Raw genomic sequence first — 72089 nt, 5'->3', positions numbered from 1 at the left:
CATCCCATGGAAAAGAACCGAGGCACAAAGAAAAACCACAGGGGATTATTACTACCTAAAGAAAGCTAAAAGACATATTTTAAATTTTTGTTTAGACTTTAATCCCTCAAGAAAACTGTCTAGGAGATCAATCGTCGGGAAAAGTCCAATTTTTTTACTTTTTTTCATTTTTTTTTTCACAAAAGCTACTACACTTAAGAATGAGTACTACAACTAAGCTAAAATAGCACAGAAATTCATCCAAACAATCTCCTCACCCCACACTTAAAATTTTGCAATGTCCTCAATGCACACTATAAATAATAAGAGGGTAAACGAGACTTCCTGGTAGGCCAAAGGCCGAAGCAATAGCGGCTCACGAGGTACTCAGACTTTCCCCAGACATCGTCCTTTGTGTGGGCACCCCACACTTAGTCTTCACCATCTAGCTCGCTTTTGCACTCTTCTAATGGCTTTGCTTCCTATGCTCATAATCCTACAAAACAAAAATAAATACTACAAAATAATAAAAATAAAATAAAATAAAATATAAACAAAAATAAAAGAAAGCAGTAAATCTGGGTTGCCTCCCAACAAGCGCCTGATTTAACGTAGCGGCACGACGTGAACCACTTTTTGCCTCCACCTCGAACTTATGAATTGAGCCCCTAACATGGCATCCAGTTTGCGGCTATGCTCTAGTGGTGGGGCTACAATGATAACCAGGCCAAGTAATAAATTTTTCACTCTACACTTCTCGGCCTTTAGATGAGGAATGTATTTTTTGCTTTTTGGCATGACAAATTCAAGAATACAAGCACTCTCATCCTCACTCTTTGACTCCCCCATAGGCTCAGATGGCTTGATTACTATCTTACTATCTAAACACAATGTGGAAAAATGATTGGAATGAGGACCAATACGCTCTAGCTCTAGAATTGTATTACTCTTTACATCCTCATAGTTACATACACAAGAATCTTCAAATATAACATTATCTACTTCCTCACATGGCTCTAGTGTACTTTTCTCAACATGGGCATCATCAACAAAAATATGCTCGAGTGATTGGCTCTCCACTTTTAGCTCCTCAATTTGGCGTATAAGCTCATTTTTAGCTTTACACAACTCATTACTGTTTTGTTGGGCGTTAGACGCATCAACCTTTGTATTCAATTGAGCCTCTAAGTCGTGAATAGTAGTGCCAAATTTATCGATCTCTTGTCCCAATTTGGCTCTTCCTTCTATAAAGTATCTTATCTCATTTGTAATTTCCTCACGTTGAGCCTCATATATTTCTAATCTTTCGGATTCTTCCACCAGCAACATATGGCTCAAAATCTCCACTTTTTCAAAATTATCTTCTTGCTGGTACTCGCTCTCTTCATTCAATTCTTCCATATTGGCCTTCATTCTTGTGATTGCTGCCCTCATTCTTTTCATATCTTTTTTGAGTTCATCCTGTTGCTCTGCTACTTGCCTCAGAATATCCCTAATATATGCATCAGGCTCCATATCCTGCACTTCATTGCCCCTATCAAACTCAGAAACATCATTAGAAAGATCATAATAAGGGCTCAGAGAAGGATGAACAGGATTAGGACAACCATCCCAATGGTCATCTTGACCACCACACATATTACAAATATTCCACTCAAAGGATTGAGATTGTGCGCACAAATCGGTCCCGAAAATATTCTGACAATTTTTCCACCAGTGGGGTCCTCCACAATATGGACAAGGATCATCAAAATAAGAATAACCATCATTCGAATAATTTTTATTCCAAGATGCCATGTTAAAATAAATAACAAATACTAACTAAACTAAAAAAAATGAATAGATAAAAAAAAATGTCTAATCTAGAAAAATAGCTAATTTCTAAGTCCCCGGCAACGGCGCCAAAAACTTGTTGCGACCAAACACACTCACGCAAGTATACGCGGTCGTCAAGTAATAAAGAGACTAAAAGTCGGATGTCGAACCCACGAGGACTTATGATTAACTATTAACTAAATTAGACTATCCTAATTATCTAAACAAGAATTAAACCTCAAAATATTTTATTCTAAACTAATTAAATAAAAAAATATAAATAATGAACTTTGAACAGAGAAAGAGCAGATTTTTATGATATCAATGTAATGAAAACGTTCTAGGGTTATGGGCTATCTAACAATCCTATTGTATTCTTCAATTGAATTGACCGACTAATTTATCTAGCTTATTGGTTGACAGGGTTAATATTGCTCATAAGAATCTGTCGAGTTCTTACTCGCCTATTCAAGCTAACCTAACGCCTATATGTCTATGGAGTTAGAATCAACAAGAACGCATTTATAATTCCTGTAAATCAACCAAGCAAGGCAATTAGGTATATGTCTATCCTAACCACGAATCCGTTCCCCGATGCCCGAGTTCAAGAACTTGCTCTACTCAATCCTATATGCAATCTAGAATTCCCACTTTCGAGTTCAATTCTAGATTCGTAGATAGTATTCAAATGGTGATCAAGCAATTAAATAATTAAGCGCAAGATTGAATAAATAAACCAATATGATAAATCAAGAAGGCAAAATCAATATCAGAATAACAATAGTCATGAAAGAACCACAACCCTAGAACGTGAAGTTTAACTCCACATAGACATGGTAGCCAAACAACAAATCATACAAAGAAACATAAAAATTACTAAGTTTGGTGGGAGAAAGAAGAAACTTGATGAATTCCGGCCTCCACAGCTTTGTGGCTTTTTTTCCTCTTCCCAATATGTTAGATGCCCTAAAAGAGGCGTTTTTAGCTTATATATTGCGTACAAAAGTCGTGGGCCAAAGTTCTCTTATTCCTAATCCGACTTGGCTACAGGGATTGATGCTGGGGTGGATACGTCGCATCCACCTCGTCCTCCACTTCTCAGCTTCGCATGCTAGGGTGGATGCGTCGCATCCACCCTTTGTTCCTCCTTCTCAGCTTTGCCCAGGTGCGGATGCTATGGCGGATGCTATGGGCCGACTTCACTGCTAAGGGTGCACGAAATCCAACCCCTCTTCCTCTACCTAGAGCACCTTTTCTTCATATTTTTATACTCCAAACACCCTAATTCATCACACACAACTCAATTAGTCATAAAACCAATAATTAAACCATGTTGGGCATTTTAAAGATCAAATAGCATCAAAAAGCGGTTAAAACATGGGTAAAGTAACATCAACACATATCGAAATATGCCCAACATCAGTCTGCTTGCAAAATTCCCCATAGAAAGTTTCACAGGGTGAATTTGGGCCAATTCTTCGTGCCTGATTGACACTGCGCGGCAGCAACCTGATACTCAAGTTACTCAGCCTTTCCTAACACTTAGCCAACTTTTCATCAAGTTTGGATTCCCAATAGATTCGGTAGCAACATAAAGAGAACACCATCAGGTACGGGAAACCCCAATCTTTGTATTAATCACAAAATATACAAAGGACCTCTCTTTGCCATGAACAAAAACCGTTCACAGCCCACTTCGTCCGGCCAAGATCGCAAATAGATCTTGTCACACAAAGACCTGCCAACACTCCAGCCTTAGCCCACTTTCTGAAACACTTAGAAACCCTCACGTTTCTCTCTTGTTTCCCACTTTGCTATGAATAAAAGTCATTCATAGCTACTAAGACCTGCCTACGCCCAGCCTTAGTCCACTTTTGAAAACACTCAGAAACCCTCACATTTCTCTCTTTTTTTCCCACTTTGCAAAGATCACAAGTCGATCTTTGCTCACTAAGACCTTCCCATGCCTAGCCTTAGACCTCATATTGAAACACTTAGAAAGAATCACCTTCCTAACTTGTTTCCGTTTCTTTGCTATGAACACAAGGCGTTCATAGCTCACTTAGTCAAGATCACAAGCCGATCTTGACATACCAAGACCTACTCATGCCCAACCTTAGTACCACTTTACCTTAGAGACCCTCTTCTTCATTCGAAGACCCTCTCATTCTAGCTTGGAGACCCTCTTCTTCTTAAAGACCCTCTCCTGCTGTTCGGAGACCCTCTTCTTTGTTGAAGACCCTCTCCTTCTTTGGAAGCCTCATGTCTGACCCTCCTTATTCTCTGGAAAGATCAAATTTTGAAATCCCTCACTTGATCTAAGACTAATCTTAGTCTTGGTCCTCTCTTTCAAGACCACTCTCAGTCTTGATGCCTCTTCTTCACGAAATGCCCCCATATATATAGATATAGGGGCTTCCACTGGCAGATTTGAAGGGACAACATACAAAGGGGCAATTCCGTTATTGTGCTTTGCCCAGTCAAAGCACTAATAAGCACTTAACCATTTAATGGGGCACTTACCCACGAAATGGCCCTCTTCAGCACTTATTTCTATTTGTGGAGCACTCAGCTTTCATGGTGGAGCACTCAATTCTCTGGTAGAGTACTTAGCCCTCTGGTAGAGCATTGGTCCCATCTCCCACTGAACCAAGCCTTACACACAGCTTTTCTAAATCTGATCCTATCTAGTAGTTGACATCCCCCAACTACATAGGCCATTATCTTACACGAAATGACATTAGCTACAAGCACTAAACATGCATGGATACAAGTCATTACAAAAATACAACGGCCCACTGCTTTGGCATGTGCACTACATGTGCCCTTTTTCTTGGTCAGCTATTGCACACCCCAAGTCTGGCATTGCGCCCAGCCTTGGCTGATTTTGACATTGCTCCACGCCAATGTCTTGTCTGCAACCTGCTTTCCATGATTTTACCGCACACGCCCGTCGCCAGTCGGCTGCACATTGCCTTAGCCGTATTTCTGCCTTGTCTTTGTCAACACTTGTTTCATCCGTGCCTTTGCTTGTATTTTGTCTCACATAACTTGCCATCATTCCGTGTCTTCGTGATTTAGCTTGCTTGTACTTGGCGCTCCCACAACTTGAACTGTCCGTAACTTTGTCTTTGGCGCGCATGTCGTGCCATGCCGCCCAAACTTGTCCAACTGCCTTTTCAAGCCTTTGCCAAGCTTGTCTTGCCTATCTCAAGACCTTGGCCAAATACTTTCTCTCATGACAATGTTTCTCATCCATTGTCCCGCATGATCGTTTTTCTCCCACATAGGCCAATGGCAAGGCCATCATGCCCCAATCCTTGCCACAGTCGCGCCACGTCCGATGTCAAAGATTTAGGTCCTAACAAACCACCCGCACCCTTTGAAATCGACGTCTTCGTCGAGCCGACTTAATGGATCTTCCCCAAGAAGTTATTGACAGACAACGCCCCTATTGTTCTATTCCACAAGAGAGTTTTCCGGACTTTGACACTTCTTGCTTTCATGAACTGTTCCACACTTGGCACAATTCAGCATTTTTGCCACAAGCCATGCTCTCAACCGGTAACATCAAATCTGCAACTGATTGTCTTACCACCGCCACGAATCTTGCTATGCTCCGATACTCATCTATCCGAGCAGTTCTACTAAGCACTCTGCTTCGCTTTGATACCATCTTTCACAGGGTCAATTTGGGCCAATTTTTTACTTCTGATTGACACTGCGCGGTAGCAACCTGACACTCAAGTTACTCAGCCTTTCCCAACACTTAGCCAACTTTTCATCAAGTTTGGCTTCCCACAAGATTCTGCAGCAACATAAAGAAAACACCATCAGGTACGGGAAAACCCAACCTTTGTATTAATCACAAAATATACAAAGAACCTCTCTTTTCCATAAACATAAACCGTTCACAGCCCACTTCGCCCGGCCAAGATCACAAATAGATCTTGTCACACTAAGACCTGCTAATGCTCCAGCCTTAGCCCACTTTCTGAAACACTTAGAAACCCTCACGTTTCTCTCTTGTTTCCCACTTTGCTATGAATAAAAGTCATTCATAGCTACTAAGACCTACCTACGCCCAGCCTTAGTCCACTTTTGAAAACACTCAGAAACCCTCACGTTTCTCTCTTTTTTTCCCACTTTGCAAAGATCACAAGTCGATCTTTGCTCACTAAGACCTTCCCATGCCTAGCCTTAGACCTCATATTGAAACACTTAGAAAGAATCACCTTCCTAACTTGTTTCCGTTTCTTTGCTATGAACACAAGTCGTTCATATCCCACTTAGTCCAGATCACAAGCCGATCTTGACATACTAAGACCTGCCCATGCCCAGCCTTAGTACCACTTCATCTTGGAGACCCTCTTCTTCATTCGAAGACCCTCTCCTTCTGGCTCGGAGACCCTCTTCATCTTGAAGACCCTCTCCTTCTGTTTGGAGACCCTCTTATTCTTTGAAGACCCTCTCCTTCTGTTCGGAGACCCTCTTCTTCGTTGAAGACCCTCTCCTTCTTTGGAAGCCTCACGTTTGACCCTTTTTTTTCTCTGGAAGGATCATATTTTGAACTCCCTCACTTGATCTAAGACTAATCTTAGTCTTGGTCCTCTCTTTCAAGACCACTCTCAGCCTTGATGCCTCTTCTTCACGAAATGCCTCCATATATATAGATATAGGGGCTGGCACTAGTAGATTTGAAGGGACAACTTACAAAGGGGCAATTTCGTTATTGTGCTTTGCCCAGTCAAAGCACTGAATAAGCGCTTAACCATTTAATGGGGCACTCACCCACAAAATGTCCCTCTTCAGCACTTAGTTCTGTTTGTGGAGCACTCAGCTTTCATGGTGGAGCACTCAACTCTCTGGTGGAGCACTTAGCCCTCTAGTGGAGCACTGGTCCCACCTCCCACTGAACCAAGCCTTACACACAGCTTTGCTAAATCTGATCTTTTCTAGTAGTTGACATCCCCCAACTGCATAAGCCATTATCTTACACGAAATGACATTAGCTACAAGCACTCAACAGACATGGATACAAGTCATTACAAAAATACAACGGCCCACTGCTTTGGCATGTGCACTATATGTGCCATTTTTCTTGGTCAACTATTGCACGCCCCAAGTCTGGCATTGCGCCCAGCCTTGGCTGATTTTGACATTGCTCTGCACTAATGTCTTATCCGCAACCTGCTGTCCTTGATTTTACCGCACATGCTCGCCGTCTGTCGGTCGCACATTGCCTTAGCCGTATTTCTACCTTGTCTTTGTCAACACTTGTTTCATCCGTGCCATTGCTTGTCTTTTGTCTCACATAGCTTTGCCTTAGCTATTGAAACTCTTTGCCATCATTTTTTTCCTTCGTGATTTAGCTTGCTTGTACTTGGCGCTCCCACAACTTGAATTACACGTACCTTTGTCTTTGGGGTGCAGTTGCTCGAGATAATTTGACTGTTTTGGCACGATTTATCTTTTCCACGACATTTTACTTAATATTATAGGGTGTGTTTCATAAACGACTTAATAAATCGACGGTCCTCGGTTTGGTTTGGTATGGTTTTAAATTTTAAAAAATTAAAAATATTTGATTTGGATTTGTATTAACCCAAAAAGAAAAATGGACCAAATCGAATCAAACCGATATATATATATATATATATTTTATTTTGGATATTAATTAAATCTTGTCTATCATTTTTATAATTTTGGATGCTTATTTTACTGTAATTATTTTCCATGGAATGACTATAGCATGGTATCAAAGTGGTTCTCATATTAGTGTTTCAGCTCTATGTTTATAAAACATTGCCCAAATAACGAGCTCCTTGCAGATGACAATGTCGAAGATAAAATTTGTACTGTATTGGTTTGGTTTGGTTTGAATATTAAAACAAATTGCCTTAATTAGTTTGGTTTAGTTTTAAGAAAAACTTGAGCCAAACCGAACTATGAACACCCCAAGGTATATGATTGAAAATATTTCTTCGAAAACAAGTTATTTTCTTACTTATTTTTTAGTGTTTAGTTAGCAAGGAGAAAATATTATCCCAAGAGTATTTTAATATAACTTAAGCAAATACTACAATAATAGACTTGAACCCTAGACCTCTACCCCCGACCTCGACCCCGACCCCGACATTGATCCCGACCTCGACCTCGGATTCAAAACTTGACATCAAACCCTGATTCTGATGCCGAACTTCGAATCCTACCTCGACCCCGACCACAATCCCTGAACCCGAACTTGACCTGAAATCAAACCTCGACCTCGACTCACAACCCAACTCCGACCATGAACACCAACCTTGATACCTGGTCCCCGACCTTGGACCCCGACCCTAATCCTGAACCTTGACCCCGACCTTGACCTTGGCACCTACCCCCGACACTCAAGACTCGGCCCTCGTCCTCTATGTTATAGGTCGCGAAGTCCAGGTCGGGCGGGGGAGGGGTGGCGAGAGTTGGTCGGCCAAGGGAAGAAGGAAGGGGACGAGGTGGGTGAGGGGGGCAAGGGTAGGTTGGTAGTGGAGAGGGTTTTCCAGGGAGGGAGAGGTGGGTCGGGGCGTGAAGTTGGAGGGTAGGTGAGGGATGTCGAGGTGGGGGTGGGGAAGTGAGCAGTACCTGGCGGCAGAGGGGATGCTCCCGCAGTCGTTAGAGGTAGAGGCAGAGGACGAGTTAGTATCACGATCCAAAATCATGTGACCGGCACACTACCCAACCCGGGCGAACCAACCCATACTAGAATTTCCATCTATATTGCTAACAGATGCATGTAGAAGCCTTTTTTGAAATTATTTTCAATAATTGAAAATACATAACAATAACAATGCCTCTTTCATTTCATGACATATGAATAACCATCAATACAACCTCCCAAATAATACTAATAGTAACTAGAATCTCTACGACATGAGAATAAAATAAACACTTGGGACAACCCCAACAAACCGAGAGTAAAGAATCAACATGACACCTACCACGAAATAGAAGTGGTGCCTCACCATACACCTCTAAAAGAGAGTAATCCTAGCCTCATTCGCTCATCACGTACCATACCTCCTCTTGAAACATATAAAGTAAGTGAGACCCTGAGAGGGCCCCCTAAGGGCTGAGTACACCATGACGGTACTTAATAAGTGTCATAGACTCTCTCTAACTCAAGTTCCTAAGACAAGGCTTTACAAAAATAATGCAACCAATATTTGATATAAAATGATAAGAATTATGTCAATTCATGTTCTTTATCATTTTAAGTGAAATGGCTAGAAAAATATAAATCATGATACAAACATTTAAAATATTTATATCAACCCATGATTCTAATAAAAATCATGCAAAATCATTTCAAATTCATTAAGTCATTGAAATCACTTTCGACTCCTTAGGCCTAAACATAACAAAATTATTGTTTACCTTTCACCGGGAGTACTATACCGATAACGACATAATAAACAATCACTAGGTGATCAACCTAGCAACAAGTATTTGACCCTACTTGTCTGGGCGGCTTCCCATAGTGTTGTACGAGTCCACTTAACCTTATTACTTTAAGTAATGATCATTTTTCCTCACAATGGGGGACTTTATCCCACAAACTTTGGCTTAGCCTTAGAATGTGTCCCTACACCCACACGTGTAGTTCCATGGTAACGAACTTAACATTTAAACCAATCTCAGTGGTCTCCACTAGTAACTCCCAAAATATTTGATATCTCAAAATAGATTCATAGCATAGCAGCCTTAAAGGATCTATTTTTATCAAATTATAGCTCATGGCCAAACTAAACTATTTGAATAAAAACAATAACCACATGATTTTCTTCATGTTAAAGCCTTTAGCAATTTAACATTCGTCATTCAAAGATACGTCAAGTGCTATCCATTAATCAAGTTTCAAAAGAAATACTTTACATAAAATACATCTTTAGCACTAAAATATTTTATATACTTTCCAATACATAAGTTTGGATAAATTATAACATTTTCCTCCAGTATCGTTTACCACCAACTCTTTAAAAATAAGGATTTTTTAATTATAAAATAACAAGACCTTCTTTATGAAACACAACTCACAATATATGGTGGCATCCTTTCCCCCTTGTCCCCACAAGTACGAATCAACATTTACAAACAAACTCATGTAATAACTCAAATATAATTTTAGAGACAATCTCTCAAGTCCAAGCTTTAAAATAATTGTACGATGCTCCAATTTATTTAGAACTTTCAAATATCGTCAACAAGCCAATATCTACATTAGACATCCCATGACGTCAATACTTATCCAAATATAAATGTCGATACCCAATTAAGGTTGACTTGTAAGTCTTTATCCTTAATTGATTCCATCCTTGGCCTTTAAGCCCTAATCTATACTATACGATTCAATACTTAATCATGATTAAGCTATTGAAGCACTAGAATCATCAAATATCTTTCAAAGATTCAAAAATTCACTATTCATCTTATTTTCCATTCAAGAACCCTAACCCACAATACACATTTCAAGGACCAACATAATTTTTCAACCACATGATACTTTCTACTTTACAATACATTCCAAATACTTAATCCATAGTTGTATTTAAATGTAGGATATAGAATTTACCTCTTGTAGATCAAAACTAACTTGAACTATTTTGAATAATTCTTAAATATTAGAGGAATCCCTATGAATTTCAATCAATGTAGATGTTAATACTAGCATTAAGCAATGCTAATCCCTCATAAAAAATCATAAAACTCATCTTTGAAGTGTATTTGGGTTGGGAATGCTCTACCTTCTCTCTAGAACTCAAAACTTTGCCAAAAATGATCTCTTTCTCTCTCCCTGAACCTCCCTATTTTATAAGAAAATAGGCTGTGTAGCTTGCACATATTGGCTACAAAGGCTTGTGTAGCCTACGAAGCTTAAGCCCTCCCCCTCACTTCCATGCTGGTTTTGCCTACGCAGCATGGGTAGGCTACACAAGAAGGCTACGCAGATCTGTTGGGATTCATTCCTCCTTCTTTTCTCAACCATTCCAAGATATGTATCTATTCATGCAACTTGATGACCTTCAACCCTCCTGAATTTCATGTCCAAGTATTGTAATAATCTTGATACTCTCGTGTGGACCTGCACGTATTTCGATGCCTCCCTAATTATTCTCTTAAGCTCGAATTAGGCTTAATCTTATTAGAATAATTTCTGGGGATTTACAATCTCCCTCACTTAGAAACATTCATCCTCAAATGTCAAGCCGAAGTCATAATCAAATTCAAATATCCAATCATAACCCTTCTAGACCTTTGCACCAAATGGCCTCTTATTATCCATCCTTTTTTACTAACTCTTTAATTTCTCAAAAATTCGATAGAGTCTCCTTTATTAATAGGACCATTCCAAAAATATTCACATGTCAGCCAACCACACATACACGATATACATAAATCACGATGGCCCTACACGACTTGTATATGCAACAATGTACCTCTATATACCAATAAAATTTTAATACACTCTACCAAACACCGGTGATTACAATGCAAGTCTCAAAAAGAATATAAGGCACATTAGTATACTATTCAAGCCTAAACTCTATTTTTTTAAAATAAATAAGGATATCTTTTATTCATGTCATCCTACGCTTTCCATGTTGCTTCTTCAATATCCTGACTTCACCATAACACCTTAATTGATGCTATCTCTTTTGTCCTCAACTTCTAGACTTATCTATCAAGTATATCAACAATAATATGCTCATATGTTAGTAACTCATTTATCCCAATGGTTCGTGGCGAAATAACATGTGAGGGATCTCCTAAACACTCCCAACATTACAATAATAAGGTATATGCCTTAAGACTGGTCTAGCTACCATAGGCAATACATATCAATAATATATCGAATCTCACCTCATAAGCAAGATAAACAATTTACTCACTTGCTTCACGGAATAAGCATGATACACATAGAACTAAAAGAAAATTCTAAGAAATAGTTATACTTGCAGTCATGAACAAGTGAGGGCATCGGATTTTCACGTTCCTCATCGGCCCTCCAAGTAGCCTTCTTGTCATCATGATTATGCCATAGTACTTTCATTGAATTTATGACTATAGTTCTCAACCCACAAACTTGCATCACATGAGTCTCAATCGATTCTTCCTCATAAATGAAATTGTCATTCTCGATACGTGAACTTGTTTGCCGATATCAAAAGATAACATTACCTCTAAGGTTAGTACCTCATTCACCACTTGAATCACACATGCCTCAATTATAATATCAAATCAACTAAGGTAGCTTCGATTACAATGTAAAATCATGTGTGGCCCCCGCTCTTTCTAGATACCTCATACAACATCCAAAAAGTTTATTTTACCATCTGAGCCTCATTACACCTTTCATATGCGATTCCTTTTTCAGAACATCACGTCATATTCATTAACCCATGTTCTTGGTGATGTTCATTCAAATATCAACTTTAGTCTTGATATGTTATATACTTATTTCAATCCATGTATTTTGTGTAACTCTTTTAGAAATGGGGTTTCACCACAATGCTTAAAGTGATGTTACATACCCATTCTCCATTATTTTTTAAAAATTTACCAATTCATGCTTAAGAATTTTTTTATGGGTGAAGATTCCATTTTCTAATCATTCTCATAAGTAGAATTTCAACATCAAGCCTCATCATATATATGTTATTTCCTAACACCATCCTTCCATCGAGACTCTTTCAGCTTAAAGTTATCTATCTCGGTCTAGTATGTTCCTTCATTCCTCTATAATTCTGTCATGATATTATCTTATCCAACTGGTACCCCATGACGTATAGTTTATCTCCTAGCCTTTATGATGATCACAACTGGAGAGCCTTCAAATCCCAACTTACTACTCACATAACTAATAAGCTCACTTCGTGGAAAGATATTCATTACCACTGTTACCAAGTTTGTAACATGCCCTAACCATCGATTATTGAACATCAAAGTCTATTTTTCCATTTTCTTTCTTCTAGAGATTCTTATCATTACAAAATTACCACAAATCGTTGACCTTCAGCACTTGGTTATTATTGCAACCTCGATGGTACTCATGTTCTTTAAAGATTAGTACTCCCTTTAGGTATCGTGCCTTCCACTTAAGGACCATGTTCCAGCTTACATCATCCACATATTATTTAGTAATACATTAAAAAAAATCTTTTTGCATTTCATCTCGCGCGAAGTGTGCGCATATAACCCTTTTTATATATCTCTTGAAACTGATATTCAAGTACTCAAGTCGAGTCATACCGAATCGAAACTTCTATAACTCATTCAAATAATTTGTTCGTTCATTGACAGCTTGCCTGAATAATAATGATCAATCTATTTAATTTTTATAAAAAATATATAATACCTCTTTCATTTATAACAAGCTTGTAGCCCCAGTACAACCTTTTTTATTTCTCTTATACTTTGTATTCTTCTCAAATTTAGTAAATTGACTTGTATTTCCCATTTTTGGTATGTATGATCTCTCTTTTACCCCCATCACCTTACGATGAAATTAAATGCCTAACTCTCCCCTACTTAGGAGCAATTCGCTTCTCAAGCCTCTACCCATCGTGTGTAGACTTTACAAAGTCTTTATACCATAAGTAAACTTGTTTTGTACACTTACGTCTCCACCCTAATGTTAATGGTCATTTACTCCCCAACTAGGAATCGCATCTTACAATTTTCACCTCCGGCAAAACTTGACTCGTATCCTCATCATCACACATGTGTTACCTCCTAATTCCGATGATATAATGGAATCACTATGCTCATCAAAGCTCTCTTGGTTACTTCACTGTTTAAATTCCACCACCATACTTCCTAACCATAAGTGATGTTGGTAAGTGTCGTCCCCCTCTGCCCGTACCATAATAAAATGATTAACACATATATGTACTATACTTGTATCCTTCTTACGTCGTGCTCTATGGTCTGTGCTCAAATATATATGTTCCGTAACTACGGCTCTATTAGGCTTCTAAGTCCATGCCCGATCACTTTTAACAAGTACGACTTCTTCACGAGAAATATGTATATCTTCTTCATGCAAATTTTTATAGTAATTCGTGTTCTCACAATAATAAATTCAAGACACTAACGATCTATCTTTATATGCGACATAGATTTTAGAACCACATCCACATATGTAAATGTTCGGGCATACCCCTACTACCATGGAATTTAACATGGTACTCTTTAGCCTCATTCCTAACACAATATCCTTATGAGACATCACCACATATTTTTGAAATACTTAAAATCCCTCGGCCTCCAGAATGTACCATTACTATTCTCCAACTCTTTAGCTTTAAGTCATTCATATAATATTTACAATCTATCAAAATTAGTAATCTAGACTCATAAGTCATTCAACACATTCAACCCCTTTACAATCCCTTTTTGTTCCGTCAATCCATGTTTAACTTCTCTGTTGGCCCACTTAAGAGGATTCTAGGGCATATTCTTATAAACTTTATCTCCCATGACTACATCAATACTAAAATGGGATATAACTCGTCTAAACAAGTTTAATGTTGCCCATTCATGATGACTTGCCTTTCGAGATAATTTAGATTACTCTTTAAATCTTTGAGGTTATGCCTTTTGTACACTTCGTACCTTATCATGTCTTCCACTTATTCATTCGAGCGTCTTTACATAATTGCCATGTATATCTACATTCGTTATTAATAATTAATATCATTCATATTTCTTTGATCACTCGAAAACGCGCTTTGAAACTCTACATATGTTGTTTTCAAGCTCATGTGACGTGATAATAGCTATAACCTATAATATCAAGTGTCCATCTGGTCCACATCAACTTTCAATATTCATTTATAAAAATATTTTGATACAAACTTCTTTAGTCTACTCAAAAATATTATATTTACTCGATTGAACTTTACTTATTTGTATTCTTCTTGTCTATCACAATGGTGGGCATGATATTACATGACCATCCTTTTCCACAAGCAGTTTCAACTATATACTAGGGTCATGCCCTCTCAAGATGCAGTGATTTTCCGATGCATCACGACAACGATCAATGCGATTCTCGTCTTATATTCCTTCAAACAATCATTAGCTCTTGGATAACTACTACAATCCATTATAGCAACATTTGATTTGAATCCATTTTATTTCATTCACAATTTTTTCCATTATATTCATATCAAGAGTCATCAAAAACTTTCTTGGCTACTCCTTTAGTAGTTAGAGTCATTACTTACTCACGGCTCTCCTTCGTAAATCACATCGTAATTTCGATAAAGATCGACAATTTTCTCCTTGCTTCAAGCTTTAACGCACGATCTAGAGTAAAAATAAGGGAATGAGACAATCCTACAATGTCCATGTAGTTTTTTCGATATGGGTGTGGTGCACAATACACCAATAAGGATAACTCTACTAGACACGATTTCATAAACTTTTTAGGACTCGAATTAGAACGTAATGCTCTGATACCAAGTTATTCACGACCCAAGATCACATGACTGACACCCTTCACACTACCCAACCGGGGTAAACCAACCAATACTAGAATATCCATCTATATGACTAACAGATGCATGTGGAAGCCTTTGATAACATAATCATTTTAAATGATTAAAACCATACATGAAGTATAATCTTTAAATATATCATTTTAAATAATTAAAACACATAAGGATAACAATGTCTCTTTCATTTCATGCCATATGAATAACCATCAATTACAACCTCCTAAATAATCCTAATAGTCTATGGAATTTCTAAGACATGAGAATAAAATAAACACTTGGGATAACCCCAACCAACAGAGAGTAAAGAATCAACATGATAGTTATCACGAAATAGAAGTGGTGCCTCACCATACACCTCGGAAAAAGAGTCATCCTAGCCTCATACGCTCATCACGTACTACACCTCCTCCCGAAACATGTAAAGTAAGCGGGACCCTGGAGAGGGTCTCTTGAGGGCTGAGTACACCACAACGATACTCAATAAGTGTCATAAACTCTCTCTAACTCAAGTTCTTGGGACAAGGCTTTACAAAAATAATGCAACCAATATTTGATATAAAATAATAATAATTATATCAATTCATGCTCTTTATCATTTTAAATGAAATGACTAGAAAAATATAAATCATGATACAAACTTTTAAAATATTTATATCAACCCATGATTTTATTAAAAATCATGCAAAACTATTTCAACTTCATTAAGTCATTAAAATCACTTTCGGCTTCTTAGACCTAAACATAACGAAATTATCTTTTACCTTTTCACCGGAAGTACTATACCGACACCGACATAATAAACAACCACTAGGTAATCAACCCAGCAATAAGTATTTGACCCTACTTGTCTAGGCGGCTTCGCGTAGTGCCGTACGAGTCGACATAACCTCATTACTTTAAGTAATGATCATTTTCCCTCACAATGGGAGTCTTTATCCCACAAACTTCGGCTTAGCCTTAGAATGTGTCCCTACACCGGCACATATAATTTCATGGCAACAAACTCTATATTCGAACCAATCTCGGTGGTCTTCACTAGTAACTCCCAAAATATTTGATATCTCAAATAGATTCATAGCATAGTAGTCTCAAAGGATATATTTTGATCAAATCATAGCTCATGGCCAAACTAAACCATTTGAATAAAAACAATCAACCACATGATCTTCTTCATGTTAAAGCCTTTAGTAATTTAACATTCATCATTCAAAGATACAACGAGTGTTATCCATTAATCAAGTTTCAAAAGAAATACTTTACATAAAATACATATTTAGCACTGAAATATTTTATATTCTTTCCAATACATAAGTTTGAATAAAAATTATTAACATTTTCCTCAAGCATCATTTACCACCAACTCTTAAAATATAAGTTTTTTTAATTATAAAGTAACAAGATCTACTTTATGCAACACAACTCAAAATACATGGTGACATCCTTTTCTACTTGTCCCCACAAGTACGGATGCACATTTACAAACAAACTCATGTAATAACTCAAATATGATTTGAGGGGAAATCCCTCAAGAAGAGTAAGTTTTGATCAACTTACCTCAAGTTCAAGCTTCAAAATAATAGTACGATGCTCCAATTCATTTAGAACTCTCAAACGTTACCAACAAGCCAATTTCTACATTAGACAACCCAAGATATCAATACTTATCCAAATATAAATGTCGATACCTAATTAAGGTTGACTTGCAATTCTTTATCCTTAATTGATTCCATCCTTGGCCTTTAAGCCCTAATGTCACGACCCAAAATCTAACTAGTCGTGATGGTACCTAACCCAACCCGTTAGGTAAGCCAATTACCAACTAACCAATTCCAATAATAATTATTAAAGCAATTTAAGTAAATAAAGGTCTTAATCTGATACAATCCCCAAGAACTGGTAGTACAAATCATGAGCTTCTAAGAATAGAGTATACAAAGCAAAAATGAAATAAATACGTAGTCTGTTTGAATAATACATAAACAGAGCTTTTATAAATCTAAGACTACCCTGAACAGGAGGCAGCTATAACAGGAACGCAGGTATATCTTTAAGTCCCGCAACCATCGAGCACAACAACAACAACAGCCAACATCTGCACGCAATGTGCAGAAGTCTAGTATCAGTACAACCGACCCCATGTACTGAGTAAGTAACAAACCTAGCCGTAGGTTGAAAGTAGTGACGAGCTTCTACCAAGGTCGGGTCCACAACCAATACTCCACAACAATCCATAACAACATAAAGCAAATACCAGAAGTAACTCAGAGATAAAATGCTCAGCCAAATCAGGATTTCAAAAATAATAGTTCTTCCTTTCAAATACATTAGTGAAAACCCAAATCGTTTAGCGGAGTTGCCAAAACAATGAGTAGTTTGAAAACAATAAATTTCTCACAAAATCTTTTCAATAATAAATAAGATGTTTCATTTTCCTTCCGGATAACCCGTGTAAAACAAATGCATCACTATGCCCATCTGTCAAAAATATGTGAAAAATCATGAATGATGTGATATTGTACGACATGAGGAAAATACATCTCTATACTTGTATGTTATGTGTGCATGCCAATACGATGCAACTCAGTGATAAAATCATAAACAGCCCCTGGGGTAGAACATCACTCATACTCTTGCCACTCGGACATACCTCACAATCACTCATGCCTCACAGTCACTCAGCACTCGGCACTCACTCGCACTCAGTAGGTACTTTCGCTCACTGCGGGTATGTACAGACTCCGGAGGGGCTCCTTCAGCCCAAGCGCTATAATATGCACGGACAACTCACGTGCTGCACGGACAACTCACGTGCTATAATATCATATCATAATTCGCACGGACAACTCACGTACCATAATAAGCCAATAAGGCCCGCTGCAGGTGGGCAGCCCCGATCCATATAATAGTAATAATATATATCTAAAGCCAACATGGCTTGTTGTGGCGTGTAGCCCGATCCCATAATAATCCTCACAATCAGGCCCTCGGCCTCATTCAGTCATCAATATCTCTAGTCTCTCGGTCTCACAATGTCATGAAAATAGCCCAAAATGATGATATGATGTATCAATGAATAACAACAGAGACTCAGATATGATATGTAATGAAATAAATATGACTGAGTATGAATTTTCAATTAAAAATAAATAATTCATAACAATATGACCTCCGTGGGTCCCCAAATATTGACACATAGCCTCAACATAATTTTTAATATATTTTTAACTCAATTTCTTTAACACATAAAACCGCATGAAGAATGCCAAGATTATTTAACTACAAAAATCCACAGAACAAATTACGTCATAATTTCTATAGTGCACGCCAACACGCCCGTCACCTAGCATGTGTGTCACCTCCCAACAATTTACAAAAATACATATATTCAGGGTTCATAGCCTCAACACCAAGATTAGAAGAGTTACTTACCTCGAACAAGCCAAATCTAATGCCGAGCAAGCTAAACAATGCTCCAGAATTCCATTATGCGCGTATTAACTCCCGAACGGCTCAAATCTACCACAATTAATTTGATTCAGTCCACACAATTTATAGGAATTAATTCCATGTCAAAATGCTAACATTTTCCACAAAATCCGAAATTACGCCCCAAAACTCACCTGTGAGGCCCACGTCTCAAAATCCGACGAAAGTTACAAAATACGAAAACTCATCCAATTACAAGTTCAACCACACTAATTTCACTCAAATCCGACTCCAAATCGGTATTCAAACTTGAAAAAATCATTTTGTGATATTATAGAAATTACCTTCTATTTCTCTTGAAGATTCAATAATCTTACACCAAAAATGAAGATTAATTCATGGAATATAATCACAAGGGAGTTAAGAACACTTACCCCAAGTTGTGTGAAAACTTTCCTCTCCAAAATCGGCCAACCGGGCTCCAAAATGTCCAAAATGAGAAAAAATATCGGAACCCTCGTTTTAAACACTGCCCGGGCATTTCCGCACCTGCGGTGCCTGGGCTCGCACCTGCTCATCCGCATTTGCAGAACAAATTGCGCACCTGTGGACAATGCCAAGCTTTTCAAAACCTCGCATCTGCAGCACCTTTCTCACATATGCGGGCTCGCAGATGCGCAAACCCTTTGCACATGCGTTCTCTCCAAGCCAGCCCCAGTCCGCATCTGCACCAACACCTTCGCACCTGCGGCCTCGCATATGCGAAAAATTCCTCGCACCTGCGAGCACTGCCCAGTGCCACTCTTGGACTCTTCTGTGGCTTATTTCACGCACATGTGGCTTCGCACCTGCGATAAAAATCTTCGTAGATGCGATCACACCAGTAAGCAGCAGTTCCAGCATTTCCTTAAGTCCCAATTTGATCTGTTAACTGTCCGAAACTCACCCTAGGCCCTCGGGACATCAACCAATTGTATCAACAAGTCCCATAACATAACACAGACCTACTCGAGGCCTCAAATCACACCTAACAACATCGAAACGACGAATTACTCCTCAATTCAAAATCAACGAACTTTGAAATTTCAAATTCTACATCTTGTGCCAAAACACATCAAATCAATCCGGAATGACTTAAAATTTTGCCCACAAGTCACATTTCACATTACGGACCTATTCTAATTTCCAGTATCGTATTCCGACCTCGATATCAAAAAGTCAACCCCCCGGTCAAACTTCCCAAAAAATCATCTTTCGGTATTTCAAGCCTAATTCCACTACGTACCTCCAAATAATTTTTCGGACACGCTCCTAAGTCCAAAATCACCATACAGAGCTATTGGAATCATCAAAACTCCATTCCGGGGTCGTTTACACATAAGTCGACATCCGGCCACTATTGTAACTTAAGCTTTAAACCTTAAAACTAAGTGTTCCAATTCATTCCAAAACTTCACCAGACCCGAACCATTTACCCCGACAATTCACATAACAACTGTAAAGTACAATTTGAACGGTAAAGGGGGAAGCGAGGTTGTAATACTCAAAATAAATGGCCAGGTCGTTACATTCTCCCCCACTTAAATATACATTTGTCCTCGAACGTGCCAAGAGTTGTTTCTAAGCCATCAAATCACTATTCCATCTTACCACACATGTACTTGGGGGTGAACCCATGTCACCCTATTCCATATGAGCTTGACGACACAATACAACTAAAATCATTGATTTAACTTTAGCCCATAAGCCTTGTAATTTAATTTCCAACCTTTAGAATTTCTTTCAAGACACGAATCTTACATTTACACCCCATATGAGTTTGAACAAGTTGTATCAAGCCATAACTATAACCACGGATATAATCACCCAGCATATTATTCAACTCACATGCTCGTAGCACCATTCCTGCTCACAGTGACTACTCCAGAACCAACTACATACTAGTATTAAACCCATATCGAACCAAACCTCATCCCAAAACCTTCGTACATTATTGATAGTAAAAGAAACACGCGAAATTTTATGACCACTTACCAAATCAACAAGTCATGGAGCTCTCTTGCCCCAACCAGAACCATAATCGCTTTCTGAGCTGACTTTCAATATCATCCTTCCGAACATACCGTAATCGAACCTGATAATACCCATTCTAGGTCCAATGACCTTATATTACTAAACACAACTATTCCACGAACATGTAGCACCAATATAACTCAGAGCCACAGCCCATGCCATCCGTGCACCAATATGCAACAATTCAAATGTACTCAGTCATGAAAATGACTCAAATGAGAGAACTGCCTCGCAAGATTAACAAGTACCGCCACAACGAAATGCTGAAAATTCATCATACACTGTAGAAACATCACCCGATTCTAACACAAGGTCCATACCTTAACATAGCTCTGCTACAATGTGTGTTCCCATCCAAACGTTGGTCCATATTATATACCTCGAACCACCCTACTCAAAATCAATAACCACGGAGAGGCAAATGATAAAAATGCCACACAAAACCAGAAAGAACATATCCATTACGCAATCGATCATGCAATACCCAAATACTCATCACGCTCAAATTCCGCTATAAAGCTCAAATAGAATCGCACCATCTGTGCACATAACCAATGAATCACAACTCCTCATAGCATAAAGGAGTAACTCACAGATCATTTCAGAACACGAATAAGCTCAACATCAACCGAATGACATATCCCTCAACAATAGCAGTATGGAGCCAACCATTCCGGCTTAGTGTAGAATACACATCTTAATTGGGCTTGCCTATGGACCCCCAAATCAACTCGGGTTACCCACAAATAGATAAAAATCCCTCCAAAAATCCATATTGACTGAATCATAACACATTTTATCATCTGGCTAGCTCCGGCCACAACTTTACAGTCCACAACCATGAAACACAAAAATTCTTCCGTGCCACTTGGCAAAATTTGAATATCAGCATTCTATCAACCATGTGAGTACCGCAATACTAATTTATACATCTGTAAGTCAAAATACAATGCGCCTTCTGAAGTCTGCCCCTTTCTCATACAACACCAAGCAGTAATAGTATTCGTCTAGTTTTTTGAAACCATCCATGTTGTCCAACATTCGTTACCTTCTCTTCAAGACTGTACTGCCACCTTGTACATGAAAATCTAGCTTTCGTACAACACATAACACCTATCTTGCCATCAGGTGAAAAGCACAAGAATCTTATTATCAACTTTGAGTCACCAATAATTTACATACCATTTTAGTTAGAAATCTTTCTCTTGATTCTTTCCAGGAGGAAATCACATTACACCACACGTTTCCCACACCAGTAGAAACCATCAAGAATACATTGGAATCCATTTGCACATAATCAATCCCTTAAAACTAAATTCCTCTAACTCGACCAAGCCACACAGGTTGCCAAGTCCATGTGTATTGCACAAAACACCTGTAGAAAACCCCCACATCATAAGCACCCAAAGAACCGATCATATCCATTACCATACTGATCCAACCTACTACCCAATTGTCCGAGTCCCTTCCGAATTTGTCTTCAGATTGATATTTCTTCTGGCTAAAATACCATGATCTTTAACCACAACTTACCCTACAAACCTAAGCATAGAACCACAATGCCCTACGGCCCATAAGCAATTGTATTCTTCTTAAGCACCTTCAAAACTACCACAACCATAACACTCACTCTGAGAATACCTTATGTGAATTTGAAATTGTTCTTCTTTACTTCCTTATACAAAAATGTAGAATCCATAGTCATATAGAATTTCCGCAAGTCCAGGCACTATCAAACGCAAATCTCGGATTTTTATCCATACACAAGTCCGGAGGCATTCTCAATTGCTATATATAATTCTCAAACCCACTGGAATTTTCTCAGGAGTCACCCACTTTGCTCAAATCTAACGGCACCGCCCAAATGGCCAAAAGACACGTGCCCCATTAGCACCACAACACTCAAAGAAGTAACTCTAGTTTAACACCACATATCAAATCCATACTCCGCGCACACTACGTCATTTACCCATAATAACTCACTCATCCCACGATTTCCATATACTCATACGTACAATATAATCCTTAACCAGGAATTTTCTTATTTGAGTCATCATCGATCTCAACTTCTGCAAGTCATAGCTAACCCACAAGTATGCCTCAGACCAAAATTAAAATTTAACACCTAACCATGAAATCACATTGTCAATAGCAGACTCCCCCACTTGGCTTGAAGCCATAAATTTAAACATTCCATAACTCACAATACTCATACTTCTATTACTGTCATAATGCCACAGTCAGTTCAACGAAACTTCATATCAAACTCATGCAACACCAACCATAAAAATACCCCAAATCATCTGCTAAGCTCGCAATCATTCTCTTGACACTCAAGTCAACTTTCTCAGCCAGATTTAAATTCAAATCTCCACACATGCGCCCCACTGGCATAAAGAAAACCTCCACTCACATTACAAGGAACACACCTACGTAGATTACTCTCCAAGAGATAACCCACCTGTTTAGCCTCAAACTGGTATCTTGTTATACCCTTTCGCAGTCACAATTACTATGCAATCACTAAATCTTTCTGATTCCAAACTCATTAACCAGACATGAAAGTTAAATTTGTCCCAAAATTTAAACACGTGAAAGATCTTTCAAAACATTCACACTCGAGATTGTACGTCACGTCAAATCAAAAATCAAGCACCCAATGGCCTTCCCTTTACATTTCAAGGAAATACTTCTCGTTATGTTCAAATCATCTTAACATATCCCGCAGTCACATCATACCCATCATACCGCCATTCCACTTCTCATCAAGCCACAAATTCCACTGTAGGGTCATTACCTGACATATGAGTCCAATTGTACAAGTTACAACTGAAGCTACCGAGCTCAAGCTGCAGTTTAAACCTGGCCTCAAGTCCTCCAGACTGGCCCATCACCAAAACATAGAATACCCATCTCGAACTTCATTTATGAAATCACAAGTCGGCGATGCACAGCTGATACCGAGCGCTCATGTGTGCAAACAAATACGTGGAAGGAATTCGAAGAGTTATGTCTCAAGCTAAATCAATCTCGCACGATAAGGAAAGAAAGATGGGAAGTATATATCCTAAAGGCCATGTAGCCTCTCGAAGAAAAGTATGGACGTCATCATACAGATCCGCAAGACTCTACTAGACACTTTCTCATGACTTGTAGAACCTATGAACCTAGAGATCTGATACCACCTTGTCACGACCCAAAATCCAACTAGTCGGGATGGCACCTAACCCAACCCGTTAGGTAAGCCAATTACCAACTATCCAATTCCAATAATAATTATTAAAGCAATTTAAGTAAATAAAGGTGGTAATCTTATACAATCCCCAAGAACTAGTAGTACAAATCACAAGCTTCTAAGAATAGAGTATACAAAATGAAAATAAAATAAATACGTAGTCTGTTTGAATAATACATAAATAGAGCTTTTACATAAGAGGCAGCTACAACAGGAATGCATGCACATCTTCAAGTCCCGCAACCATCGAGCACAACAAGAACATCAGCCAACATTTGCACATAATGTGCAGAAGTGTAGTATCAGTACAACCAACTCCATGTACTGAGTAAGTAACAAACCTAGCTGTAGGTTGAAAGTAGTGACGAGCTTCTACCAAGGTCGGGTCCACAACCAATAGTCCACAGCAATCCATAACAACATAAAGCAAATAATACCAGAAGTAACTCAGAGATAAAATGCTCGACCAAATCATGATTTCAAAAATAATAGTTCTTCCTTTTAAATACATCATCTAAAATCCAAATCGTTTACCGGAGTTGCCAAAATTATGAGTAGTTTGAAAACAATAAATTTCTCCCAAAATCTTTTCAATAATAAATAAGATATTTTATTTTTCTTCCGGATAACCCGTGTAAAACAAATGCATCATTATGCCCGTCTGTCAAAAATGTGTGAAAAATCATGAATGATGTGATGTTGTATAGCATGAGGAAAATACATCTCTATGCCTGTATGTCATGTGTGCATGCCAATTCGATGCAACTCAGTGATAAAATTATGAACAGCCCCTCGGGCAGAACATCACTCATATACAGCCCCTCGGGCAAACCTCACAGTCACTCATGCCACTCGGGCATACCTCACAATCACTCTTGCCACTCGGGCATACCTCACAATCACTCATGCCTCACAGTCACTCAGCACTCGGCATTCGCACTCAGTAGGTACCTGCGCTCACTAGGGGTGTGTACAGACTCCGGAGGGTCTCCTTCAGCCCAAGCACTATATCAAGTCAATCATGGCATAATATCATATCAGAATCCGCACGGACAACTCATGTGCCATAATAAGCCAAAAAGGCCTGCTGCAGGTGGGCAGCCCTGATCCATATAATAGTAATAATATTATAAAGCCAACATGGCCTGCTATAGCATGCAGCCGATCCCATATTAATCCTCACAATTAGGCCCTCGACCTCACTCAGTCATCAATCTCTCCAGTCTCTCAGGCTCACAATGTTATAAAAATAGCCCAAAATGATGATATGATGTATCAATGAATAACAATAGAGACTGAGATATGATATGTAATGAAATGAAGATGACTGAGTATGAATTTTCAATTTAAAATAAATAATTCATAAAAATATGACCTCCGTGGGTCCCCAAATACTGGTACATAGCCTCAACATAATTTTTAATATGCTTTTTAGCTCAATTTCTTTAACACATAAAACCGTATGGAGAATGCCAAGATTATTTAACTACAAAACTTCACATAACTAATTATGTCACAATTTATATAGTGCATGCCCACACGCCCATCACCTAGCATGTGCGTCACCTCCCAACAATTCACAAAATATATATATTCAGGGTCCATACCCTCAACTCCAAAATTAGAAGAGTTACTTACTTCGAACAAGCCAAATCTAATGCCGAGCAAGCTAAATAATGCTCCAGAATTCCATTATGCGCGTATCAACTCCCGAACGGCTCGAATCTACCACAATTAATTTGATTCAGTCCACACAAATTATAGAAATTAATTCCATGTCAAAATGCTAACATTTTTCACAAAATCCGAAATTACGCCTCAAAAATCACCTGTGGGTCCCACGTCTCGAAATCTGACGAAACACACCAAATATGACAACTCATCAATTACAAATTCAAACATACTAATTTCACTCAAATCCGACTCCAAATCGGTATTCAAACTTGAAAATTTTATTTTGTGACATTATAGAAATTTCCTTCTATTTCTCTTGAAGATTCAATAATCTTACACTAAAAATGAAGATTAATTCATGGAATATAATCACAAGGGAGTTAAGAATACTTACCCCAAGTTGTGTGAAAACTTTTCCCTCCAAAATCGCCCAACCGAGCTCCAAAATGTCCAAAATGAAAAAAAATCTCGGAACCCTCGTTTTAAACACTACCCAGGCATTTCCGCACCTGCGGTGCATGGGCTCGCACCTGCGTATCCGCATTTGCGAAACAAATTGCGCGCCTGCGGACAATGCCAACCTTTCAACACCTCACATCTGCGGCGCCCTTCTCACATCTGCGGGCTCGCAGATGCGCAAACCCTTCGCACCTACGTTCTCCCCAGGCCAGCCCCAGTCCGCATCTGCGCCAACACCTTCGTACCTGCGGCCTCGCAGATGCGGCAAATTCCTCGCACCTGCGAGCACTGCCCAGTCCCACTCTTGGCCACTTTTGCGTCTTATTTCACACATATGCTGCTTCGCACCTGCGATAAAAATCATCGCAGGTGCAATCACACCAGTAGGCAGCAGTTCTAGCATTTCGTTAAGTCCAATTTTGATCTGTTAACCGTCTAAAACTCACCCGAGGCCCCCCGGACCTCAACCAATTGTATCAACAAGTCCCATAACATAACACAGACCTACTCGAGGCCTCAAATCACACCTAACAATATCGAAACGATGAATTACTCCTCAATTCAAAATCAACGAACTTTGAACTTTCAAATTCTACATCTTGTGCCGAAACACATCAAATCAATCTAGAATGACTTCAAATTTTGTGCACAAGTTGCATTTCACATTACGGACCTATTTCAATTTCCAGAATCAGATTCTAACCTCGATATCGAAAAGTCAACCACCCGGTCAAACTTCCCAAAAATTCATCTTTCCGCATTTCAAGCCTAATTCCACTACATACCTCAAAAGATATTTCCTGACATGCTCCTAAGTCCAAAATCACCATACGGAGCTATTGGAATCATCAAAACTCCATTCCGGGGTCGTTTACACATAAGTCGACATCCGATCACTATTTTAACTTAAGCTTTAACCTTGAAACTAAGTGTTCCAATTTATTCCAAAACCTCACCGGACCTGAACCATTTACCCCGGCAATTCATACAATAACTGTAAAGTACAATTTGAGCAGTAAAGAGGGAAGCGGAGTTGTAATACTCAAAATGACTGGTCGGGTCGTTACACCTAATCTATGCTATACGATTCAATATTTAATCATGATTAAGCTATTGAAGTACTAGAATCACCAAACATCTTAACAAGATTCAAAAAATTCACTATTCATCTTCTTTCCCATTCAAGAACCCTAACTCTCATTATTCATTTCAAGTACTAACATAATTCTTCAACAAAATGGTACTTTCTACTTCACAATACATTCCAAATACTTAATCCATAGTTGTATTTATGTGTAGGGTAGAGAATTTACATCTTGTAGCTCAAATCCTAACCTGAACTCTTTTTAATAATACTTGAAGATTGGAGGAATCCCTATGAATTTTAATCCAGGTAGATGTTAATACTAGTATTAACCAATGTTAATCCCTCATAAAAATATCATAACACTCACCTTTGAAGTGTATTTGGGTTGGGGATGCTCGACCTTCTCTCTAGAACTCAAAACTTTGCCAAAAATGATATCTCTTTCTTTCTCCCCGAACCTCCCTATATAGGTTGGTTGCGTAGCCTGCGCATATTGGCTATGCAGGCTTGTGTAGCCTACGCAGCTTAAGCCATTCCCCTCACTTCCATGTTATTTTTGCCTACGCAAGTCTGCATAGGCTACGCAAGTCTACTGGGATTCCTCCCCTCCCCCCCCCCTCCCCCCCTCAATCATTCCAAGCTATGTCTTTATTCATGCAACTTGATGACCTTCAACCCTCATGACATTCATGTCTAAGTATTGTAATGATTTTGATACCCTCGTGTGAGCCTGCACACCCACAATTATCCTAAATTATCTTTGTTTATTTTTTATACTCAATTTGATATGACTATAGTTTTCACCCTTTAACTTCTCCCTGTATTTATTAATGAAAGGATAAAGGTGAAAAATAATTAATTCTTTATTGATTTTTAAAATAATAAGTATTTTTTGATAACTATTTATCGTAAACATGACAATTAAATAAAGTACTACTAAATTTGCTATTTTAATGATGAGTCGTGAATACGGAAATAAAAGAACTTTAGTCACGAATATTTGCAACTTGTGAACGTGGTTTGAAATACAACTTCAACTTTAACTCCGCCCCACCCACCCACCCACCCCAAAAAAACGAGTGAAATTTATGCCTAAATACGCCTTCCACTTCAAATACTAAAAATAAACATTCAACTCAAAAATTGTGCAAATGTGTTGCTACTTGAATATTTGAACATTGCTTGACAAAAAGTTACTCATCACATTAACTTTTCTTAATTACATTATATTACAAATAGTTACATTGTGTACAAATTCAAGTTATGTTAAGCTCAATTGATAATAATGACAACGACAACCGTAATAAGAATAATAAAATCTTACTACTATTAGTGCAAAAATCACTCCTATCTAGTTCATCAGAGGCAAAGTACTCCAAATTGATATGTAAACAAACAACTCATCAGAGGCAAAGTACTCCAAATTGATATGTAAACAAACAACTCATCAGAGGCAAAGTACTCCAAATTGATATCAACTAGTTCACCTTGGCTATGATCAACGGCGTGGCGACACATTTTCTGTAAGTCGTAAGGCTCGATATAAGGGTCACCAGTATTCCACATGTCAATGACTCGTCTCCACGTTGTGCACACTTTCTGTGCAGTCTCCAGTATATCTATAGCACCCAGCCCGTGTGATATGTTCGCCCATATATTTTCCGGCAGTTCCAACCACCGCGGCTTTTTCTTCATCCCCCGACTCTTGTTTTTTCCTCTTCCTTTTCCCTTTCCCTTTCCCTTTCCTTTTCCTTTTCCTTTTCCCTTCCTATTCATCATATCCCACAGTTCGAGTTGAACAACTAGAACTGAAAATGAGGGGAAGCTTTATAGGCTGTATTTTTAAGAATATAAATACAACTCACACACATACATCATAACTAAGTGGCCTAGTTAAGGGTGAATGATATAGTTATTCATAAAAATAAAACTATTTATCCTTACCTATTCATTAATTTTTCTACCCACCAAACTAATTACATTTCCTACTCATAGTAGTTTTTGTGAAGAATTTTCTCTTTTTTCTCCAATTCTTTTTTATTTCTATGCTTCTTTTCTTTTTTCCTTTTTTTCTTTCTTTTTTCTTGTTTTCTTCTTCTTTTTTTTCCTTTTTTATTCATTTATTTTTTCCAAATCGTATTATTGTTCTTTTTACCATAACTTATTTCACACTCAAATTTGACTCCTTCTTTATTTTTTTTATTTTTTATTTTTTTTCTTTATTTCTTGTTCCTTTTCTAATTCCACGTGATTGCCATGTAAACCTTGATCTCCTTCCCTACAAATATCAGTACACACTCTACCATTAGCAGTAACACAACCAGTTATGGAGCGAGCAAAACATAATCTACGGCAGCCGAATTTTCATATATACTAGTTAGAATAGAAATGATAATAAAATATTGAAAAATGCAATAAACTTATAAGTAGCAAAAAAGACTTCTAGTACCATATGATACCAATATGGTATGCATGTATACCAATAGAGTATATGATTGCTCTAGAATATTTCTATAACTATCTGCGACTATAATACTCTACCAAAACATTAAAGGATGCAATAAAAGTGTGAGAAAATTACATGCTCGCATTGCAAGCTAAATATTCGCAAAGCGACTTGCTCATTCCGTATACTAACAGGGTATATAGTTGTATGGGGTCGTTCCAACAATTGCCTATAACTATAAAAATTATTACACAATACACATAATTTATGTCCATCGACACAAAAAAATTCCAGCACTGCAAATCATGTGCATATAAATAATTTCAGAATAGAATTCACTTAAAAATGCAGCTAAAACAACCAAAAAAATGTTTAAACTACCATATGATACCAATATGGCATATAACTATACCAACATGGTATACAGTTTTACTGGTTAATTCCCGACAACTATATGACTATACTACTATTACATAACACACATGCATAAAGAGAAAAATAAAAAAAATAGTGTACCACATATTAATATAATAAAGTATTTCAAGATATTGTACTATATTACTATTATTAAAAGAAAATCAAATAATGTACCAATTAAATGTAGCTAATACAACCAAAAAACGATTCAACTAGCATATGATATCAATATTGTATATAGCTATATAATAGGGTATATAATTATATGGGGTCGTTCCATCAACTGCGCATATAAATATAAAAACTATTACATAGTAATACACAAAATCTATGTCCATAGGTACAAGAAAATCCAACACAGCAAAACATGATCATATAAATCATTTCAGAATAGATTCACTTAAAAATGTAGCTAAAACAACTAAAAAATATTCCAACTACCATATGATACCAATATGACATATAATTATACCAATAGGGTATATATTTCTACTAATTAATTTCATGCAACTATATATGACTACCACTATTACATAATACACATGCATAAAGAGAAAAATCAAAAAATAGTGTACCCATATTAATATAATAATGTATTTCAAGATGTTATACTATAATACTATTATATAAAAGAAACGCATAAAGAAAAAATCAAAATGATTACATAATACACATGCATAAAGGAAAATTAAAAAAATTCAAGAAATTATACTATTCTACTATTACTAAAGAAAAATCAAATAGTGTACCAATTAAATATAGCTAATACAACCAAAAAATATTCCAACTAACATATGATACCAATATAGTATATAGCTATACCAACATGGTATACAATTATACGCAAAGAGTTTAAAAAAGATTTTTTTAATTTAATTATTAAACTGAAATAATATCAGATGTCAATAAAAATTTCATAAAAAATCTAAAAGGACCTAATTGTAAGAGTATACTGTTACATTATATAGTATACTATAATAGTATATCATTGGAATAAACTGTATACCAAAATGGTATATAGTATATCATTTTGGTATACAGTACAAATTCTTCTTCGCTAGTTCAACGCAATAAATTATACACTATTGAATTAACTAAAATGGTATATAATATGTTATTTTGTTAAATAGAGGATTGGTTCATACCTTCAAAAATAAATTAGTAGTATACTATTATAGTTAATTATATACTCTTGAATTAATTAATGTAATGACAACATCCGATGCAACCGCCTCCGTCCTACTAGGAAAAGCATAGAAACGAGCTTGGCCTCCCCCTCCTAGCCTGATAGTCAAAAGTCAACCTACAGTCAACTTGAAAAATCATCTAAACCTCAAATTGCCAACTTTCGGTAAAATAATACACATCAAACTCCGTACCACCGAATTCGATTCCGGAAAAACACAGTTCCAAGGTTGTTTTCACAAAAAAATTAAACTTTGGTTAACATTTCCTATTTAGGCTTCTAAACCAAGAACGAAGGGTCCAAAATAACCCAAAACCTTTTCGAAAAACAATCAACCTCGCAAGTTATAAAGCCAAAATTACACATGTGTAAAGCATCAAAAGGAGAAAGGAGGCGCAAATATATAAAAAAATCGGTCGGATCGTTACAAATGATGACTACCTATACAACCTTACAATTTTGTGGCAGACTAAAACCTTAGAATTTTTTATTCTCTTTTGATAGATTTTTTTTAGTTTTTTTTTTCCTGGGATGGATGATAAAGACATGAAAGGAAAGGTGGATAAATCATACATCCACTTAGAAAATATAGGGATATTGACAACGTCGGAAAGGGAAGAAAGAGAAAGAGAGAAAAAATGATAGGGGATGAAAGAAAAAAGGAGAAGAAAAGTTAGTTGCAGAAAAAACAAAAATAGGAAGATAGATGGCCGGATAATTATTTTTTATTGCATAGGTATATACTATAACTATTTGTAGAATAGGTAAAGCCGGGTAATATTTTTGGGTAGAATAGGTATATAGCATAATTTGCTCTATATTTAACTTTGCAAAGTTGTAGCCCAAAAATAATAGGCTAAGATTCAACATTCAACTCCAAATAGGTTCTCGAAATTATTATTCATTTTTTTAAAATGCTCAAGCTTTTAATCTAATTTATGAATCTATAATTGTGACTCAAATATTAGTTCAACAAGCCAAATACATTTGGGTGGTGAAAAATTAGATTTTTAAGATAATCCACCATTGTTGAACACGCTTAAATAAGTAGGTTTAAATTTCGAATATGGTTTTGTTAGAAATTTAGAGTGGATGTTGTTTAGACTTGTTAGAAATAGTATAAGGAGGTTGTATACAAAATTTAAAGTCATTTAGTAAAGATTTTTGACTGGTTCACCATTGTTGAACAAGTTTAAATAAGTTTATTTAAATTTCAAATCTGGTTTTCTAAAAAAATTAGAGTGGTGTCCTTTAGACTTGTTAGAAATAGTATAAGGAGGTTGTATACAAAATTTAAAGTCATTAAATGGAGATTTGGAATGGTTTTGAACAAAAATTTCAACTGAAAATCATGGAACATAAGTTTGTATAAAGGTGTATAAAAGTGTATAAAAGTGTATAATAGTGTATAAGAGGTATGTATACACTCATATACACTACTATACAATATTATACATCATTATACAAAAACTGACTTCGTCTTCTTCCTTGCGTTTTTGTTTTTTTGAAATTTAAGTCAAATCTTGCCCAAATCTACTCCAAATAACTTCAAATTTTAATTTTGAACTCCTCTTGATATTTTCAATCAATTGGAACAACACTCAATCCAAACAATTAACAAACTCAAAAAATTCTATTTTCGTAAGCGAACCTTTGAATTGCCTTTAATGGTGGACTTCTATCCTTCAATTTTCTGTTCTTCAATTTTCTTACATCCACACTCATACATTGCAACTAGGTTATACAATTATAATTTTGCAAATCTGTAGCCCAAAAAATAATAGGCCAAGGTTTTAAAAAAAATAATTTTTTTCACATAATCAACTACTATTTTCACACAAAGGTAGCAGAAAAATGCAAAGCAGAAGCTCTAAACAACTAAATCGTGTAGCATCCAATAATTTTTTTTCAAATCATGTACACATTGGACTAAGCCGGGTATAGATTTGAAATATGGGCCAATTTGCGTTATGTGGTCAAGCTAAGAGATTTTAAGTATAATTGTTCCTATTTTTAAAGTGGCGGAGAAGGGGGGGAACCTTTTGAATTTTGAACTCTCTTTTAGAGATTGTTTCCTTTGCGTAGATTCCCATAAAGAAACAAAACTATAGTGATAGTACTACCATGATTGATAATGGAGTACTTAAGTACAAGAACTTTAGCATTGTACTTAAGTCACGGGCATTTGCAAATTTTGAACGATTGAAAGTGCCTAAAATACCCCTATCATATGCTAAATGGTTTATAAACCTCCTTCCCCGTCCATCTATCCGTATGAAAATATATAGGACGTTAATTCTATTCTCAAAAGTGCCCCCGCGACTAATGGCAGTACATGTGGGCCTCTCATTAAATGATATGGCATCCTTTCATTTGGCCATGTGGCTCTATGGGGCTGAAATTGTAGTTGAGTAAATTTCGACCTATTTAACCGATCTGACCCACTCTTTTTTATGTGGGTCAGTTCTTTTACCTTATACCCACGACAAAACACTCAATTTTTATCATTTCTCTCATTTCCTTTATCTAAACCATCAAATGGCGATTTTAGGGTTTCTTTAGGGTTTGTGGTTTGCTCCGATGTGGTGCGTACAAAACAGAAACAACTTTGATTTTCAGCACTATCTTGCAATATCATTCGATTAAAGTAAGTATTTACAGCTTTAAGTTATTAAATTGTAGGGTTGGGGAATATTTGGGAACTGACAAGTTTATGTCTTTTGCATGTGATATTTTTATGTTATCTGAGCTATTTTTGCGCCTTTCTAGATTTATTTATGTTACTTTTATTTGTGGTGGTCCTTGTCGTGTTGGTCCTACATATTAAAGCAAGGATTTTTGTAGATTTGTATAATTAATTAATGGTGGGGGTTTCATATTGATGTTAGGCTAAAATGCTATACTTTTAGTACATTACTTGCCTTATATGTTGTTAGTTTAGTGGTTAATTGTATGACGTTTGAGTTAAATTATGTTATTTTATGTGTAGGAGCATCAAAAGACAAAGACGAGTGAAGGTTGCACAAAAAGAGGACGAAAATGCAAGAAAAGCGCACAAAATGCCAAGTACCCAAACGGTGCTACAGATTGATCGCGCTACAGACCAGGCTTCATGAAGTCTATAGCCAGGTTGATCGCGCTATAAGCCTGGCTTCGCGAGGTCCATAGTCCGGTAATTAAAAGTCGCGGGTTAAAAGTCTCCAACCCGGATTTGGACTCAAGGACTTTAACCCTAGCCTATAAATACTCCCTAAACATGTCTAAGAGAAGGGGGATGTTTTTAGAGCAAATTCGACCTAAATAAGACATTTTTGGAGAGATGATTCGACTTAAGGAGGCAAGAACATGCTAGGAGCAAGGCGAAGAATTCTTCTACGAGTTTTTCACTTCCTTCTTCCTATTTCCATTATTGGTTATGAATTCTAGTATTATACTTTTGCATACTATTATGAATAGCTAATTTGTTATCTAGGGTTTTGATGGAACTTTTTGCAGGATAAATTCTTATTATGTTTTTATATAATTCAGTCGTTAGATTTCTCTACTTGTTCAACTACATTTTTATTGATGTTAATTGAATGGCCATCAATTAACTATGCCTATTTAGTGTGTATATTTCGAGAGAGAGAGAATATACATTTAGGTAGTCGTTGAACAACATCACTCCTAACGTATGTGAGAGACCTATACGTAGGGTTTAAAGGATGGATTAGAGATAACGAAACCTTGGTATGATCGTAGTGAGCGGTGAGTTAGTGCCAGCTAGCGTAGTTTGAGAGAATATGTCTAGTAAATTGTGGTAGTTTTTCGAGAGAGAATTATGACACCCGAATTACTCACGACCGGTAGAGAATACTTAGGCGAAATTACAGAAGACGAAGCGGGAAAGATTCCGACAATTGGGGAAATCATAACTCTAGACCTTATTAATATATTCTCCAACCCTTATTATCTTTAGTTGTTAATCTACTAGTTTAATTTATTAGTTATTTAGATATAAGAATCTTAATATTTATAACTTAGGAATTATTCGAGCTTGCATTCTAAGTGATAGCCAACAGTTGTAGCTAAACCTTAGTTTTCTGTGGGATTCGACTTCGGACTTTTAGACCGAATTATATTTGCAACGACCACTTATCCTTTTTAGGACTAGAGTTAGGCGTGATCAAATTCTGGAATACATATTGCTAGGTTTCAAGTTTGAACTTTATTTTGTTTTGTTTTGTTTTGTTTTGTTTTTTATTTTATTCTACTTGTTGATTTGAGAAACATGACATCTTGAAATTATGGAAGTTTAGGTGTTGGTAATTCTACTATTGATCCTTATATATATTGTGAAGGAAACCACTTGTGGCAAAATTATCAAAATATTTTCGAGAGCGAGTTATGTGCACCAACTCTATCTTATGTGTGGAATATATATGATAGTTGTGGTGGTCAAGATGGTCACTTTTATGATTGTGCTTGTATTTCTTATCCTCGCCCAACCCCTTATTATGATGATTCTACATTTTCATGTGAAGTTAATAGGAACAAAGAACCTGGGGAAGCTGACCTGAAGGAGATCAAAGATAAGCTTAAGTGCCTTGTGGAACAATATGAGGAGAAACCACTGCAGATACAAAGGCAAGAAGCAACTATTCACAACTTGGAGGCTCAAGCGAATAAACTAATTGAACCTTGTAAAGCGCAACAAGCTTACATTGTGGATAGTAGCCAAGAAGAGCATGAATTGGCTGCAAAAATTGCCATTATAATGGAGGAGTTGAGAGTAGAATATGACCAAACCAATCAACTAGAATTTGATAATGTCGATGTTGAAAGAAGTGGTACTGGAGTCAATTGAGGACCTTACATATATAACTTTAATTGATTCTAGTTTGTGGCAAGAAGAGGAGGTCGATAACAAGTTTAATTTTCAGTTTGAGTACATTGGTCCTCACTCTAATCATTTTTCGACATTGTATTCGGAAGGAGGTATGGAAATTGACATGTATGAGCCAATGCAAGAGTCAAAATAAGAGGTGGATGAGCCCTATATTTTAAAATTTTCAAGGTCGCATGGTAAGGCAACACTCCTCGGTTGAAAGCCAAAAAGTGCATAAATAATCACTTAATTTTTGGCTCGCAGCAATTTGTATCGCCCCAAGAGCATGATCATAGAGAAAAATCAAAACTTGGGGTCCAATTCATAAGTTCAAAGTGGAGGCAAAAAGCGCGACGTTAAATCAAACGCTTGTTGGGAGGCAACCTAACTTTACTTCTTTTTTTAATTCTTTATTTATTATTGTTGTATTATTCTTGTAGTGTTATTTTTTATTTCTCTAGGAGCATGGGAAGCAAGGCCATTGGAAGAAAGCAAAAGCAAGTGAGATGGTTAGAACTAAGTGTGGGGTGTCCGCACAAAGAATCAAGCATAGGAGAAGTCTGAGTACTCCATGAGCTGCTAATGCTTCGGCCTTTGGCATACCGCGAAGTTTCTTTTATCCTCTTGTATTTATGGGTGTGCATTGGGGACAATGCACAATTTTAATTGTGGGGTGAGGAGATTACCTGGGTGACTTTCTATGCTATTTTAGTTGTGTTAGTTTCATTGAATACTTTTTTTTTTAGAAAAATAGAAAAGATTGGACTTTTCCCGACGATGGATCTATTAGACAATTTTCTTGAGGGTTTAAAGTCTAACCAAAAATACAAAAATAAAATTTTAAAAATAGAAAAATTAAAAAATATTTCTTTAATTTTTGTAGGCACTAATAATCCTCCGTGATTTTTCTTTGTGCCTCGGTTTTTTTTTATGGGATGTAGTTTGAACCGGGTCATAGTTTTTTATTTTTAGAGTAGAATAGGATTTAGGGGGAAAAAGAAGGAAGATGAGATTTCTAGGCGCCTTTTACTTATTTGATAGTAGCATATTTAGGCTCTAGCATATGTATTACCATCCCTATAGTTTGAAATTGCTTATGATGCCTTATTGAGTTAGATAGCATGTCTATTGACGCATATGTCTCATTTTCTTAGCTCGTGTTCACTTTGTGCTTAATGCTTAATATTTTATGACTCGCGAATACTTGTAATTATTTGAGAATCGGAATGGAACCGTCCTTAGTGAGTCATGTGCCATGTGTGGTGAGAAATTGTATAGTCTGTGTCATTGCATTAGAGTCTAGAGCTTGCCCGGCATATGAGTTGAAGCGAAATTTTAGGTTTTGCTCGGGTTAAAAAATAATTTTAGGCTTTCTTTGATTTGTTTGAGTTTAATGCTTACCACAAATAAAAATTATCCCTAGTCAACCCTTTTGAGCCTATAAACATTTATTTGGCAACCACATTACAAGTCTATACCCCTTTGTTTTTAATTGTCCTTGTTTTGATCTTTTTACCTCTTAAAATACTTTAATTGTAAAATGAGCGCTAGAAGAAGTAAGGAGGAAACTTGGGTGACTTTTGAGTGGAACCAATAAAAGAAATAAATGTGCACTTGTATAGTAAGGAATACACCACTAGCAGGAATGGTAGAAAAAAACAGGAAAAAGTATTGTTGAAAAGAAAAGAAAAAAAATATGTAGCAAAAGAAAATAAGAATATCTTGTTCTTTCTAGTGGGTATGAACTAAAGTAGTGCTTAAAGAAAGAGAAAATATTTCTGGGGGTGATATTATTTGTGAAAATAAAGTTGTGTTGAAGAAAAATGCGCTTAAAGTTAAGTTTGTGATGTGTTAAAGTGCTTAGGAAGGTTAGTCGCTATTCCTAAATTTATCCTACATGTCCCTTAGCACACATTACAATCATGAAAAAGTTCTGATTGATTTTAGATTGAGCAAGCCTACATTAGTAGAGGTTTACATAATGGGAAAGGCTATGGTACTTTGTGCATGCATGTGACTTATTTGTGAGAGTGAGGAATTTCTTTGATATATGTGTGTCACTGCCCAAAACCAACCATCGTGATGGCGCCTATTGTGGAACTAAGCTAGCCAACAAATCAACCAGTTCAACCAATTAAAAGCTTTGAAAATTAAACATAAGTAGTTAATATTTAAGAAAACCATTTAAAATTGAAATAAAATCACAATGCAATATAAAAATCTCCCAAACCCGGGGTGTCACCGAGTACATGAGCATCTATACCAGGATACATCCTACTACAATGTCTGAGGAATAAGAACTGAAATACAAATAAAGATAATGAAGGAGAGTCAAGGCAAGCGAACGCCCTGCAGCTACCTCGATAGTCTCCGAGATATCGACCCCTCACTCAGTAGCCGCCGTAACCGGAAGCACCTGGATCTGCACATGAGGTGCAGTATGTAGCGTGAGTTCAACCAACTCAATAAGTAACAAATCCAAACTTTGGACTGAAATTAGTGACGAACTCAACCAACACAGTTCAATATAGAAAATAACAGTGCAGAAACGTAGGCATGATTTCAAGTTCGATAAATATCTCAAATCAGTAAAATAGAATCAAAAATGAATGATATGAAGAATATAACTCCTCTACTTCTACATGCCAATGCACATGTCGTATGTGACGCACCATGCTGACAGCCTCATGTGCTCACACTCTCAAAAGCTCAATCACTCAGTACTGTATATGGCCCCTACGGCCGAGGGAAGATCCATCCCGGAATATATACGTCACTGACCATCAGTCACCCAGTACTGAGTAGGGCCAATCCAGCCCCGTAAAGAAGATCCATCTCAGGTATATAATGCTTCGGACAAGATCCATGTCCAGGGAAGATCCAACCCTCAATATAATCAACCAAGCTCACTGAGGGTGTGTGCAGACTCCGGAGGAGCTCCTTCAGCCCAAGCGCTATCATAAATCAGTTTTACCACTGCGATGTGCAGCCCGATCCCACAAATGTCACTCATAATCAGGCCCTCGACCTCACTCAGTCATCAATCTCTCCGGTCTCTCTTTCACGGGCTCACAATGTCATGATACTAGCCCGAAAATAATGATATGATGTATCAATAAATAATAATATAGACTGAGATATGATATGAAATGAATGAATATGACTGAGTAAAAAATATCAATAAAATCAGTAAGACAATAGCAAGAAACGACCACTATGGGCCTCAACAGTACCGGCATAACGCCTAAACATGATATCTAGCATGAGTGACAACTCAATTACTTTATCCCATGATGAAAACACGGATATCAAAAAGATAGAACCACTATATGGTGCTATGGAATCGACCAGGTCATAATTCTCACGGGCACGCCTGCACGCATGTCACTTGGCATGTGCGTCATCTCAATACCAATCACATAACACATACATCTGGGGTTTCGAACCCTCAGAACCAAGTTTAGAAGTGTTACTTACCTCAATCCAAGAAAATCCCTACTCCAATATGCCTTTGCATCGCAAGTCGGATTCCAAATGACACGAATATAGCCAGAACAGTACAAAACAGTCAATACGGGATAAAGGAATCAATTCTACAAGAAATTACGAAGTTATAACCCAAAATTCCAAAATTAGCACCAAACCGGCCCCGGGCTCATGTCTCGAAATCCGATAAAAGTCACAAAATCTGAAAGCCCATTCAACCACGAGTCTAACCATATCAAACTTACTCAAATCCGATCACAAAATCTCATTCAAAACCTCAAAAATCTAGCCCAAGAACTCTTCCTTATTTTCCCCAATTTTCCACTCCAAATCACAAATTTAATGGTAGAATTAAAGGCATAATCATGAAAATTAACCAAAACTAGATAGAAAACACTTACCCCAAACACCCACGTGAAAATCCCTCCAAAAATCGCCTTCTACCGAGCTCCCAAATCAATTTTTGTGATATGAACTCGAAACCCTCAATTTTGAATCTTTTATTCAGCTGAGGTGCGCCTCCTTCGCAAACGCGGAAGCACCCTCGCGTTCGCGAAGCACAATTTTCCTCTGTCCAAAAATCCCTTCTACGTGAACACGATCAACCACTCACCAATGCGAACCTTCACTGACCCCTCTCATCGCGAACGCGGCCTCACCCTCGCGAACGCGTAGACCAATAGCACGAGGTCCCCAACTGCCTATTTTCTTCTTCGCGAACGTGTCCCCCATCACGCATTCGTGATGCTCTCTCAGTCCAAACATTCATGAACGTGTCCTCTTCTTCGCGAACACGAAGGACAAATCTTCCTCAGCTACCAGATGCCCTTCGCAAATGCTAGACCACTCTCGCGAACGCGTAAGGGGAAACCAGAACTATTACACCAGCAGTCTTCAACCATCAAGCTATGTCCAAAAATGATCCGCCAAATTTTCGAAACTCACCCGAGGCCCCCGTGACCTCAACCAAACATATTATCAACTCCCAAAATACGATACGAACTTAGTCAAACCCTCAAATCACCTCAAACAACATCAAAGACATGAATTGCACATGGATTCAAGCCTAATGAACTTTGAAATTTCCAAATTCTACAAACGACGTCAAAACCTATCAAATCACGTCTGATTGACCTCAAATTTTGCACACAAGTCACAAATGATACCACGAACCTACTCCAACTTCCGGAATCGGAATCCGACCCCTATATCAAAAAGTTCACTCCCGGACAAACTTTCCAAAATTTCAAGTTTCGTCATTTCAAGCCTAATTTTACTACGGGCCTCCAAATCATAATCCGGACGTGCCCATAAGTCCAAAAAATCACCTAACGGAGCTAACGGAACCATAAAAGTTCAAATCCGAGGCCGTTTACATATAAGTCAACATCCGGTCAACTTTTCCAACTTAAGCTTTCCATTATGAGACTAAGTGTCTCAATTCATTCTGAAATATCTGCGGACCCGAACCAACTAACCTGATAAGTCATATAACATCTATAAAGCACAAATGAAGCAGTAAATAGGGGAACAGGGCTACAACTCTCGAAATGACCGGTCTGGTCATTACATCTTCCCCCTCTTAAATAAATGTTCTTCCTCGAACGGGTTTAGAAACATACATGGAGTCTCAAATAGGCGTGGATATTTTCTCTGTATCTCCCGCTTGGTCTCCCAAGTTGCCTCCTCCATGGGATGACCTCTCCACTGCCCCTTCACTGAAGTTATATCCTTTGACCTCAACTTTCGAACCTGCCGATCCAAAATGGCCACCGGCTCCACATCATAAGTCAAATCACCATCCAACTGAACCATGCTGAAATCCAAAACATGAGACGGATCGCCGACATACTTCCGGAGCATAGAAATATGAAATACTGGATGCACACCCGACAAACTAGGTGGCAAGGCAAGCTTATAAGCCACCTCTCCAATTCTCTGAAGTAACTCAAAAGGCCCAATGAACCGAGGGATAAACTTGACCTTCTTCCCGAATCACATAACACCCTTCATGGGTGAAACCTTCAGCACGACCTTCTCCCCAACAATGTAAGCAATAACACGGACCTTCCTGTCGGCATAACTCTTCTGTCTGGACTTCGCAGTGCGAAGCCGCTCCTGAATTAATTTAACTTTGTCTAATGCATCTTGAACCAAGTCAGTACCCAATAGCCTAGCCTCCCTCGGCTCGAACCAACCCACCATAGATCTACATTGTCTCCCATACAAAGCCTCATACGGAGCCATCTGAATGCTCGACTGGTAGTTGTTGTTGTAGGTAAACTCCGCGAGTGGCAGAAATGGATCCCAAGAACCCCCAAAATCAATGACACAAGTGCGTAACATGTCCTCCAATTTCTGAATAGTGCGCTCGGACTGTCCGTCCATCTGAGAGTGAAATATTGTGCTCAACTCGACCTAGGTGCCCAACTCTCGATGTACTGCTCTCCAAAACTGTGTGCATGCCTCAATCTGAAATGATGGACACTGGAACACCGTGAAGGCGGACGATCTCTTAGACGTAAATCCTAGCTAACCACTCTAAAGAATAAGTAGTACCAACTGGAATGAAGTGCATGGGCTTGGTCAGCCGATCCACAATCACCCAAATAGTATCGAACTTCCTCGAAGTCCGTGGGAGCCCAACTACGAAATCCATGGTGATCCGCTCCCACTTCCACTCTGGAATCTCTAACCTCTGAAGCAACCCACCCGATCTCTGATGCTCATACTTCACCTGCTGATAGTTAAGGAACCGAGCTACAAACCCCATTATATCCTTCTTCATTCTCTTCTACCAATAGTGTTGCCTTAAGTCCTAATACATCTTCGCGGCACCCAGATGAATGGAATATCGCAAACTGTCGGCCTCCTCAAGAATTAACTCACGTGGCCCATCCACATTGGGCACACAAATCTAACCCTACATCCTCAATACCCCATCATCCCCAATAGTCACATCTCTGGCATTACCATGCTGAATCGTGTCCTTAAAGACAAGAAAATGGGGATCATCATACTGGCACTCTCTAATGCGATCATATAAGGAAGACCAAGAAACCAAACAAGCTAAAACCCGACTGGGCTCCGAAATATCCGATCTCACAAACTGGTTGGCCAAAGCCTGAACATCAACTATAAGAGGTCTCTCCCCAACGGGAATGAATGTAAGACTACACATACTCGCCGCCTTTCTACTTAAGGTATCGGCTACCATATTGGACTTTCTGGGATGATACAGAATGGTGATATCATAGTCCTTTAGCAGCTCCAACCATCTCCGCTGCCTCAAATTTAGATCCTTTTTTGTTTGAACAAGTGTTGGAGAGTCTGATGATCCGTAAACACCTCATAAGACACACCGTAGAGATAATGCCTTCGAATCTTCAATGCATGAATGATTGCAGCTAACTCCAAATCATGAACGGGGTAGTTCTTCTCATGAGACTTCAACTGGCGTGAAGCATAAGCAATCACTCTACCCTCCTGCATCAAGACACACCTAATACCGATCCGAGAAGCATCACAATATACTGTATAAGAGCCTGAAGCTGAAGGCAAAACTAGAACTAGAACTGTGGTCAATGTAGTCTTGAGCTTCTGAAAGCTCTCCTCACACTCATTCGACCACTTGAAAGGAGCTCCCTTTTGGGTCAATTTGGTCAAGGGCGATGCAATAGACAAGAAACCCTCCATGAAACGATGATAGAAACCGGCCAAGCCGAGAAAGCTCCGAATCTCCAAAGCTGAGGACGGCCTGGTCCAACTCTGAACTGCCTCTATCTTCTTTGGATCCACATGAATACCCTCACTGGACACCACGTGTCCTAAGAATGCCACTGAACTAAGCCAAAACTCACACTTGGAGAACTTGGCATAAAGTTTCTCCTCCCTCAACCGCTGCAACACAATCCTCAAATGCTGGGCATGCTCCTCCTGGCTACGAGAGTACATCAGGATATCATCAATGAATACTATAACAAACAAGTCGAGATAAGGCTAAAACACATTGTTCACCAGATACATGAACGTTGTTGGGGCGTTGGTCAGCCCAAAAGACATCACAAGGAACTCATAATGACCATAACGGACCTTGAATGATGTCTTTAGAATATCTGAGGCCCGAATCTTCCACTAGTGATACCCAGACCTCAAATCAATATTGGAGAACACCCTCGCTCCCTGAAGCTGGTCAAACAGATCATCAATACACGGTAAATGATACTTGTTCTTGATTGTAACTTTGTTCAACTGCCTATAATCAATGCACATCCTCATAGTACCATCCTTCTTCTTCACAAACAGAACTGGTGCATCCCAAGGTGACACGCTAGGCCGAATAAACCCTTTATCAAGGAGTCTTAAAGCTTCTCCTTCAATTCCTTCAACTCTGCTGGTGCCATGCGATAGGGTGAAATAGAAATAGGTTGAGTGCCCGGCACCAAGTCGATACCGAAGTCAATATCCCTGTCGAGCGGCATGCCCGGCAAGTTTGCAAAAAATACATCCAAAAACTCTCGCACCACCGGTACAGAATTAATAGTGGGAGTATCAGCACTAACATCCCTCACAAAGGCCAAATAAGATAAACAACCCTTCCCAACCATCCGATGGGCCATCAAATATGAAATCACTCTGCTGGGAACGTAGTCTAGAGAACCTATCCACTCAATCCTCAGCAATCCCGGCATCGCCAATGTCACAGTCTTAGCGTGACAATCTAGAATAGCATGACATGGAGACAACCAATCCATACGTAAGATCAAGACAAAATCAACCATACTAAGCAACAAGAGATAAATTCTAGTCTCTAGACTCCCAATGGTCACTACACACGACCGATATACACGATCCACAATAATAGTATCACCCATCGGCATATAGACATGAACAGATAAAACTAAGGACTCATGGGGCATATTCAAATGATGAGTAAAATACGATGATACATATGAATAAGTGGAACCATGGTCAAATAGTATAGAGGCCTCCTTGTGGCAAACTTAAATAATACATGTGATCACTACGGCTGAAGCAACAATATCTGGTCTGGCAGTAATAGCATAAAATCGGGCCAGTCCACCACCTGATCGGCCTCCCCCTCTAGGGAGACCCCTAGATGATTGAGCTCCACCTCGGGCTGGCTGGGCCGGTGGTGAAGTAGCGGGTGCCGAAGTCGTAGGCTGACTCCTCTGCTAAGTTGGGCCTTCCGTAAGGCGGGGACAATAACTATTAATATGACCCATATATCCACACTGGAAAAAACCCCTCCCTGCGAAAGGTGGTGGGGGATGGAGTGAGCCCCGAGCACCAGAATACCCGCTAGAAGAACCCGATGCTGATGAGCCCTGAACTGGAGAGTGCATGGGATGAACTCTGAGCTGGAAGATCATTGAGAGATGACTGGCCCTGATGTGTACTATATGAACCATGGCCAGATGATGCACCACGGTGACTTGGACGAGCCGTTTGAGCATGCCTATAAGGACGACCCCTACCGTGGTGGAACTAACCTCCAGAAGGAACACCACTAAAACCTCCTGACCCCCGTGGCCTCTTGGCCTACCTCTCAACCCGCTCCTAACTGTGGACCATCTCTATCTACCAAGAAATGTCGACTGCCTCATCAAAGGTAGCACCAGATACACTCTCCCTAGTCATAAGAAACCGCAACTGATATGTGAGGCTAACGATGAACCTCTAAATCCCCCCTATCAGTGGGAACAGCCAAACTATGTGACGAGCCAACTCAGAAAACCTTATCTCATACTACGTCACAGACATGCCATCTTAACGAAGCTGCTCAAACTATCTACGTAGCTCCTCTCTGCGAGACTACAGTAATAACTTCTCCAAGAAGAGAACAGAGAACTCCGACCATATAAGTAGTGCTGCACTGATCGGCCTGCGCCTCTCATAAGCCTCCCACCATCTGAAGGCAGCCCCAGAAAACTGAAAAGTAGTGAACGAGACCCCACTGGTCTCCAAAATACCTGTTGTCCAAAGCATCCGCTCGCACTTATCTAGAAAGCCCTGAGCATCCTCTGACTCAACATCGCTAAATGATGGAGGTCGAAGCCTCCCAAATCTCTCAAGTCTCCTCTTCTTATCATCAGCCATATCAGGAACTACCGGGGCTTGAGCAGCTACAACCGGCTAGGCTGGTAGTGCCCCCGGTATCTGAAGTCCATGCACTACATGCTATGGAGTACGGGCAATAGGGGTATGAGTACCTCCCCCGTCCTGAGAAGTGGCAGGTGCGGCCTGAGCCGAAACCACCTGGGTAAGGCCAGTGCAAACTGTCAATTTCTGGGTCAAAGCCTCCTGAAGGCCTGGAATCACACTGGGCACAACTGGTGCCTGAACTGGCCCTACTGGCTCAACTGTATCAGGTACCTGCTCCTGAGCTGGAGCGACTGATGGGTCTGCAAGTGTTGCCCTAGCTATTGTACGAGCTGCACCTGTGCCCCTACCGTGACCTCTTCACAACCTCGGCCTCTCACGACCCAAGCTGATGGTACTAGTGGTTGTCCAAATTGCCCAGTAGTATGTGTCCTCACCATCTGTGAGAGAATAGAATAGCAAAAGTTTAGTTATCGAAATCAACAAATCCGCACAACAAGAATGTGAAATTTCCTAAAGGTTTGGCAGCCTCTCGAAGATAAGTACATACGTCTCTGTACCGATCCGCAAAACTCTACTAAGCATGCTCATGAATGGTGAGACCTATGTAACCTAGGCTCTGAAACTAACTTGTCACGACCCAAAACCAACCGTCGTGATGGCACCTATTGTGGAGCTAGGCAAGCCAACAACTAAATCAATTCAACCAATTAAAAGCTTTGAAAATTAAACAAAAGCAGTTAATATTTAAGAAAACTATTTAAAACTGAAATAAAACCAGAACGCAATACAAATCTCTCCCAAACAACGGGTGTCACCGAGTACATGAGCATCTATATCAGGATACAACCTACTACAATGTCTGAGGAATAAGAACTGAAATACAAATAAAGATAATGAAGGAGAGTCAAGGCCAGCGAACGCCGTGCAGCTACCTCGATAGTCTCTGAGATATCGACCCCTCACTCAGCAGCCGCCGTAACCGGAAGCACCTGGATCTGCACATGAGGTGCAAGGTGTAGCGTGAGTACAACCAACTTAATAAGTAACAAATCCAAACTTTGGACTTAAAGTAGTGATGAACTCAACCAGCACAAATTGATATAGAAAATAACAGTGCAGAAACGCAGGCATGCTTTCAAGTTCGATAAATATCTCAAAACAGAGGTCGTGGAGAAGATCCATCTCAAGGTATAATGCTTCGGACAAGATCCATGTCGAGGGAAAATCCATCCCTCACTATAATCAATCACGCTCACTGGGGGTGTGTGCAGACTCCGGAGGGGCTCCTTCAGCCCAAGCGCTATCATAAATCAGTATAACCGTTGCGGCATGCAGCCCGATCCTATAAATGTCACTCATAATCAGGCTCTCGGCCTCACTCAGCTATCAATCTCTCCAGTCTCTCTTTCACGGGCTCACAATGTCATAATACTAGCCCGAAAAGAATGATATGATGTATCAATAAATAATAACAGAGACTGAGATAAGATATGAAATGAATGATTATGACTGAGTACAAAATATCAATAAAATCAGTAAGACAACAGCAAGAAATGACCACTATGGGCCCCAACAGTACCGGCATAAATCCTAAACATGATATCTAGCATAAGTGACAGCTCAATTATATTATCACATGATGAAAACACGGATATCAAAAAGATAGGACCACTATACGGTGCCATGGAATCGACCAAGCCACAATTCTCACAGGCACGCCCGCACACCTGTCACTTGGCATGTGCGTCACCTCAATACCAATCACATAACACATACATTCGGGGTTTCGAACCCTCATAACCAAGTTTAGAAGTGTTACATACATCAATCCGTGCAAATCCCTACTCTAATACACCTTTGCCTCATAAGCCGGCCACCAAATGACCCAAATCTAGCCAAAGCAGTACAATACAATCAATACGGGCTAAAGGAATCAATTCTACAAGAAACTACAAAGTTATAACTCAAAAACCGAAATTGGCTCCAAACCGTCCCCGGGCCTACGTCTCGAAATCCGAAAAAAGTCACAAAATCTGAAAGCCCATTCAACCACGAGTCTAACCATACCAAACTTACTCAAATCTAATCACAAAATCCCATTCAAAACCTCAAAAATCTAGCCCAAGAACTCTTCCTTATTTACCCCAATTTTCCACCCCAAATCACAAATTTAATGGTATAATTAAAGGCATAATCATGAAAATTAACCAAAACTTGATTGAAATCACTTACCTAAAACACCCATGTGATAATTCCTCCAAATATCGCCTTCTACCGAGCTCCCAAATCAATTTTTGTGATATGAACTCGAAACCCTCAATTTTGAATCTTTTATTCTGCCCAGGTACGCCTCCTTCGCTAACGCGGAAGCACCCTCGTGTTCGCGAAGCACAAGTTGCCTTTGACCAAAAATCCCTTCTACGCGAACGCGATCAACCACTCACGAACGCGAACCTTCATTGACCCCTCTCATCGTGAACGCGTAGACCAATAGCACGGGGTCCCCAACTGCCTATTTTCTTCTTCGCGAACGCGTCCCCCATCACGCGTTCGCGATGCTCTCTCAGTCCAAACATTCGTGAACGTGTCCTCTTCTTCGCAAACACGAAGGACAAATCTTCCTAAGCTACCAGATGCCCTTCGCGAATGCGAGACTACTCTCGCAAATGCATAAGGGGAAACTAGAACTATTACACCAGCAGTCTTCAACCATCAAGCTATGTCCAAAAATGATCCGCCAACCATCCGAAACTCACCCGAGGCCCCCGTGACCTCAACCAAACATATTATCAACTCCCAAAATACGATACGAACTTAGTCAAACCCTCAAATCACCTCAAACAACATCAAAAACATGAATTGCACATGGATTCAAGCCTAATGAACTTTGAAATTTCCAAATTCAACAAACGACGTCAAAACCTATCAAATCACGTCCGATTGGCCTCAAATTTTGTACACAAGTCACAAATGGCACCACGAACCTACTCCAACTTCCGGAATCATAATCCGACCCTGATATCAAAAAATCCACTCCCGGTCAAACTTTCCAAAATTCCAACTTTCGTCATTTCAAGCCTAATTCTACTACGGACCTCCAAATCACAATCCGGATGCGCCCCTAAGTCCAAAATCACCTAACGGAGCTAATGGAACTATCAAAACTCAATTCCGAGGTCGTTTATACATAAGTCAACATCCGGTCAACTTTTCCAACTTAAGTTTTCCATTATGAGACTAAGTGTCTCAATTCATTCCGAAATCTCTTCGAACCCGAACCAACTAATCCGATAAGTCATATAACAGTTGTAAAGCAAAAATAGAGCAGTAAATGGGGAACATGGCTACAACTCTCGAAACGACAGGCCGGATCGTTACAATGTGAGTTCTTAAATATATTTGAGCATTTGATTCGAATGAGTGGATTCAACTTATTCTTTTGTTCTTGTTGTAAGGGCACATGATTTCGCAAGGTATAAGTGACGTTATTAGATGTATCTATGATGCTAAGTGTTCAAGCCAGGAATACATTGTGATATTGAGTCAGTTTGTGAGGCTAGGATTGTTATAAGCATGTTGTCTTGTTGTTGAATAAATTTTTGAAGTATGACATGAAGAAAAGGGAAGTGTGTGTTGAAGGCATATGCTAAAGTTTAATTGTTGCTATCAACCATAGTCATAGGTATGGTGTGCTTCGGATGTGCTAAACGAAAATAAGGTGCTCTAGGAATTGGTGGTTGACTCGAGGACGAGCAACGTTTAAGTGTTGGGTGGTGATGTTAGGCCAAAATGCTATACTTTTAGTACATTACTCGCCTTACATATTGTTAGTTTAGTGGTTAATTGTACGACGTTTGAGCTCAATTATATTATTTTATGTGTAGGAGCATCGGAAGACAAAGACAAGTGAAAGTTGCACAAAAAGAGGACGAAAATGCAAGAAAATAGCACAAAAATTCCAAATACCCAAATCGTGCTACAGACCAAGCTTCGCGAGGTCTATAGCCAGCTTGACCGCGCTACAGACCAAGCTTCGCGGGGTCTATAGCTAGGTTGACCGTGCTATAAGCATGGCTTCGCGACGTCTATAGCCCGGTAATTAAAATTCGCGGGTTAAAAGTTTTCATCCCGGATTTGGACCCAAGGACTTCAACCCTAGCCTATAAATACTCCATAAACATGTCTAAGAGAAGGAGAGAACGTTTTTAAAGCAAATTTGACCTAAAGAAGATGTTTTTGGAGAGAGGATTCGACTTAAGGAGGCAAGAACACGCTAGGAGCAAGGCGAAGAATTCTTCTACGAATTTTTCACTTCCTTCTTCCTATTTCTATTATTGGTTATGAATTGTAGTATTGTACTTTTGCATACTATTATGAATAGCTAATTTGTTATCTAGGATTTTGATGGAACCTTTTGTAGGATGAATTCTTATTACGTTTTTATATAATTCAGCTGTTGGATTTCTCTACCTGTTTAACTACGTGTTTATTATTGTTGATTGAATGTCCATCAATTGAATGTGCATATTTAGTGTGTATATTTCTCAAGAGAGTACACATTTAGGTAGTCGTTGAGAAAATCACTCCTAATGTATGTGAGAAATCAATACGGAGGATTTAAAGGCGGGATTAGAGATAACGAAACCTTGGTGTGATCGTAGTGAGCGGTGAGCTAGTGTCAGCTAGCAAAGTTCAAGAGAATATGTCTAGTAAATTGTGGTAGTTGCTCGAGAGAGAATTACGACACCCGAAGTACTCACGATTGGTAGAGAATACTTAGTCAAAATTGTAGAAGACATAGCGGGAAGGATTCCAACAATTGGGGAAATCATAACTCTAGACCTCCTTAATCTATTCTCCAACCCTTATTATCTTTAGTTGTTAATATACTAGTTTAATTTACTAGTTAATTAGATATAAGAATCTTAATATTTATAACTTAGGAATTGTTTGAGCTTGTCTTCTTAGTGATAGCCAACAGTTATAGCTAAACCTTAGTTCTCTGTGGCATTTCGGACTTTTAGACCGGATTATATTTGCAGCGATCTTTTATCCTTTTTAGGACTAGAGTTGGGCGTGATCACATATCTTTATATATTTATTGTTTAAGCCTTGAATACTGCTGATGTGATCCCATTTTGCTTTTTTATTATTGTTGCATGTGATTTTATCTGAATGATGGTGGATAAAGTAAACTTGTATTTTAATTATGGGGGTGAGTGGGTATTAGAACCTGCACTGTCTTATACTAATAAAGAGGTGCACATGTTGAGTGGTTATGAAGTAGACCACCTTTCTTATATTGATTTGTGTAAAGAATACACTAAAGTAATAGGATTTGTTGAGGTACATCAGTTAGTATTTATTGACCCATCTGGGAAGTATTTTTTGTTGGATGTGTATGAAAAGATTAGGAAGCTTCAAGCCTAATTAATGATGGTCTCACTGATGTACATTTATTTGGTGTTGATCTTCTGGATGATACTCTAAATATTCATGTATTTACCCAACAAACTGATACAAATAGTGTACATGTTGTTGTAGCTACTGACTGTGATAGTAGTGAAGATGATACTGATATTGAAAGTGTTGATAGTGATTATGATAGTGATGTCCTAGGTTTATTTGAGAGGCAGAAGAAGTTTGAGGTAACTGGCCAACTTGATAGGTATAAAACATTGGAAAAAGATATGACTTTAAAAGATCTTGCTGAAGCTAAGGAGGTTATTGGTTTTTATGTTGTTTCTAATAAGAAGGGCCTTCAGGTAGATAAGAGTGAAAGGAGAAGACTTAGATACAAGTGTCAGATTGGGTGTCCCTTTAAATGTCTTATTTCTAAGGATGGCGGAGATCAAGGGGTAAAGATAAAAACTTGGAGGGATGAACATGATTGTGGTGATGTTTTTGAGAACAACGAGCTATTCCTGCTGATTTAACACATTATTTTAAGAGAAAGATTCAAAATAATCATAAGTTTAAGGTTAAAGACATGAAGGTTGATTTAGAGGATAAATTCAGTTTGAATGTGAGTGATTCAAAGTTAAAAAGGGTGAAGAGAATGGTTTTAGAGAAATTGGAGGGCAGTTACTTGGCTGAGTACAACAAGTTGGAGTCATGTGCTCAAGAGTTGAGAGAAACTAACCCTGGTACTGACGTGGTGATACAGATATCCAAGAATGCGATGGAGGAAGGTAAGAGAAGATTTTTGAGGATGTATGTCTGCTTCCAAGCCCTCAAGAGTGGATTCAAAGCAGGTTTGAGATCTTTTATAGGTATAGATGGAACCTTTTTAAAAGGCAAATGCCAAGGAATGTTGTTAGTTTCTGTTGCTCAAGATTCTTGCAAGTATGTATATCCACTAGCTTGGGCTGTAGTGGATAAGGAAACAAAAATAATATGGCAGTGGTTCATGGAGCACTTGAAGGCTTCTTTGGACTTAAAAGATGGTGAAAGGTATACATTCATGTCAGATATGCAGAAGATATGTTACCATATGCTCTGAATTCTTTTTCTTCAAGATTATGTTATTTAGTTTGTTAATGTAATGTTTCTTCATGTGCAAAGTATATTAGATACTGTAAGGAATGTATGTCCACAATCATATCACAAATATTATGCAAGGCATATTGAAGCAAACTGGAGCAAAGATTGGAAGACTGATGAGATGAAAAAATTAATGTGGTGGTGTTCTTGGAGCACATATGAGGAAGAATTTAAGGATATGTTGAAATAGTTAGGTGAAGTGTCTGAGGATGTTGCAGGGACTTGCTGAAATATCCTCCAGTAAGCTGGTGTAGAACTTACTTTGATACCCAATGTTAGAACCCAATGGTGGACAACAACTTTACAGAGTCTTTCAACTCTTGGATTCTTGAAGCTAGACATTAGCCAATTATGAAGATGCTTGAGGATATAAGAGTGAAGGTGAAGTCTACTATTAATTTATTAATTTGTCTATTGTTGACTAATTGACTGACTGCTTGTTAATTTATCTAACTAATGTAAGAGTGAAAGATTAACAATTGCTTGTTAAATACTCTACTGTTGACTAACTCCTTGTTTACTAGTTGATAATTGAAGGTGATGAATCAACTAAATGATAGAGCAGAAGAAGATAGCAGTTGGAGAGGTAAATACATCCCATATGCAATGAAGCTGTATAATGATTATACAGAGATGGCTTCAAAGTGCAAGAAAAATTTCAATGGATATAGGGGTTTTGAAATAAGTAAAGGTAAAGACATGCACACAGTGATTCTGGAGCAACAAAGGTGCACATGCATACTTTGGGACTTATTTGGAATCCCCTGTGCTCATGTTATCAAGGCATTCAACTATAAGAAACTGGACCCAACACTTGAAATTCACTGGTGGTATTCCAAACAAGCTTGGCAGTTGGTGTATCAGCACAAACTGCAACCTGTTAGAGGTAAAAAATTCTGAAAAGTTGAGCCACACCAAGCCATGGAACCACCACAATTAGCAAAGATGGTTGGTAGACCTAAAGTGAAAAGGTCAAGAGAGAAGGATAAAGCTAGGAAAAGGCAAGAAGAATGGTCAACTTCTAGGAAGGGTCTTCAAATAACTTGTGATTTTTGTGGCAAGCCAAACCATAATAAAAGAATTTGTCCATTAGCCAATAAGGTATACTTATAATTTGCTTTTTATACTTACAATTTGTTTTTTATACTTACAATATATTTTTTATACTTACAGTCTAAGAATGTGCAAGACCACACTAAGACAACTCAAGACTAAAAATCAGAATTTTTCATGGTCCCTAATCCTGATTTTAAAGAACAAGACCAACAAATGCCAAGTCAGGCTAGCCAACCAAGTCAGTTGTCCAGTCATCAATCCAGTCGGTAAATTCAAATGCCAAGTCAGCAATCCAGTCATTACACTCAAATGCCAAGTCAGCAATCTAGTCAGTACACTCAGATGTCAAGTCAGCACTCCAGACAGTACACCCAGGCAACTCATATGCCAAGTCAGAATATTTATACCAGAAGAAGGCTTATTCAAGCAGACTTTATTGCAGAAGTTGACCCTATTTTGTGGCCTAAGGTTGTCTCTGGTATTAAGACTAGACTTTAGCATAAGAATTAATAAAATTCTGGGACTAGGAAGATACAATTCACAGGGGATCACACTGGTAGCTCACAACCAACAAAACTGCCATACTCCCCAAAGAGAACTACCTGGAAGGGAAATGAGGCAATGACAACAGCTCAACTATTGGGTGTGAAAGAGAAAAAGATTGGTAAACTTAAAGCTAAAAGAGGCAAGGGGAGGGGCAAGGGGGAGTAGTGTAACAAGAAATGATGAATGTAATATACATTTAAATCCTTTTTTTACATGACTGCTTGACTACATGATGTTTGTTCATATTCTAGGTTTTTAGACAAGTAATTATTGTGACAGTGGTACAGATTTTTGGATCATACATTTACTTGTCTAATAGCAATATTTTGTGAGGCTTAAATCTTGAAACAATGTATGTTTGCTACTCGATTAATGGCAATGTTCTTCTTGTCTATCTATAAGAGATGATTCTATTTGACTTAGTAATTTTTTGTGTATGCAAAAAGTTGCATGAGAATGAAGGATAAACAAAAAATTTCATTTCATAGCAAATAAGCTACCATTACAACTGTAGCATTACAACATCTACAGAATTACAATATCTGAACCAAATCAATAAACATCTGCAGAATTACAACATCGACAGAATTATAAAATAACCTAACTATACTACATCATCTTGAAAACTAGCACCAACACAAAGACAACCCAAGAAAATATAATAAACCACTTCATCATGTGTAGTTTATCCTCCATCCTAGCGACATTCTCTAAGTTTGCTGAATTAATTCCCTCCATCTCTTCCATTATTTTTTCTATTTTCAGTCTTTCAGCAGAAACAACATCTTCCAAGTTAGCCACCATCTTCATCAGATAATTTCTTTCAACTTCCACTGACTTCAGTGAAGTATTCAAGTTATTGATTAACATCGTCACATGTGGTGGCATCTCTTCATCCCGCCATTCCCACAAACCACATGAAACTTCCTCATCAAAACGAGGGCATTTGTAAAATCGACGACCACCGTTCAAATGAGTCTTAGCCATAAAATGATTTATAATTAAATCACAACCACAATGATGCGACGAACCAGAAGAGATAGAATTTTCAGACATTTGAATTTTTTATTAATCAATAAAGGCGCAACTTTTACAGCCAACCACAAGATTCGAAGGAAAAAGACAAGAATTAATTAGTTGAAAAGGAGAAGTTTTGGAGAAGAAGATTATATGAGAAACCTGATGACCTAGGTTCTAAATTGGGGAAAAGACGAGTAAAATATGTGGGTATAGGGTTAAAAGAGTGGGTATAAGGTAAGAAGAGTGGGTCAGATCGATTAAATAGGTCGAAATTAATCCAAATACAATTTCAGCCCCACAGAGCCATGTGGCCAAATGAAAGGATGCCACATCATTTAATGAGAGGCCCCATGTGCTGTCGTTAGTCGCGTGGGTACTTTTGAGAATAGAATTAACGTCCTATATTTTTTCAGATGGATAGATGGACAGAGGATTTTTATAAACCATTTAGCATACAATAGGGGTACTTTAAGCCCTTTTCCGTTTAATTTTTTCTATAGACCTTTTCTAAGCTATCGCTGGGACATAAATTTGATTGGAATTTGAAAAAAAAAAAATTTGAAGTTGTGTTGAATAATAATTTTTGGAAGTTGAAGTTGTGTTTGGACATGTATTTTATTTGAAAAAAAGTTAAAGTTTTGTGAGCGGAAGAAAAATTACTACCCCACACCCATTTTTGGGAACTTAAATTTTTCTTCCAAAAACTAATTATATTTCACGAACAAATAATATTTTCAAAAGAAATTTGAAAAAAATGGTCAAAATTTATGGCCAAATGGGAGCTAGTTCAATGTTTGAACCTTGTCTAATTAAAAAAAGTTAGGCCGTCTAGTATTTTTTCACCTACATTCTTTTTGGACAACGGTAGGGGTTTAGGTGGAAAGAAATTATATTGTATTTTGTTTATGTTAAAATGAGAATTCTGATCTTCAAGATTTGTACCTACTTTATTTAATAGTTCCTACTTACATAATTTTTTTATAAAATGTCGCCGAAGGAACTATCTGTACATTATTAAAAATAGTTTAATATATTTTATACAAAGAATAAGAAGAAAGGATCTTGGCTTCGTGCCTATGAATCTCCAATTTGAATGTGTCAAAAAATCCCTCATTGCTTGTCAATCGTTTGCATTTTTATTACTAGACTTTACGTGACATTTTCTTAATTTCAATACGGTAAATCGCCATAAAGGTCCATTTTTTCGCAAATTTATACCAGAGGCTTTTAAAAATATACATCTTCCGTATTAGTTCATGTTATCCTATTTTCTTTTTGGTCCATTTAGAAAAGAATGTCTTTTTATAAATTTGAAGATTTTGTTGCTTAAATTTCTCATGTTACTTTTAATGATAAGCTTTTATAGGCACACAAATATAATGACATGTTTAACATTACAAGTTTCAAAAATTCATAATTATACAAATATTATGATATGTTTAATATATTTCATTCCTTTTTTAGATTCCACATCCAGTCGCATAAGTTCACATGAATGAAACGGAAGGAATAAATGTTATAGCAAATGAGAAATAAAGGAAGTATTGTCTATCGAATATTATATAGAAGAAGGAAATTCTACGAGATAAAAAAGAAAGACAAACTTTCATAAAGCACTACAATTTAGATTCTAATTATCATATGTAATTTTAGTTTACCTAATTAATGTTCGTAACTACTGTTTAGTTATTACCAGCTTTTATCACTTATATTCAAACACGTCGAATACAACCTGTGTCAGCTGTATTCTTTGGCACAACGAATACAACCTATATCAACTGTATTCGCGAACGAATACAACCAAAACAAAATACAGGGTGTATATAAAGGATACGACAAGTATCGACTGTATTCATATTGACTGCATTCATTCACACAACGAATACAACCAAAGCAAAATACAGAAGTACAAAAAAACAGAATGCTCTGGTGTGAGTCAAACTTAAGACCCCTACTTACTAAGTTGGTGCTCTAACCAACTAAGCTTCAGTTAAAAATAATATCTCTTGTTTCAGTACTGGAGCTAAGAATGGTAATTTTTTGAAAGTATAGCTATAAATGATAAATGTAATATATATATTTGTTGTGTTGTGTAACTTCTCCAAAAAGAAAATCAATAAAATCTGGTTCAACCCTCACAAATTATAAACGAAAAAACATAAATCGGCCTTCTCACACTGCCCCAACGAGGCAAGTGTTGGGCTCTAGTCATGGGCCTATTAGCCCATTGTTTCCACTACCAATAATTCTAATTGGGTATATAACACTCTACTGCGTCACTGGTATAACGAACGCGCAGCTGGTTATCAGAATTCAGAAACCCTAGTTTGTGAGTCTCTAATTCTCCTTTGCTATCATCTCTGCTCTTGTTTTTCCTCAATGAATTTTGTATCTAATATTATTGAGTTGATTTTTTAGAAGGTAAGAGGGAAAAAAATGGCGGTGCCACTGTTGACCAAGAAGATAGTGAAGAAGAGAGTTAAGCAGTTCAAGAGAGCTCAAAGTGACCGCAGAATCACTGTCAAGGTAACTAACTCTTTTCATGTTTCAGTTTTTAATGCTTAGAATTGTTATTGTATAATTTGTTGAGGTGCGGGCAAGCTGATCTGGGGCACTACTGTTTTCAGAAATAAAAATTATTGAACAACGTCAAAATACATTGTTCCTTGTTTTCTCGTTTGTTTGTATTCTTTACCTGCCATGTTACCTAGGTGTGTGTAATAAACTAGATACTGTAATGAGAATTGAGAAGAAAAACTGAAATGGAAATTAGAGAATTTTATTGATCAATTTGATTCAAATTACAACTTGGGTACAATTGATACTAAGATGTAACTCTCTAAGTTCCATATTCCACCGGATTCTAATCTATGTTGTCAGCCTTTTCACTATGACCAAAAAGGGTGTGTTGTAATTTCTTGGTATCATCCTAATCTATTTTGGTGGTTTCTATTGCGGATATGGGCAGAACTAGATCAGCCAACAATCCATGATATAAGACATAAAAGAGGTCACACAACAGCCATGAAGAGAGGCAGTTTTGTTCTTGTGTCCTTCAATTGTTTATTCTCCTTTGCTGCTTTGGTTTCCAATCATTAAACCCCACGTAGTTGTACACAAATTGATGTAGAATATGCAAAGGTTTCAACAACAAATCCATTGTAATCCCACAAGTGAGGTCTACACAGATTGATATAGAATATGCAAAGGTTTCAACAACAAACCCATTGTAATCCCACAAGTGAGGTATACATAGATTGATATAGAATATGCAAAGGTTTCAACAACAAACTCATTGTAATACCACAAGTGAGGTCTACACAGATTGATATAGAATATGCAAAGGTTTCAACAACAAATCCATTGTAATCCCACAAGTGAGGTCTACACATATTGATATAGAATATTCAAAGGTTTCAACAACAAACCCATTGTAATCCCACAAGTGAGGTTTGGAGAGGGTAGTGTGTGCCCCCTCTCCCTCCTTGTGAAGGTAGAGAGGTTGTTTCCCATGTGCAAAGGGTTCAAGCAAAATTTTCATGTTGTGAGGGGTTGTGCTTTTAGGGGATGTGAAGATTATTCTATTTTAGTGAAGGAACAGGTACATAATTTAGAGGGCGTAAGATGCTCTTTTACCGAACAAGAAATGACAACTCCTGTGGTATCACTTAAGTCTAGTACAAAGATTAGAGGAGCCTTTGTTATCCTAAAAGATGGTTTACCTAAAGATTATTGGTTGCGCATGGTATACAAGGAACATAACCACCTCGTTGCTCTGCATTTTATTTAAGGGTGTTTCAAATTACAGAACATCTATTCAGTGTTTTAAAAGGCGTGGGCGTAAGGCGAGGCGTTTTACATATGCCTCAGCGGGGCGTAAGCCCCATAGGTATTTAGTTTTTAATATTTTATAAAATAATATAATGACAGTAAATATTTATAAACAGGTAAAATTGCATAAATATTGAAGAAAACTATATATGTGTGTGCTCCATCCCCACAAAAAACTAATCAAAATAATCTATTATACGTTACTTACAAGCACAAGTAATTTGAGTCAAAGAATAAAGTTTTCTATATGCAGGAACAAAAAGGATGATTAACCTGCAATTTGAATTTCGAATTTGCTGCTATGAAGAAGAATGTAGTTCTCTTTGTATTTGTAAAAAAAATTAAATATTCGTTGCTTTTGGGAGATATTAGCAGACTAGCGGACAAGATAAAATATTGGGAAAACCATGAATTACGGGGCGTACGCCTCTTGAGACTTTCGCCCCACACCATCGCCTCGGGGCGTTTTTGGTACGCCTCACCCCAGAAACGCCTTTTAAAACAGAGCATCTATTGCAACACTGTTGGCTTCACTAATGACAAGATTTCTTTTTAATTTATCCCTCTATGACTTCTACTACTCTATATTTTGACCCTCTCTGCACATGGTAGTGGAATGAGAAAGTATCTACCTCTAACATACTTTGAATGTCATTATTAGTTGATTTTGTATTGCATAATGCAGTTAGGTTTGGTTTTTTGATAGAAATTTCTGTTAGGCATGTACTCAATGTCGCTAGAGCATTTGCCTTTCATCCACTTCAGTTTCAATTGTACAAGGCTTACCAAATGAAGCTAATCATTGAATTTATCAATGACAGCCAAGCTGGCGCCGACCAAAAGGTATTGATTCCAGAGTTAGAAGAAAGTTCAAGGGATGTGTCCTGATGCCCAACATTGGATATGGGTCTGACAAGAAGACCCGCCACTATCTTCCCAATGGCTTCAAGAAGTTTGTTGTGCACAACGCAAGTGAGCTTGATGTTCTAATGATGCACAACAGGTAATGCAACAAGTACAGTATTTGCCTCTGATTTGAACATGAAATACTAGTTTCCTCATCTTTGGTCTAGGTTAAGTGATTGTTTTTTCTGCTCACAGGACTTACTGTGCTGAGATTGCACATAACGTGTCGACAAGGAAGAGGAAAGAAATTGTTGAGCGAGCAGCCCAACTTGATGTCGTTGTGACTAACAAGCTTGCTAGGTTACGCAGCCAGGAGGATGAATAAGCGCATTTGTGCTTCAGAAGAGATTTTGGAGCCTTAGAAGACACCAATATATGAACTATTTGAACTTGCTCCTTGTGTTTTGACTGCAAGCCAATTTTGTGTTTTTCTTAGTTATGGTTTTTGAACCATCCAATTGCTTTCAAATGTTTAAATCATCAGATTTTAGTTTTCCAATTTTCTTTTGGTGACAGGTTATAGTATTGCTGCATACTGCTGATCTGCAAATTATAATATAGATTATCTGATCTTGCTTTATTTATCTAGCAATGTCATTCGACTGAAAAGAAAAAGGACCCCTCTAGTACTATCTGCTGCCTTAGTTATTCTGAGCCAACATAAGTTGGAGCGGAAATTATATCTTAATGGTTTACAGATGACAAAACACTAGTTCTTCCAGTGGCATAGGTAGAATATTTTGTAAGTAGTGTTACCATTTAAAATCGTGAACAAGTAAACAAATATATTTAAAAAAAACACAATTTGAATCATATTTACAAATCAAGTATATTAATAGTATAACTCTTCTCGATTAAGTTTCTAGTTTTTGAAATGCATTCAAAATAAGCTCATTAGAAATAATACTAAATACTTTTTTTCTACATCAGGTACCAAACATTCAATTAAAAACTCATCATTCATTTGAGTTTGCAAATTATTTTTAATAAAGTTTATCGCCAAGAATAAAGATGAACGAAAAGGGGAAAAAATAGGGAAGCAACATCATCATATTCCAAATTTTGTAGATTAAGCACAAAAATTTTAAAACAAAAATTGATGCTTTTTTGTAGGGGTGTCAATGGTTCGATTCGGTCGTTTATTTTGTAAAATTTGTACCATATCAATTTTTCGGTTATTCTATTATATATAACCAAAATTAGACTTTTTAAAACCGTCCCAATCATATCGGTTTCTCTTTGGTATCGGTACTATTCGGTTAATTTTCGGTATTTTTTTTTAAATACCATTAAAAAGTCACTAGTAGAAGTAGAATGCAATAATATACGTATTTTTATAGGACTTAGTAAAACTCTCTAGATATTTTTACATTTTAAAGGGTGATGAATTAAGAAAATATGAAAGATGGCTAGAGTATAGATCCATCAACTATTCTATAACAACGTAAAAGAAACTAAGCAAATTAATATAAAAAATATATATCACACGAGTGGAAAGATATTAACCAAGCTGGGACTGAGACTCAAGAATAAAATTTAAGAAGATTAAATATTCAAAAAGATAAATCTAAATCATACGAAAGGAAACATATTTAATACATTGTAGTTTGCTACTCATAATCGTTACAATACCTTGTGTCTTGCTAGTGAATATGATGAAAATAATTTAGTTTCGATAGGAGTAGCATAATAGGTTTGGGAATTAGAATTTTGAATTTAATTACTTGTTGGCTTGTAACTATTTTCATAATTCCAAGACCCAAGAAAAAATCAAATACTTTATTATTTTTAAACTTAATATATAAATATAATTTTCACATGTAAATTTATTCGGTACGATTCCGTATTTTTTTTGTTTATTTTCATAAAATAAAAAACTTACCCTAATTATCGATACAGTTATAAATTTATATAAAAACCTAATATTTTATTAAAAAAACCTAAAAATCAATTTTGTACGATACGATTCGATTGATTCAATCGTCTTTTAAATATTCAATAACACTCCTACTTTTTAGCTTTGACTCGCGATCTCATTTAGTACACTAAGGCACTTGACCCGTTGACCGCACTACCTGCTTAGCTCCCTGTGAGAAGTGGTGTCACTTTATTTTATTTATTCTAACTTTTGTTTCGACATTTCAATCATATATAAATATTTAGTAAAATTTTCAGACGAACGTTGACACCGCTTCACCTAAGGTAGGCCGGCTTGAATGCTTCAATGTCAAGTATCAACAATTTTAGAGGTTTTGATCAATATTGTCCCTTATCTTTGAGGGTAGGTTTATTTTGGTCCCTCAAATATAACCCTGAGCATATTTAGCCACTTAAGTATGCTAAAGTGGAGCATCTTTAGTCTCACTGACAGAGGTTTTGACCAATATTGTCCCTTATCTTTGAGGGTAGGTCTATTTTAGTCCCTCAAATATAACCCTGAGCATATTTAGTCCATTAAGTATGCTAAAGTGGAGCACCTTTAGTCTCACTGACACAATATATTCAAAAACTAACGGTGTTACCTAACTCTGATTTATAAAGTAAATCTTCTGCTCTAAAGCAAAATGTTTCCTCTCATTTTATTGGATAACGCAAATTATCATTTAATTCCTCATTTTTAGATAATGCCTTCTAAAATTTTGATCTTGAATATATCCCATTCTGTGCCAGTTTTCAATGAGAAAATGACACTGTATAACCGCTGTTAAAATAATAGCCGAAAAAATGTATAAAATTTATAAATTATTTTGTGTATATATATACATTTAAAAATTTCGGTTGATTTTTCCAAAAAGAAAAGTTAATTTTTCTGTATTTTAATATACAAAAAATATACCAACTTTATATACTTATTCTGATACCAGATGTAAATAGTTTTTGGCACGGGCTAAAAATGATAATACAACCTGGTTATTCGTTTGCTTCAATAATATGCCTAGAAGTGATCCTGGCAGCTCTATTTTTTCAAATTTTAACTTTTCTTTTTGGAAAAATCAACCGAAATTTTTAAATGTATATATATACACAAAATAATTTATAAATTTTATACATTTTTTCGGCTATTATTTTAACAGCGGTTATACAGTGTCATTTTCTCATTGAAAACTGGCACAGAATGGGATATATTCAAGATCAAAATTTTAGAAGGCATTATCTAAAAATGAGGAATTAAATGATAATTTGCGTTATCCAATAAAATGAGAGGAAACATTTTGCTTTAGAGCAGAAAATTTGCTTTATGAATCAGAGTTGGGTAACACCGTTAGTTTTTGAATATATTGTGTCAGTGAGACTAAAGATGCTCCACTTTAGCATACTTAAGGGACTAAATATGCTCAGAGTTATATTTGAGGGACCAAAATAGACCTACCCTCAAAGATAAGAGACAATATTGGTCAAAACCTCTGTCAGTGAGACTAAAGATGCTCCACTTTAGCATACTTAAGGGACTAAATATGCTCAGAGTTATATTTGAGGGACCAAAATAGACCTACCCTCAAAGATAAGGGACAATATTGGTCAAAACCTCACAATTTTACATCAATATAATTACGGGTAAATTACAATTATGTCCCTACAGGTATTAGTTTCTTTCGAAAGAATCCACAAAAATTACATTATTTTCTTCTCTTGTGTTTTTATCTTAAATTTTATTATACTTCTTTGGAATTTGTCTAAACCTGAAAACATGTATTTATTTTTCAACAAATTTTATTTTTTCTGAACGAACAGAACTATTCCCAAATAAAGAAAAAAAAGCTTTCGCTTTGGTTTTCGAAAACCAACAAAGATGTCCTTTGCTTCTCTCGAATACTCCAATTCAGATAGCACGTTCCTACAACCAATTCTTCTCCCGAATAAACAGGATAGGAGAACTACTTACAAAAACAATTCAAGCACACGAATCTCTCTTAATTCTTTTCTCGATTAAATTAAGATTCTATCCAAAAGGTTTCACCGTCAAACATACACGATAGGTATTATAATTCAAGAAACTAAAGTCTAAACTAATACATTATCAAGTTCCCAGGAAGAAAATTACTCCATAAAAGAGTTCATATCGTAAATCATAGAAAAGAAGAGTTAGAAAACATTACAACACAATTAGGAGAACGGAATCTATATCTCCCAAAACGGCTATTTATTTTTCGTTTTAATTTCTGTAGCATATGTTAAAACTCTTAAAATTTTATACGTTTAATTGTCTATCTGTTCAGGAAATAAGATGTTTTTACGAAAAGTCTTCGTCTTCCTCTATAAATCACCATCATTTTACTAATCACTCTGCATAACAACATGGCTTTAAAGAAACTCGTTGTTTACCCTTGAAAACGGATAACAATTGAATCTATACGTGGTTTCAAGGATATGTGGATTGATTCAATATAAGTAATTAATAGTGTTAGATTAAACAAATAAAAAACGTAATAGATGACCAAACCAACGATAACAGTGATTCCGGGCTCGGTTGATGACCCGATGAAGAACCTGCCCTCGATTCCAAGCTTATACTTATGAAGAACTTAAGAACAAGAATAAGAACTTTGAATAACAAAGAGAATTGAAATAAATTGCCTTGATATGCCTAATACAATGTGTGCTTAGAATAATAAGCTTTCTCATTTATATAGTAGGGGTTTTTTACCCCAAGTATAATTCTAATAAAGGTAAAAAAATTTCGTTTCGTTAATCACTAATTTTCTACCGATATGGGCCGAGATTCACGTCGTGATATCCAGTTAGGCACGGACATCACGTCCCTTTGTTATTCGTGTGCAGTTATTTGGTAATGCTCTCCGAAGTCTCAATCCTCAAATCGGACCTGGAGGATGTGGCCCAGATATCCCCAAGGGCATGTGTTTTGATCAAGCCTAGATACGAGGGGCTCCTCGCTCTGACTCTGATCCATTACGGTCACATTCCTGCTCCGTTTAGCTCACCGGGAAGTCGAGTCTTGCAATGGGCTCGGTTTTACCCGTATACAGTTAGTCCCCTTGTTTCTCAAAGTGTAGGCTTGCCGAAACGATGGAAAACGACAAATGACTCTGGTTCCTTCCTTCGTACGTTACGAAGGGGAGCTAAAACGTCTCATCAATCGCGTCGTTCTAACTTCGGACACGTGTCGCTCACCGGCAGGTTGCCTCTGAATGCAAAGCGTCGGCTATTTCCATATAAAAGCCTCCTTCATTTGTTCTTTTTCTTCTTTCCGATCAAACCGCTATCGTCGAACTTTCCAACCATTATAAAAACCTTCTTCAAATCTTCATATCTTCATCAATGTTCTTCAATCTTCATAGCAATCTCCAGATTTCTACCCAAAATTTCTTCAGATCTTCATACTATGTTCTTCATCTTCAAAACCCATTTTTCCAAAACTTTGTGTTCTTTTCTCAAATTTTCAAATACTCCCTCAAATGACAATGGACAAAACATCGTAAACAGTTCCTCAACAAGTTGTCTCTTAATCTTATCAACAAGCCACTGGTATTGAAGCGGTCGCCCCTAAGGTGGTTGCCCTCCAAATGGCCTCCCCCGTTGTGGCTACTAATGAACCAGCCGCCGAGCCTCCCTTATCGGTGTTCATTCCTGGGGACTACTCTATTGCAGATGACTTTAAGGCCGACAAGCCTTCGCGCAAATAGGACCGGGGCAAAGGAGTGTCGAGATATATGTGTTCTGTGATCGAAGACGTTCTTACCATAGTTCGTAAGGACTGCAATTAGGAAGGCAAGAACGTAGTAGTTCCCGATCCCGAGGACGTCGTTACTACCCATGTGAATGGGTACTTAAATGTTTATACTTATCCCTTCACATTAGGCCCGATGGATCCGATCGTTCTAGATTTTTGCAAGAGGTACGAGGTGTGCCTCAGGCAAATCCACCCATCATTGTGGAGGATCGTGACCCTCCTCCGTTACTTCGTGAACAAGACCGAATCTCGTCGGTTCACGATTGACCACCTGCTTCGATTATACAATCCCCGCATACTCCGAGGGGGACTGATCAAGCTTACACGCCGGGCCAACAAGGCCCTTTTCTCAAGTATCGACGAAGACCGAGACCAGGGCTGGCATGGACTCTTTGTTCGAGTGAAGACCGAGGATTTGATCCCCCCGGAATACATGTCATTCCTTAAAAAATGGAATGTGTCTCGTAAGTGCAATCCCTTCTTTCAACATCAAAATTTCTTCTTCTTTCATTTCTATCTTCTCATTCATATTTGTGGTTGTGCAGTTGTTGCCCGGGTTCTGAATGCGGTCCCCCGGTTAAAGGAATGGATTGAGGGAATCTGTACTCAGATGTCCTACTTTGAGCACACATGGCGCGGGCTCTCGAAGGGCCAATGGGAGGCATGTTCTCATGGAAAGGACTCTTTTCCGAGTAGCCAATACTATATCTATACCTTTCGCTTTGCTAACTCCTATTCCCTATTTGTTGTTGCAGGTTTGTCTAAAACACCTGAACTTAGGCCTTCGGAAGCGGATGCAGATGTGCCCCCGTTTGTTGATCCTTCCGTTGCTGCCTCGGAAAGAAAAAAAAGAAGAGGAAAATAAAGCCATCTGGCTCCCCGAGCTCCGAGATGAAGAAACCAAAGAAGTCGGTGCTTCGCAAGCCGGGGAGGGGCTTCGGTTCCCGGCTGTCAGTCTTCGACTCCATCCTCCAGCTTAGGGATGAGTTAGAGGATGAATCTATCTGCGTAACCCACGGGACGACCTATCCCGAGGATTGGGATGCATCCGAGGGGGAGACTCGTGAAATTGACCCCCTTCAAACTCAAAAGGCCGATGTGGATACTCGGGGTAAACTTCCTAGGATATCGATTCTTCTCCAAAGGAAGCGCCCAGCATAATTGAGATCTCGGGGAAGCCCTCCTACACCAAGTCTATAATCGAGAAGGCCCAAGCGAGGAAGAAGATATCCAACGAGGGGGGCGAGGGTGCGGAAGATTCCCTTCATGCTTTTTTCGACGGTGTGGACTCTTCCGCTTTGGAAGACTTCTCTGTCTGGGTGACCTGGTTCCGAAGAAATACATTTCCTTGGAGGTTGGTGGGCCAAGCTCGAGCCCGAAATTAGTCAATCAGTTCCCCGCTCCGAACTTGGACCATGGCCGCAAGAGGTCGATTATACTGATCGTCCCGAAGGATGCCCAGGTTTTGTCTGCTCCTGTGGGGGTTAGCCAGCTATCTCTGATGTCTAGTGACCGAGGAGGACCAGGCGAAAATGAATGTGGTGAAGGTGCCATGACTTTTCAAAGAGGCGCAGAAGGCGTTGAACCGGGTAAGACATCATTCCTTTCTATCTATCTATAGTTATCTGTGTTTGATGTTTCTCACATTTTCTTTGTCTTTTATGCAGGCCTCGGTTCTTCACCACGAGAGTTTCCTCCAATATCGTTTTGAAGTCAATCAACTTGAGCTCGAGATCAAGGAGCTTGCCCAGAAAAGGGATATGTACAAGCTCCTTAGCGAGCAGCATGAGGAGGTCGCCAAGAACTTCCAGGCTGAGCTGGATGCGGCTCAGAAGGAGCATACCGACTTGGTGGAAAAGGTAAAGGTTTTTGAAGTTAGAAATAAAGGTCCGGTCGCCGAGGCTAACAACAAAACTTCGCAGGTCCAACAGAAGATCGACCAGATCGACCAACTCCGCAAGGAGATGGATGAGATTCAAGTGATGGCCGACGGGTGGAAAAACAAGATGGACCTGCTGGCCTCAGAGAAGGAGACTGCCGAGGCCAAGATGTCTTCGGTGGAAGTTCAACTTCGAGTGGCGAAGGAGAAGGCTGATGCATGGGCCCGACAAAATGAGGACCTCCAAGCTCAACTAGGCTCGGCCATTGCTGAACGGGATGCCCTTGGCAAGGAGCTTGAAATAACGATGTCCAAGTTAGAAGCAACCTTGGTTGATACTGACGAGATGGTGGCCCAGTACAAGGCTGACTTTAAAGCAGCCGAGGCCCGCCTAAAGACTACCGCCGAGTATATGAGGCGGCTTTCCCGATGGGAGACCGTAGAGGAAATACTTGCTCGAGGCTTCGACCTATCTACCGAAATCGAAGAGGCAAAAAGACTTGAGGTCGAGGCCAAGAGGCTAGACGAACACCTAGGTGAAGAAGGCTCTGAGGGCTCTGAAGAATCCGAATACCCTGACAGTTCTGGTGACGAGTCGGGTTCCGGTGAATACCGGGCGGAGATGCCTTAGGATTTTTTTGTTTTTGTTTTTGTATCTTGTACATTTATTTTATCGAGGTCGTTTTTATTGGCCTTTGTAAAGATATTCCGGAATGTATAAAGTTTTTTGTTTCTTTCGCCAATTTTCATATTTTTTACCTTCAGCATCTTTTTGCAATTGTAAACATTTCTAATGCCTTAACACAAAATCAAACGTAGTAATAAGTCATTTCTTGAAGGTTCGAACAAGACCTGTCCTCGATGCAAATTTTGCTCGAACCTATTGAAGCTTGTAGTGATCGAGAGCTTTCCCCAAGACGCTTGTTTAAATGTTTTTAGACTATATCTTTGGCCAGGGTAACCTTTGAACAACTTTGGAATTTTATTGAAAGCCTTATGCTTTAATTACGGGCTTCGGACGTCTTCAAACCACTTTTAGGGCGGCCGTAGCCTTTTAAGTTTGGGCACTGCCTAATAGGTTTTGTGCTTCCGGGTTTCGATAACCCGAGTCATCTGAATTTTCTTGTACGACAGTCCCCGGGTGGGGGTAGCCCTTTGGGCTCGGATAAGGGTGGCCCTTGGGCTCGATAGATCCCGGGTAAGAATTGCCCTTAGGCTTGATACTTTTAAGGAACAAAAACAATGTGTGTTAGCAAGGTAGAAACTTTTTTTCATTTCTGTATGTAGCGTACAAGATTGTAAGCGTGTAAACGCTCGTATTATGGCTAAGGTGGACTATGCAGGCACGGTTCATTAGACCGTTTGGCCCTTACAATAAATCCTATCCACCGAGCCTAGACTGTTCAAGCACAAAGTTTCTTTCCTTTCTAAAAATCTTGACCCGAGAGTGATGGCCCCCAGTATTCGAGGTCGATCTTCGAAAGGGATAGGATACTGTTGGTGTGATCATTGGCTTCGATTTAAAACTGGTCTTCGATTCTAAGTTAGCGCGATTTACTGTTGCCTCGTTAACAACCTTGTCGGAAAACTCATTTAAGACAAAACTAGTTCAAGGGAAAAAGAGTGTAACGCGTGCTTTCAGACCTAACAACAACATTCTCCTTTGGATGTGGCCTGCAAGTGTTAGCCTAATTCGTAGTGAAAATAAAAAAAAGTGAATGAGGTCGTACCTTAGCAGTAGTATCATTTTAAGTGGGTCACGTTCTAGTTGTTCGGTAGTTGTGCACCATTTCCTGCTTCGAGTTTATACGAACCTTTACCGGTAATACCGATAACTCGAGTTCCGGGTGTTTAGTGTTACTCTTCTTAACACCAAGTCCCTGATATTGAAGTGTTGGAGGTTAGCTATCCAGTTATAATATCTTTCTATCTGCTGCTTCTGGGCGTCCAACCGGATTAGTGCTCATGACCTCACCGTTTGATTCTTGTGTTGCATATCGGAATTTGAGGCTCGGTTCACCCACCTCAACCCGGTATAAATGCTTTGGCACCATAGACCAATGAAAATGGAGTGGCCCCGATACTCGATTTTGAGGTCGTGCGGTATGCCCACAAGACTTCGGGCAGAATTTCCTTCCATTTTCCTTTGGCATCAATCAATATTTTTTTAAGGTTTTGCAGGATGGTTTTGTTTGTCGACTTCGCCTGCCCTTTCCCACTAGGGTGATATGGTGTTGACAAGATCTTTTTGATCTTATGGTCCTCGAAAAATTTGCTTACCTTACTTCCGATGAATTGTTTCCCGTTATCACATACTATTTCGGTCGGTATACCGAACCGGTATATTATGTGGTCCAAGATGAAGTCAATGACTTTTTTTTCCCTGACGTTCTCGTACGCTTGAGCTTCGACCCATTTAGAGAAATAGTCAGTCATAAATAGTATAAATTAAGCCTTAACGGGTGCCCATAGTAGGGGATCGACGATATTTATTCCCCCATTTCATGAACGGCCAAGGCGACATGACCGAATGTAATAACTCTCCGGGTTGATGGATGATTGGTGCATGCCTCTGATAGCCATCACATTTTCGCACAAAGTCTTTTGCATCTTTATCCATGTCGATTCAGTAATAGCCAGCTCTGATTATCTTACGAACCAACGATTCTGCCCCTGAATGGTTTTCGCATGTGCCTTCGTGAACTTCCCTCAAAATATATTCGGTGTCTCCCGGCCCCAAGCATATGGCGAGCAGGCCATCAAATGTTCTTTTGAACAGAGTGTCTTCGTACAGGCTAAACATGGCTACCTTCGTGCGCAGATCTCTCGATTCTTTGGGATCCGAGGGAAACTTCCTAGTCTTCAAGTAATCTATATTCTTGTTTCTCCAGTCCTAGGTTAAACATATAGAGTTTATATTGGCATGGCCTTCTTCCACTACTGATTTCATGAGTTGTACGATAGTTCCCGAGCTGAATTCATCGTCTTCGACTGATGACCTCAAGTTAGCTAGAGCATCGACTTTGCTATTTAGATCTTGGTGCACGTGTTGTATGGTCCTTAAATCAATGCAGCGTTACCTGTATTTTATCCAAGTATCTTCGCATTCGTTCCTCTTTCACTTCGAATGTCCCATTGGCTTGATTTAACACAAAGAGGGAATCGCATTTAGCTTCTATCACTTTGGCCCCGGGCTTTTAGCCAATTCAAGACCTGCATTCAATTTCATAGTTCTAATAGATTGCCTAACTATGTTACCCGTAGGCGGATTCAACACGATGCCGAGTCCGGACCCCTTTGCGTTCGAGGCACCATCCGTCAAGAGGGTTCAGATTCCCGAGGAGGTCCCTGAGGTTAACAACAATTCCTCTTTTGACTTCGGGTATTAAGATCGATGTGAAGTTGACCACGAAGTTTGCCAAAATTTGAGATTTGATGGCGGTTCGGGGATAATATTCGATATCATATCCGCTAATTTCCACCACCCATTTGGCAAATCGTCCCGAGAGCTCGGGTTTGTACATTATGTTCCTCAATGGGTAAGTAGTTACGACACTTATGGGATGGCATTGAAAATATGGTTTTAACTTCCTGGAGGCGCTTAGCAAAGCGAGCGCCAATTTCTCCAGCTGAGGATACCTTGTTCCGGCCTCGCCTAGAGTCCTGCTAACATAATATATAGTAAATTGAGTACCTTACTCTTCCCGGACTAAGACTCCGCTTACCGTTATCTCAGATACCGCTAAGTACAGGTACAACTGCTCGCCTGCGTTTGGAGTATGAAGCAAAGGTGGACTCGAAAGGTACCGTTTGAGTTCTTCCAAAGCTTGTTGGCACTTTGGGGTCCACGAGAAGTTATTCTTCTGCTTCAATAATGAGAGGAACCGATGGCTCTTATCGGAGGACCTTGATATGAACCAACCTAGGGCGGCTATACGCGTGGTTAGCCTTTGAACGACCTTGACATTGTCCACCACGGTGATGTCTTATAAAGCTTTGATTTTGTCGGGATGATCTCGATTCCCCGGTTGGACACCATGAATCTGATGAACTTCCCGGACCCGACTCCGAATGCGCATTTCTCCGGGTTTAGTTTCATATTGTATTTCTTCATTATGTTGAAGATTTCCTAAAAATATTACAAATGGTCCTCTGCTCGCATGGACTTAACTAACATGTCGTCAATGTAAACCTTCATTGATTTTCCTATTTGTTCTTCGAACATCCGGTTTACTAGGCATTGGTAAGTGGCACCATCATTTTCTAGTCCGAACGGAATTACGTTATAACAATAGGTGCCGAATTTAGTGATAAGGAAGTTTTTTCTTGATCGCCCGAGTCCATCCGGATTTGGTTGTACCTAGAATAGGCGTCGAGAAAGCTGAGTATCTCGTGACTGGCCGTCGCATCGATCATGCGATCGCTATTAGGGCACGCCTTATTTAAGTCTTTGTAAACTACGTATACTCTTAATTTATTTACCTTTTAGGCACTACGTTAGCTAACCAATCCGGGTACTTAACTTCTCGAATGGAACCTATTTGAAGAAGGTTGGATACCTCGTCTTTGATGAATGCGTGCTTGACTTCGGACTGAGGCCTCCTCTTCTGTTGAACCGGGTGGAACTTCTAATCCAAGATCAGCTTGTGAGTAGTTATTTCTGGCGGGATCCCTGTCATATAAAGATGGAACCAAGCGAAACAATCTATGTTAGATATAAGGAATTCAATGAGATTTTTCCTGAGCTCAGGAGTTAACCCCATGCCCAAGTTCCGATCGGGTAAGTGTTCGATCAATATGACTTG

General features: G+C 38.4%; 1 protein-coding gene across 1 annotated transcript; it reads left to right on the top strand.

The window, feature by feature from the left end:
• Positions 1 to 57169: 57169 nt before the first annotated feature.
• Positions 57170 to 60296, top strand: LOC107827982 (large ribosomal subunit protein eL32z-like). The gene is made up of 4 exons (XM_016655229.2): positions 57170 to 57308; positions 57398 to 57505; positions 59632 to 59813; positions 59912 to 60296. The coding sequence occupies exons 2-4, from the start codon at positions 57416 to 57418 to the stop codon at positions 60039 to 60041; spliced, it is 402 nt and encodes a 133-aa protein (XP_016510715.1). The 5' UTR covers positions 57170 to 57308; positions 57398 to 57415; the 3' UTR covers positions 60042 to 60296.
• The last annotated feature ends 11793 nt before the right edge of the window (positions 60297 to 72089 follow it).

This window comes from Nicotiana tabacum, chromosome 15 (genome assembly GCF_000715075.1).
Source record: "Nicotiana tabacum cultivar K326 chromosome 15, ASM71507v2, whole genome shotgun sequence".
In the NCBI taxonomy this organism is placed as follows: Eukaryota; Viridiplantae; Streptophyta; class Magnoliopsida; order Solanales; family Solanaceae; genus Nicotiana; species Nicotiana tabacum.
Note: the sequence above shows the minus strand (reverse complement) of the source record. Positions and strands in the feature narration are given on the sequence as shown.

Bases quoted from the DNA above. Each gene is read 5' to 3' on its own strand.
- LOC107827982 (XM_016655229.2), top strand. From the start codon at position 57,416: ATGGCGGTGCCACTGTTGACCAAGAAGATAGTGAAGAAGAGAGTTAAG. The intron at 57,506-59,631 runs GTAACTAACTCT...TATCAATGACAG, and splicing joins ACCGCAGAATCACTGTCAAG to CCAAGCTGGCGCCGACCAAA. The intron at 59,814-59,911 runs GTAATGCAACAA...TTCTGCTCACAG, and splicing joins GTTCTAATGATGCACAACAG to GACTTACTGTGCTGAGATTG.